We start from the raw sequence: 65955 nt of genomic DNA, 5'->3' as shown, positions 1-65955 counted from the left end.
TCTAAAGACCTGGAAGCTGAAAGCGTCACCATGACCTCTCAGGACTCAAACCCAGGACCCCCTTGCTGCGAGGCAACAGTGTCAACTACTGCTCTCACCACGCAGACTGGCAATTAACTCTCTGAGGAAAAAGAAAATCCCACATTAACAATACTGTAATTGTTTTTGATAAAAACCAACAGTGCTACAATTATTGTTTCCTCTTTACCTTGTAAAAAACCCCTATTAGCATTAGGTAAAACCTTTCGTCTTCTTCTATGATACAGTATACAAGGTGGTTCCATATAAAGACTATGCTCACCGGTATTTTTTTTAGGATTTAGCTCATTTCAATGCGGCCAAGAAGAAACACCTCATCCACCTAGCGCAAAAAAATTAAAATGCTATGTTTCCATTAGGCAAATTTATTTTTTAATTACAATTTGCGCAATTTGAGGGTCAATGGAAACGCAGCTAATGACGTTAGCCTCCGTAAGAACGGTTGTTGCTAATGTGAAACAGACTCTCCTGCTTCAGTTTGCTGGCAGACTCCTCCTTATTTAGTATTTAAAGTCTCCTGATATTATAGAGTTTATAATCATGTTCATGGCCCTCCGAGGAGAAAGAAAGCCCACAGCATAACAGATCCTTTGCCGTTCGTATACCTAACAATGGGGATGAGGTACTAGCTTCCATATTTTTCCTTTTTATTTTACTCCAGACTCAGCTGGACTGTTTGTCGCAGAACCTCTCAAGCTTAGTTTCATCAAAGCAAAGCACTTCCAGTTAAGGTGCTGTAGAGTTTAGCTAACTGCACCGGTTTCCATCTGTGATGGATGTTGACCCAAGCTGCCACTCTTTGCTGCAGCTCTCTAACGGTGAGAAATATTTACACCTTCCTCTACCGACCCGCTAACTGTGTGTGGTCGCAGTATAAAAATTGGTCTTGTGACTGAAAGAAAGGGAGTCTCTCCGTCACATTTTATTTCTACTGCAGGGAAAGAAACGCTTCACTCTGCAGATTTTTCTCAACTAACCAAATACAGAGACTTGGTGTGCCTTAAAAAACAGTATTTAACCCTTCACCATGTGAAAACAACAGGATGAAAAAAAAATGTATGCCTAATTTGAATTACTGCAGTTTCAGAGGAAGGCTCTGTGCTGCTGCTGACTGTAAGAAGCAGAGGAGGAGGAAGAGGAGGTCTATTTATCTGTTCCTTGTCTGTGCGTGTCTAGTCACTCGGCCACTCGCTCCATCATTGTTTAAATATTCATCGGGCTGCCCTCTGAATATTCATGACGCCTCTATTAATATTTATGAACCCCACTTTCTGAGCTGTCACTTGATCTCCTGTACACACGGCAGTGATCAAATCACACGCCGATGTCGGATTTATAAGGACCCGTGGTCAGATACTCTGTTGTTGTGTTGAGATGGTTAAATGCAAGCAAACAAGCTGCTTAAAAGTGTGCCGCACGGGTAAAATAAGACATTTGAAATCTGGGAAAGTAGCATTTAAAGCTGGTTATGTTCGCTTAGTCAGTGCTATTTTTTTTATATTTGTCATGTGGGCCCAGGGTAGTGCTAGAAAGAGGGAGACCATGAGGACCGGATAAAAAATATATAACTTATCTGTCAATTGTGCCTTGAAAAGTTTTTCATTGCTGCCATACATGTGCATTCAATAGGGCTGCCCTATATGTTTGAGATGTGTTCTTCTTCTTTCTTCTTCTTGTTTTTTTTTATGGCGGTTGGCAAACAACTTTCAGGTGCATTACCGCCACCTTCTAGACTGGAGTATGGATCAGATGTAAAACCACTATAATCTTCCCATAATACCTGTTCTCCTTAGAAAATTAAAAATACTATTAAAAACTACATCCCCCGATGATCTTTGAAGCAAATTTCTAATATCTAACTTATTTTTATTCCTATTTAAATTTCTAATTAACTCCTCCCTTTCTCGAACATACTTACTACATTCTAAAAAAAAATGTTGTATTGTTTCCAATTTCCCACAATAACTACAGAAACCTGTATCATGTTTATTAATTATTTTAAGAGTACTGTTTAAACCTGTATGTCAAAACCTTAATCTAGATATAATATCTTCTTCTTTTTTATTCCTGCTACATTTCCTAAATTCTCCAACTTTTCTTTGGATGCTATAATAAAATCTGGCATTGCTTCCTTTATCCCACTGTTCCTGCCATTTATTCTTAATATACACTTTACTAATATTTTTAACCTCATTTTTACTCATTTTAATATTTAAATCAACAATACACTTTTTTGCTGCATTCTTAGCAAAACTATCTGCCAGCTCATTCCCTATTACTCCAATGTGAGCAGGAACCCAAACTAATTTGACCAGAGACCCATCATTTTTAATCCTAAACATTAACTGATTTATATCAACTATAATATCTTGCCTTGATTCTAAATTTTGTTCTACAATACTTACTAATGCACTACTTGAATCTGAACAGATTACAACCGCTCTCTCTCTTGTTTCCTCAACCCATTCTAGAGCCATTAAAATAGCCATTAGTTCACCTGTATATACTGTCAATTTGTCTGTTATTCTTTTATTTCTAATAATATCTAATTCCGGAATTATAAAAGCTATTCCTATATTATTATTTGACATTTTAGAAGCATCTGTATATATTTGTATATATTCCGCATACTCATTTCCAATATAATTTTCCACCTCTTTCTTTTCTAATTGTTTTCCTTTTTCCAGTAAACTTAAATCAACTTCCGCTATCTCAATTATCCATGGTGGAATAACAGGAATAACAATCACAGGACTAATTAAACTATTATTTAATCCTATCTCTTTTGAGATGTGTCTCTGCTCCAGCACACCTGAATCAAATGACTGCATTACTTCCTCATCCGCCTCATCATCAGTTTCTTTAAGACAGGTGTGTGGAGGCGGGGAAACACCCAAAACATGTAGGACCGTGGGCCCCCGAGGACCAAAATTCAAATCCACTGCAATAGTGAGTTCCCTGCTCGCTGCTGAGAATTGTGGGATGTGCGTACGTGCCTTATGAGGGGCTGCACTGCGTTTTATCCCACCCCTGAATCTCATTTTCTCATTAAATTTGGTTGGAGGGCAGCAGAACGGGCTCACCGAGGCACCATTCGTGGGAGAGCTGAGCTCAGTGTTATGGTTTTGTCTACAAAGCTTTGTCAGATCCCCACTATCTCAACCCCGGTTAAAGTAGCCCAACACAAACCATGTCAACACACATGTTAACAAGCCAGGCAGGCAGCAAACACTCAGAAACCCCCCCCCCAAACCTGATAATTGCTCGTTGCTTTCAAGCTGTTCTTTCTTATTGATTTAAAAATTCATGTGGCATGTGTTGATTAAAAAAAAAAAAAAAAAAAAAAACATCCCTGGTAAGCTGATTCTATGACCTTTGGGTACAGCCAAAGTAGATGTTTCCTGCTGTTTTTAGATTTTCTGCCAACTCTGAGACTCAGCATCCACCACACAGCCAGAGAGGAAATTATCCAATGACTATACCAGGGGAAATTAAACCGTTTTAAAAGCCTGTGTTGTTAATAATGCATCCCTACTGAAAAAGACTTTTAAAACAGCGTTTTTTTTTGTTTTTTTTTAGACTAATACATGATACTTAAAAAATATACTGCATAGATCTAAAGGCAGGAGATGGTACATTTACAAACTGCTGGCTCCCTAAAGGCCATCGCTGCTCTGATCCCTCTTCCAGTAAGGCCTTAACGGACATTTCTACACCATGCTGAAGAGCTGGAACTGATGTAACCGTATCACACACACACACACACACACACACACACACACACACACACACACACACACACACACACACACACACACTCTCAGCTGTCCTCTCTCTGATGAGTGTGTTACCTAACAAGCCACAACAGCAATATCTCTGTGCACGCGTATGTGAGCGCCGCTGAGTCTCGGCCTCATGTTCAGACACACACACACACACACACACACACACACACACACACACACACACACACACAAACACACACACACACATACAAAAACAGCCGTGCTGAAAGAAGCCTCATGCAGCAGCTGTGTGTGTGTGTCTCTGTGTGTTCCTGTCGTGCCAGTGCTCGGAACACATTTTAAATTTTATTCACACCAGCTGTCTGCAGACTGATTGTTTGAGGAGACAAAAAAAAAAAAAAAAAAAAACTGTCCCATGTGTTGAGTGTTGACGTAAAATGATCCGTGAAGTGCCATCGCCAACCTGTGTGGATGAGTGTGTGTGTGTGTGTGTGTGCTTGGTGGGGTGGGTGTAAGACCGGTGATGCACACAGGCAGAAATGTCTGCTATATTACGGATGACGCACATCCTGTGGCCCTCGCTCAGTCATCTCCGTAAAACTTGTGGTTAAGACTTTCAGTCTAGCTCATGGATTCCCCTTTAATGTCACAGTTACTGTAAATTTTAACTATAAACACGTTTAAAATACAAGCAAAATAATTGCTTAAATGAACTAGTAAGTAAATAACCTTTGATTGTGTTTTGTTAATTGAGGTCACTGAAACCTCTTAAAAAAATACACATGCTCATAATACATTTATGACACTAATGTTTCAGAGTTAGTGCATGCTGCTGAATGCATGATACTGTCACAGTCTGAACTTTAACTTTTCTTTAAATAGCAAATTTGCATAAATGCATCAATTAAACACAGACACACTGATATATGAATAAATAATACATAAGGACAGTGTGTGTTTGCAGCTAGATGTACTGTAAGCTTAACTATTTGAAGATTTTAAACAGTCCCCCATGGCTTAATCATTTGTTCTGCTTGTTTTCCATTTTTAATAACTAACCTTTATAAAAAAAAATATTCATGCATTACCGTTGTAGTTGAAAGTTAGATTTTTTGAGATACAACGTGAACGCCCCCTTAAATCTGAATTTCAGCTGTGAGAACTGGAACAACCCAAGGTTCAAAATCCAACATGGCTGCTGTGGGTATGAAAAATAATGAAAGATAGAGGAATACGGTTTTTTTTAGCATTTCTAATGGTTTGTCCCTCAATAAACCATTAGTGCAAAGGTACAAGTACACTTTGTTTTTGTGGATATGTTCCCTTTATGTTTTAAAGCATAATTGTTTAGCACCATAAAAAAATAAATCCCACTGGTTTCCCAACCTGTACCACATTCGCATATTGCACATTTGCGCATATGCCATCAGACCGTTGAACTGCAGAAAGTTGGACTCTGAACTGCTGAAGACACAAAATGGACACTGTCATTTACTGAAATTTACTGCATTTTACCGTGATCTTCCAAGCTGTATGCAAACGATATTTCGTTCTGTACGCACTCCGTGCATGCAGGATGACAAATAAAGTTGTCTAAGTCTAAGTCTAAGTCAACTTTCTACTGGAACGCTCTGAACATAGACGTGACCTCATTCCCAGATCTGAGCTCCGAGAAAATCAAATACACAGACATCTTATAGCTAAAGTGCACCTTTATGCAGACGACACCATGCTTAATTCATTTGGCCGTATGCAGGAGTGATCAAGGAAAGAGATTTGTTTAGGCCTGCAGTGGGAGGTTAGCCGTTCAGGGATATTTAGTAACAAATATAAAGTCAAAAATCTACGGTTTTGGAATTTAGAGTCAAGATAAATAAAAAAAAAAACACTGATAACCACCAGTATGAAGCTAAAACAAAGCCTTAAAATGTTTTGGTTTCAAACCTGCTAAAATGGTCTGTCACAATGTTCCTGCAGGTTAGAGTCCTTTTGATAAGATATGGCAGAAAGCGCTGGAGTGAGCAGTTTCCTTCAGCTGTATGAACCGTCAGCAAAGCTGTGAGTGGCGTATTTTTAAGATACATTACCACTTTAGACAGCCTTACTAATATGCCAGCTCATACCAACTTGTTATTCTTGTGTAGTCCTATGTTAAAGCAAAATGGCAAAAACTTAGCACATGTTATACATCTTTTTTTTTAGATTTGTATAAAAAAAATATCTTAAAAACTGTGGTCTATTTACTCAGATATCAGGATATCATAATGTGAGAATTTCATACTGGTCCATCCTAAAAGCAATAAGGAAGTTGCACTATAAAGACGCCTTTGGTGCTAACCAGCATTGAGGGTGAATTTGTGAAAATTAAATGATTTTTAGTTGTTTTGCTGCCTCAGGGACCGAGCCGTTTGCAGTCACCGATCCTACTATCAGTCCTGCATCACATTCAAACAGCAGGATACGAGACATTGAGAGATCATCTGTGAGGATGAACAAGAAGTAAATCTTTCAAAAACACAACACTCTTGAGAGTGAACCAGAGTGGCTAAAATTGGATAAAGAAAATGTTTTTTGGAGGATGTAGTGTGTAAAAACAAGCAGCTACTCATGGGAGGGTTACTAATCCTGACTTTTCTTATTGAATGAATGAATACTACATTTACTAAGCAATCCAATATTCCCTCAGCTAAATAATCACAGTTTAAAGAGAAATTGTTTGCTCAGAAAACTCCAATATACTCGCAATTTCACTGTTTTTACAAATATTTTTTATCAAGGCATAGATCAGAAAGGTTGGATATTTCACATATACTGGTTTCATCGTGAAGAACTGCATCCTTATGAAGGACAAGAGAAATTGTTGACTCGTCCGCTTATATGTTATCATCAGCTCTTTAAACCTGCTAAAGGAGGGCCTGGCTAAATGTAGATATTAACAACTTCAGACAGTAGTCAGTAATTTCCTATTCTGGGACAAAGGGTGAAGCTGTGAACTCGTTTCATCTCCTCCAAACTACATTCATCACCGGGCCTCTCTTCCCTGCTTCTTTGCTGAGAATAATGGGGTCTGTGAATGACTTTGAACCGAGTAGAATTAATGAAATGTGAGCGAGTCTCTGGGATTCAGGCTCCCATCCTCTCCCAGATCGCTGTGTGTTTCAGTTGCTGTCCCATTTGGGTCTTAATTGCTTTCCCAACAGGACCTGTGTCAGAAACAGCAGAGAAATCCCTTTTATTGAAACGGGCTGTGTTGCTGTTTTTGATTCCCTCATTTGCTGTGAGTTTTTTTTTTTTTTTTTTTTTTTTGCACCTGGAGAAGGTCACCGTGTCTTTTGCTAAATCAGCTGAAAGTGGAAAGAATCCAGATGTGGGCTGCATTTAATATTTCTACAATATAACAAATATACGCCCCATGGGACCAAAAAGCGCATGGACAAGCTTCATTACCAAGGGATTCTCTGTGTCTAAATCTAATTTTAAATCTCCCAGATTAAGTCCTATATGGCACTATGCGTGTTCTCTCCTCTGTCTTTTTTTTTTTTTTTTCGAAATCTAATAATCAATCTTTAACTGTGGTACAGAGACAGTACGAGAAAGAAAGCGAGACTATCAAGAGCTCCACGAGCTCATTTCTATCCAGCGACACCAGCAGGTGCAGCCGTGCCCCCTGTGCGTTTAACGTCTGTGAAGGATGGTTGCATCAGTGAGCATCCATTCGTACACATGATAGTTTTTCTAAAAGAGGCCTGGCTGCACTACAGATACGCGGCCTGATAAGACGTCAGCCGGGTAACAGGATACCTTCTTGCTTGTATCTGATGTGGTGAAAGCATAGAAAGAGTAGACTAGGTGGTTTGGATTCAGGAGGGCTCTGCTGTGAGCGCACACGGCAGACTGATAAAGGATACCAGGCTCCTGCCACTGCAGGGCAATGAAGTTTGTAACGCCAAGGGAATATCTTCCTCCTACTCATATTTCATACGGTGCCTTGCAAAGGCATCCACAGTCGATGAACTTTTGCACAATTTGTCCCGTTGCAACTGCGACACGTCTCATGTATTGGATTGAGATTTTATGTAAAAGACCGACGCAACATATGTTTGCATGATTTTGAAGCTGAAAGGACAGGAATACATGGAAATCAACATTTGAAAATAATAAAACAGCTGAGGATCATGTTCAGCTTCGTAGAGTCAATGCTTTATAGAGCCACCTTTCACTCCAATCAAGGCTAAAGCGTCTTTTGGGGTACATTTCTGCCACATTATACCACATCTACCGACTGATTTTCTTTTCTTCCCATTCTCCTTTAACCTGACCATAGCCAGATGGATTTCGCTCCGCCTAGCTCCGCCTAACTTCACTCACATCCATCTGGGACATCTCCCATAGAGAGTGATTTCTCCAACCAATTTTATTGCCTAGCCAATCAGGACGCAGGGCTGGAGTTTCATAGATGTGACGTAGTGGAGAAGCGACCGTGAGACTGTTTTGATTCAGACAACAATGGCGGCTCGCATCGAGGAAGCAAGCGTTAGCATTGATGCTGCTATTTCTTCCGTGTTGTCCAATCTACCTAATATTGTTTCATTAAAAGAACATCAGAGAACGCCTCTGAAGGCTTTTGTTGGTGGAAACCATGTTTTCGCCCTTCTCCCGACCGGATTTGGCAAGTTTTGTTTTTTCCTGCGTCGCTCTCATCAGCGTCACGGGTTAGCTTCAGTGTGAGTGGTTGAAATAGCACGTCGATAAAAAAGACAGACAAGTGGCTTATCCAATCATATGCAAGGATTTTTGATAAGGCCCAGCCTTCTGAAACGCCCTTCCTGTGGATCTGTCCCAGATGGATGAGTGGAGCTAGGCGGAGCGAAATTCATTTGGCTAGGGTCAGGTTAATTCTCCTTTGCAAAATAGCTGAAGCTCAGTCAGATTGATTGGATATATATTCCCCTTAATAAGCCTTATTCATCTTCCCATCAGTTCTTCCCTGTTCCTGCTGAAAGTGAGCACCCCCACATCATGATGCTGCCACCACCATGATTCACAGTAGGGACCTTGTCTCTGTAGTCATGTGCAGGGTTCGTTTCTTGCTCCAGATGGCATTTTGCATGTCGGTCCTATCTGACCAGAGCACCATCTTCTAAATGTTTGATCAATTCTCTATATGGCTTGTGGCAAATTTTAAAAGTGATTTTGTTGGGCTTTCTTTCAAGAATGGCCTTTTTTTATGAGGTTTCAGAGCAAAGGGGACTGAACACATACGCTACATTTTTAGACTTTTATTTGTAAAATATTTTGGAAATCCTGACAGTGCTTCTCCACATCTTTTTCTCTGACTTGTCTAGTGTGGTCCTTGGTCCTAATGATGCTGTCTTTTCTCTATTATTCCCTAGGAAACCTCTAATACCTTTACAGAAAAAGTAAAACGGTCTGAATACATCACAATTTTCAGATCCTTAGTCATAAAAACCTTTTATAATCCACATATTATGTACCCTCTTGCTTTGGTCTTTTACGTAGAATCTGAATAAAATACACTGAAGTACAAACTTGTTACGTGACAAACTGCAGAAAGGTTCAAAGGGTACGAGTGCTTTTTGTTTATCCATTTGGAAGATTGACGTTCATGCTTTAATGAGTGAGATCAGTGAAGAATCTACGTAGAACCTAACCAATTGTTAATCTCAGATTGTCTTATATCCACAGTTTCTTGACTTATCATTTCCAACAACAATAATAATCAAAAGTCTTCATGCAGGCTTGGTCATTTATTTTATTACTTTTGTTCTTATAATAAATACAATGCTGACCTTTTCTTCTGTCTTATCAAAAATTGGAAACTAAATTACCGTACATTACCATTTCTTGTTATTTGCCCTGACATTGCATATACTCTTAATAAAGCATAGATAACATTTTTCAAAGTTTTGAACAAAATGAGGGTTTGAAAAGGTTTGATTTCCCAGCAGCATTAATCTACTTAATCCATCTTTAAAGGGGTGTCAGAAACATTCAAAACTACTGCAGTTGGAGCCAGATGCCAGAAGTTATACAATGAAAAGGAACTAAAATGTTTCCAAAAAGTAGATTTAAAAAGCTGCACATATAAATTGAACAGCAAAGATACAAACCTTATTAACCCCAAACATGATAGGGTTATCAAAAAGGAACAATCTCTGAAAATTAAAAAGGAAAAATCTTTCTGTCAGATAAGATTTGAACCACGACAGAGCTGAAATGGGAGATTTTTCCTTAAAAATCTCTTACAAAAAAAATAAAAATAAAATGATGCGGTAAATGCCCTAAGAACCACCAGGCCAATTTGTATTTGGCAATTTATTTGTATAGCAATATGGTGATAATACACAAGGTAATTCAACAGGAAAGAGAATTACATTTAAAACAGGAACTATAAAACAATAATAATAATTAAACCATCACATCGAATTGCACCAATAGCAACAGAGCAAATTGACACATTGATTCTCCAGTTCCCTGCCTCTGAATGCACTGGAACAAGTAGGCAGCCATGTTTCGGCTATTCATCAAGGTAAAACAACCAAACTGTGACATAATAGGCTGTGTAATTATCGTCACACAATAGGCTGTATGTGTGCTGCTCGTGTCTCTGTAATTAAATGCTGCTTTTGTTGAGATAACACTGAGCTGTGGCAGATTTTTAATTATTAACTTAATCCATAGGCATAAACGCAGAATGCATAAACTGCTGTGCAAAGAGCGTGTGCCATGTCATAATAGAGGTTTAAGACGGGAGGATGTTCTTATTTGGATCGACTGATTGATTAGATCTTGATGTAAGTTGGTGTTTCCAGGCATGCTGTCATCTGATCTTAAGGAAAGTGAATATAGTAGGCTTCAAAGTTGGGGTTTTTCTCCAGATATCTGTAGGAGAAATGGCTCCACTGAAATTTCAGCGTGTATAAAATGAGAGGTTGACTGATCATGTTCACCTTAATCCACGCTTTAAGGATTTAATATGACAGTTGATGCATGTTCAAGAAACCTTCTTTTTGCAGTATTTATATGTTAGACATCTGCTGTGTTAGAATCTCAGGTGAGCTGGCAGTAAGAAAAGGCCAAAATTCTTTCACAGTGTCATGAGAGACTGATACAGTCATGCAGAAGATGTTCTTAGCTTTTCACATGCAGGTTTTAAATTTTGTCTTTGTTGCTTCATAAACAATGACATGTTGGAATCTGGTATTGGTCTTTCAGGATTTGTGTTTAGATTGAAATTATTCTACAATCTGGCACAGACTATAACATGTTCTTTATGTTCTGACATAGATTGTTTTTCACCATGGATTGGCTGAATGAATGAATGAATGAATGAATGAATGAATGAATGAATGAATGAATGAATGAATGGCTATATTGCCCTGGTATGGTAAATGTAAAATGAAATTAACAGCCACATCTAGGAAAACTGTTGTATCTACCTCATATCTAGCTTATATCTAGCTCTCTCTCTCTCTCTCTCTTGCTTGCACATGCGTTCCCTTGCAAAACTAACCATACCCCCTTCTCAAATGTCACATTACAGCCATGAGCTTCAACTTTTATGTGATGGGCCAACACAGGTTCTGTTGGGATCCTGTTGTTTAGCAGGGGCAGAGACATGGAAGCTGGGCAGATTTGACTGGCAGAAAATGAAGGGCAATCCTGGAGTGAGATCTGTTGAAGGCTCAGAAAACCCGACAACTCAAGAGTGGGGCAGAAGCTCATGTTCCACCGGAACAAACGATTCGACAGCCAAAGCTACAACAGAATTTATTAGATTATGCATCATGTATTACATTACAATTGTCATCGTTGCAATTCCAATGTCCTTAGCAGCTACATAAAACACTCTGTCATCAGAATACATCTAGAAACCTGCACCAGGAAACAAATATAGCTGATAATTGATCTGTAACCTAAAAAGAAGTGGACCATGAAGTATGACCCGGGGTACACAGGTATTAATTTTCCGAAACAGCGATTTCTCACCACCGATGGCAATGAATTTGTCCAGGATTTACAAGATATGATTCAAACAGGTCAAAACTTTTCTTGGAAAAGGTCATGTTTGATAATTTCTGCATTAGATTATCGTAGTTTAAAGTGGCAAATGAAGTAATTATGAGTCTGTACGAAAACCAAATTGTAAAGGATGTTTCCTCATGAATTGGTTAGCCACAACAAACTCAAAAAACATAAGAAAACATACAGGTTCACTACTTAATGACTCATTTGGACCTAAATAGAAATGTACCCCACACTTGAAATATTTTTTTTATTTGAAAAACCCTGAGAAAAACATTTATCTTTCTCAGCTATATTCTATTTTGTGTTGCTTTATATCCTACTGAAATACGATGTTTTGTGAATAAAGAAGTTACAGTAAAAACACAAATAAATTAAAAGGTGAAATGATGTCTTTGTTTTCTGTCTGTCTGTTTGTTTGTTTGTTTGTTTGTTTTTACTTTGAGTGGGAGCAATAAAGGGCTGAGGGGTTAAACAGAGGGATAAACTGCAGGTGAAATAAAGCTGCAGAGAGAAGCTGGCTCTCTGGGTGCGCGCGCGCGCGCGTGTCTTTTCTGTGCGCGTGTAAAGCGCGTGACTGGCTCAGGGTTCAGAGCTGTCGGCCCGTCCTCCTCTCCTCCTCCTCCTGCTGCTGCTGCTGCTTCTCCTCCCCCTGCTCCTCCTGCCTCCACGGAGAAGAGCAAAAAGTCTGAGGAGGAGCGACAGAGCCGTTCAGTCGACGGACACGGCGTGTGGAGGAGCTGCGGTCGGAGGGACGTCATCTCACGGTAAGCTAACGGTCGGTGTCACGGCGACGGGGCTGACCAACGGTCGCCGCCCGCGGGCGTGACATCGACGCCGCCCGCTTCACCTCCACTCCCTTCGCTTAATTTTTTTTGTTTGTATTTATCATCATGTCGAGTTGTTTGTGAGCGGAGCCGGTAACGCGCCGGATATTTATCAGAAAACTATGAGCTGACAAGCGGGTAAATGTGGAGGTCTGACTCCGGCTAGCGGGGATCAGCCGCCGCAGCAGCTCCCCGGTCTCGTCTCGTCTGTACCGCAGCGGCTCCGCTGTGGGTTCCGGTGACGGCTGAGAGAAACACTTCTGCCGAAACGAGAGCGAATAAAACTTGATTGTGTCGGGTTCAAACCAGCAACCTCACCCCCCGCACACACACGCACACAGCTGTGCATCCTTCACCCGCCCGAGCAGCGCGGTGAAGTCCCGGAGCAGGGGGTCCGCTCCATCCTGGTTCGGTGTAAAAATAGCCCGGCGTGTCAGCTCAGTTCAGCTCAGCCCGGTCCAGCTCCTGGTCCTGGTCCTGGTCACACCCCCGGGCCAACCGGAGCCCGGGGGAGGTCGCTTCCCGGACCGCCGAACACTTGTCCGTCTGGCTATGCGGGTCAACAGGAAGCCGCAGCGGGGGCCACCTGTTCGTGTTAGCTGACTCCCCGCCGGCATCCTTCGAGTAATTAAGCGTGGGTTACTCCCACGGGCCCCAGAACACAGTAACTACAGAGACATTAAATGATAATAATAAAAAAAAAGACGTAAAAATGCTGAACCTAACTAATGAAATGATCATATATGAATGTCTTCTCAATGAGAAACACAGTAAAAATAGTAAAAAAAAAACATTATGCGTAAGGATGCAACAGCTATAGGCCCCCCTGCTGAGGACATAAAGGGCTCGGACTGAAACTGTGCGCCTTTGCTGATGTTTAATTTTGTATGTGTGAGCACAGGGATTGTGATCCGTGGCCCCTTTCGTGCCATCTGGTCGCAGTAAGGGCCGCGCCACGCTACAAAACAACACGATTGTTGACTTTTAGAACAGGGGAAGAGGAAGGGAGACGTTTTCGTGATACCGTGCAGCGTTTTTATCGCGATAACGCCGCGGTGCAGACTAACAAAAAGTATATTTCTGACCATGTTTCTGTCTCGTGTGCAGCCAGGGCCTCCCAAAAACACAAACACTTACTCAATAAAGTCATTCACGCTTCTTCATCACCCCAGGTACATAACAAAATGAGATTTTTTTCCCCTAACTCCGTCTAAACTGCGCACAGCAACTGCGTTTAATCGCGTTTTCATACGTGTTGATGTTTATCGACGTTGCCGTGGAACCGACAAGGCAAGGCAAGGCAAGGCAAATTTATTTATATAGCACAATTCAGTACAGAGACAATGCAAAGTGCTTTACATGATTAAAATATAGGAAAATAAAACAGAATAAAAGCAAGCAGGGATAGTGTAGAAACAAAAAAGAACATTTGAAAACAGTAAAACATTTTAACTTGAACATTCAAAGGCAATTCTAAACAAATGTGTTTTTAATCTCGATTTAAAGGAACACAAGGGGGGCAAACAGCAAAGGGAGCAATCCCGGGCGACATTTGCATCCTTCAACCGTGATAAATCGATGTTTCTATCACGAATAGAAATGACGATAGCGCTGAAAACGATGCGATGAATCTCCCTCCCCAGGCAGGGGCGCCTCCAGGACGATTTGAAAAGGGGGGGCCTGCACCAACTCGCATTTCCCAACGTTTCTTTCAGAGTTCCCCCTTCCAGCTAGAAGAGAAGCGGCGCCTCTCGCCACCCTGCTGCGTTGCGCTCCTGTGCGTGTGTGTGTGTGTCGCCATGAGATCAGCTGCAGAGCAATGCAGCTGCGAAAACCACAAGTCACCTTCGCGATAAGGCTGATGCGGCCGGCCAGGTGCTGATGACGGGACAGCACAACCTAAATCTCACATGTGTGCAACCTACTTTCAGCTAGCGTCTTGAAGGTGGAGTGTGAGATAATGCGTTTCCTGCCGAGGGGCTCGCGAAGAGATGCGGCGAAAGGGAAATGAAAATGAAACTTGTTTTCGAGAAAATTAAAAGCTGCACGCACGCACACACAGGCAGGCAAAACTGAAATTGAAATAATGACACAAAATGTATTCTGTTGTTCCTCAATTAGAAGCTTGGAGGCAACGTCCCTGAAAACGTTATGGGTTAAGCCTCCAAATTCACAATATCGTCTTGGAAATGACTTCCTGATCATTTCCTAATGAGCTCCCTGGCTGAAGAGAAAGAAAAACAAAAGAAAAAAAAAACATGAAATTCTGATTCAGGTTTAACCTAGAGAGAGAAACACAAACAGGAGCTTTTGTTTTGACCATAGGCAGCGAGGACTTCGTCTTTTATTCTTTTCAAGGGAGTGAGAGGGGCAGCTGATAGAGCAAACTGCAGATGGCAAATATGGATATAAATATTTATAAGTACAGAGTTCACGGTGACAAATCTAAGCAGCCAAGCTACAGTGATATGCTATTGATAGGTAGAATGTGTTAATTACAAAAAGGATGGCAGGTTTAAAGCCTATAAGTAGCTTCTGGATGTGTTCCCCGTCCCGTCTGCGCGTCAGCAGAGATGAGCCGGGCCGCTTTTGGCCGGAGAAGAAAGGTTCCCCCCGGTGGGGAGCGAGCGGCTCCGGAGGCTCGGGAGGCTTCGCGGGGAGCAGCAGATGGATGATGATGTAGCGGGAACTGGTGCTCCGTGCCTCCCGCCGCCATCCGTCACACGCTAATGATCGTGTCACACCTTCTCCCCGGGCGGCCGGCCACTTCTGCAGCGCTCAGCTCAAAAAAAAAAAAAAACCCCGGTGGCTGCGCTCTAATCCCCTCTTCACTGCCGTCGGGCTGAAAAGCCATGCAAGCAGGAGCCTGATTCCTCGCTTCTCTCCTTCCTCCGTTCATTTCCCCTTCAAAAGCCCCAGCAAAATGCCTCTTCTCGTCTCTCCTCGTGCTTTTCGTCTGCTCCTCCTCATGCGCCGCCTGACATATCATCTCTTACTGGTGTGAATTCACAGGCATAATCCGACCCCAGCATGCCACCTCCTGCTTTACATCCAGATTCTCTTTGATCGGCATAATTAAAGGAGATGTGTCCCCCCCCCCCACCCCTCCATCTCTGAGGTCTGGGGTCAGGGCTGGCCACAGGGCTCATGGTGTGCGTTTGGCTGACGGACAGCTCAGCAAGAACCCGCCAACAGCACATTAGGGAGTCCGCCAACCTTATTATGTCCTTCTGGGCTGTTTATACAACTCTCCACCATTTCCTCTTCCACAGACTGCGGTAGACCACCGCGCCGAGCCAGATACAGATCTTTATTAGTGTTTTGTTCACTGTAACGCTTTAGCCGCTGGAGGCACACACGAGGGTGGTTGGTGCTTTGATCGCCACCTTCGCCATTTAGAGGCACCAAGTAACCCGATCCGATCTGGATATCGGCAGGTTCAATTCTGAGAAGAAAAGAAGAAAAAAAACACACAAAAAACTGATTTTTCCTGTTTATTAATCTCAACAACACTAAGTGAGCCCACAGTGTTTGGTCTATAAACCCACTAGCCAAAAGCACGTTCATTGACACAGCTTCTCGTTGGATAAAAACAAAGGTAATAAAGGTTGGAGACGGATGCTTTGACGCAAACATGGAGACTATTGCGTAATTCCCAGTGGGATTCAAAAGTATCCACACCACGCCTGTTCTGTTTTATGTGTTGCAGTCCTTAGAGAAAGAGTAACGGAATAAGTCAACGCTGGAATTGGCCTCAGAGAAAACAGCAAATCACTATTGTTCAGAAAAAATAACCAGATTTCTGCATCTCTGTGTGAATCTAATTAATATAAAATTTTAAATATGACATTTCTGATGCAACAAATGCATTCTTAGTGGATTGCTTTGGTTACTGGTTTATCATAAAGATACGATCCATTTCCCATTGAACAGCACATCAAATACTGGAAAATCAAACTTTTTTTTCTGTTCATTAAATGCATCACAAGTAACACCTCTCACCATTTTGGACTATAAACATGTCTACCAAAGGCATGTGTAATTAACTAAAGTAAAGTTTACAAAAAAATATAATAAAAGTTAGATATCTATGCTTAAAACTATAATCTCTGTTAAATAACCTGCTGAAAATCTTTTTTTATTGTTATTATGTTTTATGGTCTGTATAAAAAAAATCACAATCTGCATGTCGGACCTCAAAGGAAGGACCTGGTTGATCCATCCAGCCAATAATCATTCCTGGTTTTCTTTGAGGTCCCACCTGTCTATTTTTCCAATTCAGATTATTTTAAGGATTCAAATACACGAGACAGGACAGAAGTGCTGCGGGTTCTTTGATCATGAAGGTCATTTTTAATCCAACAGCAAATGAAGGAATAGATCAGAACATGTGTTCCTGATCTCTATCTGATGTTCTGTTAAGCTAAAAGAACCGGCCTTAATAGAGCGAAGAGGGTGGCAGATTTTAGCTTTAATACATTTAATGAACAGGGGGAGAAAAGACCTGATCACCAATCAGAGCTGATTAGAGTCCGTTCTCTGGCCGACTGCTTGGTGGATCTTTTTTTTTTTACTGTAAAAGGTTGGATTATACATAGTATACATTTATACAACAATCCTAAATGTGCAGTCCTCGCAGGTCCTTCTCAGCTGTAAACTCAACGATTTCAATGTAAACAATATTTTCTTATTTGCGCTGCGCTTTTTTTTTTTCCAGGGAGATGCCGGCGGGGGGAGTAAACTCCGTTCAGCTGTTAAATAGTCATGTTGTGGGACTCGGCATCCTCACAGCTCGTTATTCCCTCTCAGGTGTTGCGGGCCGAAGCGTCCCCTGGAGCGGCGTGTTACGGCAGGCTGCGCTCCTTTTTTCACACAACACGCTGGAATGCCACGGTCTCCCTCCTCCTCTGTGTGTGTGCGGGTTTATCGCGTCTCTCTCCGGTCCCTCCAAAACCGTCTCACCGCAGGGATCGGGGATTCGGCTCGGCATTTTGGGAATATCGGTTGCCAGATCAGATGATGCTCTCTCTCTCTCTTTCTTTCTCTCTCTCTCTCCTCCGCAGCTGCTGTTTCTAAGAAAAGCTCAAGGGCGCGCTTTAAACGCACGGGCACACAAACGCGGCACGCACCCGTGAGCCCAGCGCACGGCCCCGGGTTGACTCGCGCGCTCGCAGTAAAACAATTACGACTGTGGAGGCAGCAATTAGCTGTCAAGCCAAAGGGAGGGTTCTGGAAGTGCAGACAGAGGTTCACACACAAATGAGCACAAGATTGGAGCCGGGCTTTTATGCTCCAGCAGCCGTTTGAAACAAGCATGTGGCCGTGTTTCTGTCATACAACACTCGCTGACATCCCCCCCCTCTTCTCTCATGTTTCTCTATTTCTTCAGGCTGTTTTCCATTGACCGCTGAATGGGCCTGCAGAGACGAGAACGTTAGAGGAACCGAGCATAGGCGGGAGCGCGATAATTGCATTTCTTGCTTGCCCTGTAGGAACATGGGATATATGAGCCCATCATTCACTCGTAAGGCTCGCCAGTAAACAATCCCACGCAGGTAGGAACCGGGTAAGCATCCAGCCCAAGGTGTCTTTAAATAGAAATAAAAGTGTACAAATACATCATTATTTGGCCAAAACGGGGGGGAACGCTTGAGAGTGAGAGTGTGTGTGTTTTTCAGAAGGATGACGGAGGCAGCTGTAGAGAGTGCAGATGTCCTTGTAAAAGCCTGTGACACAAAAAGCTGCCCCTCCCAGTCCCCATGTCCACCCCTCTGCAGTCAGACGGGGGCTGAGGAGAGCCACGCTGACATTAAGAAGCTTCAGCAGCAGGTAAGAGACATTTTAACATACGCATACTGCTAATTATCCATCCTCCCCCCCCACTCCCAACACCGCTCATATTTTAAGTTCTGGTAATAAATCGCTCCCTCGCCCGCAGGAACACTGTAACCAGGTAATACCAAAGAAAAAATTCAAGGTAAGCTAAAGCTGCGCCTCCACTCATTACTCATTTTTACTGGGATATCGACTGCAGTGGAGTCCTGTGAACTTGTAAAAAAAAATTTTTTTAAAAATGCTTGTGCATCTAATTCAGCCCAAAGGAAAGTTGGTGCGCAGCTTGGCGTTCAGCGACGAGGAGTCCTCCCCGTTCGAGGAAACAAAAGTAGGAGATGCACACACGTCATGATCTTCCAGCCCCGCTGTAGGCTTCGTTGCGGCGCTAAAACGACTCTTTTATTTTTCTCCCGTTTCAGGCGTCTCCAGACCCAAACGGGCCGTCCAGCTGCCATGAACACGAGAGAGCCTCCAGTAGGGACAAAGACCGGGAGAGCAGCCCCGATCCAGTTAAACCGTCCCTGTCCAAAGGTGTGTGTGTATTAGAGAGAGGCCTCACAAAGACACGCGTTAAAGAAGATACAGTTTTAAATGTAATAAATGTGGGGGGTTTTTTAGAGGCGGTTCTCCCAGGGCTTTTTGATATTGCACCGCCGGGTTTGTGTTGCTCATTTCTGCTTTCTCACGTCTCTCTCAGAGTCCAGCGTGGAGTACACCGATTCCACCGGCATAGATCTGGACCAGTTTATTCAGGACACCCTCAACAGCAACCCCAGAGACCGTCTGACGCTGCTCAAACTGGAGCAGGTCATGACTGATTTCATCTACAGCAATAGGTTAGCGCGTGTGAAGCTCCGTGTGTTTCTGCGTCGCCGTTTTCACGCCCAAATCTGTCATTCCAGCTGATGTGTTAACTGGCATACCACACAAATGCAGACAAACGATGGATGGACGGGTGTGTTAACACTGTTCACTGCTTCGACGGGTGCATATTACCACTGACTAATACAGTAAATAAGTAAGAGACAACCTGAGCGCGACTGACGGATCATTTTTGGGTCTTGTGATGACATTTAGGCCATGCCACCCTGGGCAGAAAGCCATTAGCACAACCTCCCCCACAACCGGCCCTGGTAGTTAAAGGTTCATCTGCATCTCCTCTGTCTCCCTCAGTCCCTTCAAGAAGTTCCATCAAATGTCGTCCTACCACCGCATGCTGGTCCACCGGGTGGCGGCCTACTTTGGCATGGAGCACAACGTGGACCAGACGGGCAAGTCTGTCATCATCAACAGGACCAGCAACACGCGCATGTAAGCACGCACCATCCATCTGTGTGTGTTTTTTTTTTCTCTTTCTGTGGCTGCTTTTCCCATCGGTTCGGGCTAATATGTCTGAATATTTGGCTGCTTTAGACCGGAGCAGCGTTTCTCCGATATGGTTCACAAGGATAAGGCAGAGGAGACCCTCCCGATGAAAATACTGTTAAAGAGGGACAGTACAGAAGATCAGGTCCGCCCGTGCTCTTAAGAACGATCTTCTTAGCGGACGTTGATCACGGCCTATCCTTGACTCGTCTCCTGTTTTTTTTTTTTTTCTCTCTCTCTTCCAAACAGGGCCGCCATCACCCTTTACGTGAGAGGCAAAGTAAGTCAGTGGAGGAAAGGGAAGAGGAGTACCAAAGGGCACGAGAACGAATCTTCAGCAAAGAGGTGAGAGAAAGAGACCGAAACGGACGAAACGGGAGGACATTTAGAAAAGACGGAACGGATCGTAGCTAATTTCTCCTCTGCGTCTCTTTTTTATTTTTATTTTTAAATCTCTGCAGCCACTCTGCACTCCGGAGAGCGCTCATGCAGAAAGCAGGTAACCTTGCCCGAAGCGCATACTTTCCATGTAACTTTTCAGCATATTATATTTAGATGAGGACATTAATGTACGTCTGCGTGCGCGCGTGCAGGGACGGGGAGGAGTACAGTCCAAATGTCGAGACCCAGAGGAGAAGACAGCTCTACAGGTAAAGCTCTGTCTGCAGCGCGCGGCCATTTATCACCTTAATCTGCTCAGGGCTTTTCAGGATCTACAGCGGAAACAGAAGCTAGAGCTGCTGTAGATCTTCATTTATTTATTTGTGTGTGTCGGTGTAGAAGGTTCCTGGAAGCAAATAAAGCCTTTGATAAAAAAAAAAAAAACCTTGGTGAATTAATGGATAACGGTCTGATCCCTTTATTAATCGCTGCATATAGGCAGGAAGAAGTAGAGATTCACAGAGGAATAGGCTGTTGACTGGAAATGGACAATTTCCAGCTTGATTGGAAACTGGAAACCCAAAAATCCAAATCTTTGGAAGAGGAAAGATTGGGGGCCCCGTTTAGAGCTGGCACTGGTCAAATTGAATTGAATTTAATTTAATTACTGCCATCGGTTGCGGCTGATGGGGACATAAGTAGACAAGCAGCAACCACGATTCCCACATGGCACTAAAGTCCGACCCGAGTGATCAGATCACCCTCTTTACAAATAAACACATACGGTCATGCCCAAAGTTATTCATCCCCCGGGCAGTCGTCTCTTTATTTGATCAACCAAGGTTTGTCTGACTAGAAATAACTTTAAGGTTTTTAGATAAGCCCAGCCAGAGGCCCAAAAGTCTGTGGAGGAACCTAAAGGCTAGGGACAAAGAGGCTTTCCAACCTCAAATATGCTGCAGCTCGTCCAGACACCAGTGGAAATATGCAAAAGGCTGTTCAGCAATTACAAATAATGCTTGATTGCTGTGACGTCAATAAAGATTTTCCCACTGATTACTGGAAAGTTTATAAATAATTTCAGGCAGCCACATTATAAACTATGTCGCAGACTTCTCTCATTGTACTCACACGCTGCACTGTGTAAAAGTGGCTGTACATGCAACATTAAGAGAGTTTGCGCTTTATAATGCGATGATTGCAGTAGGTTCAGTCAGCTCCACGTTCAATACGAAATAAACAACATAGAAACGTCCGCTCACCCGTACAGCGTCCTGATAGCCGCTGATCAATAAACCTGTTAGACTTTTAAATGGAAAGAAATCCTCTCTGTAGAGCACTCGCAGCCCTTTTTCTTACCAAGGCTCATCCACAGGCAACACTGCTGTGAGGATGAACACATGCGTCACCTTTAAATGTGTCCCTGGACAGATCCAGCTCCAAATGACAAAACTACTGCAGATACAAGATTCTCTACATGTCCAGACGTTTAGGCTGTGAGAACGAGAGCGCGAGCAAGATTTTCAGCGGATAACAGGAAGGCTGGACAGAAAACAGAAAAGTTGCTCTTTGTTGTGAAGCATGCAGGATTTGAACATTTTTGCCGCCTTTTGTGACTCTCAGAGTTGAGACTCTGAATTCTGGAGGGAATATTTTCTGCTGTTTTAGTAACGCTAGCTACATTAATGCTAAAAGAGGGTTTAGAGCGTCTCCAGAAACATTTTGTTTTTCCTTTACAATCGATTTTACAGCAACTGGATTCTCACACTGTGACCTCGCCTCTGCTCCTCATATAAATAATTGTTCCTCATATTTATAATACTTAAAGAGAAATCCAGCTAAATCTGAATCTCAGGTCAAAGTCTCTTTTCACGTGACTGTGGATGTGCCTCACAGGAGAAGCCGCGGCAACTCAAGCTCCAGCTGGACGGGCAGCAGCAAGCAGAGCAGCACTGAGACCGACTACGGCTATGGCAACGACCCCCCACCGTGGAGCAGCACTGACTCCGACTCCTCCTTCCAGTGGATGAGTCCAGCGGTGAAAGCCCACCAACCTCCCAGCCAAGGCTGGGACACACGGAGTTCAGGTGCGTCTTCGTTTCAAGCTCCAGAGGAAAACATCGAATAAGTTTTCAGCACTTATCGCTCGTCTCGTCGAGGTGTGAATCCAGTCGTCGGAGGTGAGGGGCTTCGCTCCTCAACACCTGTCGAAACGGAGACTAAACTTCATGGCACGCGTTAGTGTGTGTGTGTGTGTGTGTGTTATGGGGAGGGGGTGGCGATCGCAGCTTGTAAATTATCAGCTTTTATTCAGCAGCGTCTAATTAACAATAAGCAGTCGAAGTTCTTGTGGTGTGAAAATTAAACTCCGAGCTACAAATCTTCACACCAGTGCTGTAAATTTTCACACACCTCCAGTCTTCCTCACATAATCAGGAGAGGCAAAAACGTCACGTTTTTTTTTTTTAGTACAGCGTTTCTTTTTTTTAAAACCATTTCTAGATGTCTGCTCACATCCCGCTACATGTCACGTCTCTCTTCGTCTCTCTCCAGGCTCCATCTCACTCTATAGGCTGCCACCAGCGTGCGCACACCCTTCTCCTCCCCCTCCCATCATGGAGGAGCCGGTCCACAACTACGTCCCGGAGAACGCCATTCCACCTGGGAGCATATTGGTGAACCCCCTCACTGGTACGCGCAACGCACAAATGGTACCGGTCCCTCAACGGCATGTTCATGTTCATCACGCTCGACCTTTAACCCCACAGGGCAGCCTTTCCTCAACCCTGATGGAAGCCCGGCGGTGTACAACCCTCCAGATAGTCAGCAACCAATCAGGAGCCAGACTCTGCCGCCGCAGCAGCAGGTAACTCACAAGCTTCGCTGAGCTCCTACACACGTCTCTGGACTCAACTTTCCAAAGTCTCTGACTATTAACGTCCGTTTAAAATATAAAATACTAAAGATGAACATTATTGTAACTATTTCTACGCCTTTACTTGAAAACGGTGCTTAGATAGAACAGAAAGGGTGCGTGGCGGAGGGAGGGAAGCAAGGACGGAAGAAGGGATACAAGGAAGCGGGGATCCAAAGAAAGAAGGAAGGACACAAGGAAGGCAGGATCCAAGGCAGAAGGAATCAAGGAAGGCAGGATCCAAGGAAGGAAGGAAAGACACAAGAAAGGCAGGATCCAAGGAAGGCAGGATTCAAGGCAGAAGGACATAAGGAAGGCAGGATCCATGTAAGGAAGGAAGGACACAAGAAAGGCAGGATCCAAGGAAGGCAGGATTCAAGTAAGGAAGGAAGGACACAAGAAAGGCAGGATCCAAGGAAGGAAGGAAGGACACAAGAAAGGCAGGATCCAAGGAAGGCAGGATTCAAGGCAGAAGGAATCAAGGAAGGCAGGATCCAAGGAAGGAAGGAAAGACACAAGAAAGGCAGGATCCAAGGAAGGCAGGATTCAAGGCAGAAGGACACAAGGAAGGCAGGATCCAAGGAAGGAAGGACACAAGAAAGGCAGGATCCAAGGAAGGCAGGATTCAAGGCAGAAGAACATAAGGAAGGCAGGATCCATGTAAGGAAGGAAGGACACAAGAAAGGCAGGATCCAAGGAAGGCAGGATTCAAGTAAGGAAGGAAGGACACAAGAAAGGCAGGATCCAAGGAAGGAAGGAAGGACACAAGAAAGGCAGGATCCAAGGAAGGCAGGATTCAAGGCAGAAGGACATAAGGAAGGCAGGATCCATGTAAGGAAGGAAGGACACAAGAAAGGCAGGATCCAAGGAAGGCAGGATTCAAGTAAGGAAGGAAGGACACAAGAAAGGCAGGATCCAAGGAAGGAAGGAAGGACACAAGAAAGGCAGGATCCAAGGAAGGCAGGATTCAAGGCAGAAGGAATCAAGGAAGGCAGGATCCAAGGAAGGAAGGAAAGACACAAGAAAGGCAGGATCCAAGGAAGGCAGGATTCAAGGCAGAAGGACATAAGGAAGGCAGGATCCATGTAAGGAAGGAAGGACACAAGAAAGGCAGGATCCAAGGAAGGCAGGATTCAAGTAAGGAAGGAAGGACACAAGAAAGGCAGGATCCAAGGAAGGAAGGAAGGACACAAGAAAGGCAGGATCCAAGGAAGGCAGGATTCAAGGCAGAAGGAATCAAGGAAGGCAGGATCCAAGGAAGGAAGGAAAGACACAAGAAAGGCAGGATCCAAGGAAGGCAGGATTCAAGGCAGAAGGACATAAGGAAGGCAGGATCCATGTAAGGAAGGAAGGACACAAGAAAGGCAGGATCCAAGGAAGGCAGGATTCAAGGCAGAAGAACATAAGGAAGGCAGGATCCATGTAAGGAAGGAAGGACACAAGAAAGGCAGGATCCAAGGAAGGCAGGATTCAAGTAAGGAAGGAAGGACACAAGAAAGGCAGGATCCAAGGAAGGAAGGAAGGACACAAGAAAGGCAGGATCCAAGGAAGGCAGGATTCAAGGCAGAAGGACATAAGGAAGGCAGGATCCATGTAAGGAAGGAAGGACACAAGAAAGGCAGGATCCAAGGAAGGCAGGATTCAAGTAAGGAAGGAAGGACACAAGAAAGGCAGGATCCAAGGAAGGAAGGAAGGACACAAGAAAGGCAGGATCCAAGGAAGGCAGGATTCAAGGCAGAAGGAATCAAGGAAGGCAGGATCCAAGGAAGGAAGGAAAGACACAAGAAAGGCAGGATCCAAGGAAGGCAGGATTCAAGGCAGAAGGACATAAGGAAGGCAGGATCCATGTAAGGAAGGAAGGACACAAGAAAGGCAGGATCCAAGGAAGGCAGGATTCAAGGCAGAAGAACATAAGGAAGGCAGGATCCATGTAAGGAAGGAAGGACACAAGAAAGGCAGGATCCAAGGAAGGCAGGATTCAAGGCAGAAGGAATCAAGGAAGGCAGGATCCAAGGAAGGAAGGAAGGACACAAGAAAGGCAGGATCCAAGTAAGGCAGGATCCAATGAAGGAAGGAAGGACAAAAGGAAGGCAGGATTCAAGGGAGGAAGAACACAAGGCAGCTAGGCAAAAAATTGAAGAGAGGACAAAAGGAAGGAAAACACACATATGAAAGTAAAGAGGGGAGGTAGGACACAAGAAGATGTGAATGGAGGTAGGAAATAAGAAGGGAAGGACACAAGGAGTGAATAGAGTTAGGACATAAGAGAAGTAGGACACGGGTAAAGAAGGACACACAGGATGAAAGTAGGTAGGACACGAGGAGGAAGGGAATCTTCTAGACGCTGGGATTGGGAACGCGGTCTGGAAACGCTCTGTAACTATTCCTCCGCCTTCGGTTGCAGACGGTGAAAATCCTGCAGCCAAACACGGCAGATATGGTGACACGCGTGTTTCTCTGTGTCTCCACGTGTCTCTCAGGTGGTTCAGTACTCGTCTGTCTCCTACACCGCTCCACAGATGTTACCCGTCACCCCCTCACAGCCGTACCCAACGGTATGTAGCGCTGAATGAGCCGCTGTAGCTCTGTGTGTGTGTGTGTGTGTGTGTGTGTGTGTGTGTTGACCTGTTTTCTCCTCGACAGGTGGAGGATCTCTCCTCACAGTTTGCTCATGTGACAGTGAGCTGCCCGTCAGCAGGAGACGCCGCCTCCGTCTACCCTCCCAGTCAGAGTTACATCTATGCACCCTCTGCCCCTCTTAACCTGCCCAACTACTGCCAGCCATCACCACAGGTACAAGCAACACTTTTTATTCCTCCTCGACTTTAACCTAGAAAAGTGGACGTTAAACAGCGACAACAATCGTCCTATAGGTGCCTGTGTACGTTTACGGCCAGTACCCTACCTCAGCCCAGCCTGGATTTAGGCCGCCGTCGCCCTCCCAGCATGCCCGCAGCTCAGCAGTACAACCCCCAGGTACTTTCTCTTTCTCGTGTGCACGTTGCGTCTGATTTTTTATTTTATTTTTTTTGTGGAAAGCAAAACTTTGGCAGTAGAGGAGGGGGCCGTTACACTGTCAGAGATGTAGTCTGAGGGTCTCACAGTGAACCGGTCTCTTTTCCTGCTGTTTCTTAACGTCAAAGAGGGGACACCACTCAATCTCCTCATCATTGGTGGTTAAATAGTTTCACAAAAGTTATAATTTTTTTTTTAAAATAGGTGTTTTTTTAGGTGTTTGAACAAAAAGTGAGGCAGTAAATCTTATCCGGTGAATAATAAATTATGTTTAACAAATAAAGGCCATTGGTTTCTAAAACCGCTGTCACAGGGTTCCCGCGGATCCTTAAAAAGTCGTAAAAGGCATTGAATTCTGTAACTTAAAACTAAGGCCTTAATTGGCGTTAAAATGTCTTAAATCAGTGTTTCTTAGGTCTTAAAATTGTTTACCAGACACCAAAATAGTTTATTTTAGTAGGGAACAAAACAAAGTTTGAGAATTCAGTTCAGTAGTTGTTAAAAATATATCTGTAATTTGTGTTTTTTAGCTTTCTTCCTATATGGAATGTTTTTCAAAGTTTTAAACATGTCTACTGAGCCAGAGAGTAATGGTTTATGTTAAAATAAACATTTGGGTGAAGTTGTCGCAACCAGGTTTTTTTTCTTGTTTATCGTGAATTTGGTCTTAACTTTTTATTTCAAGTGGCATTAAAACGTCTTAAAAAGTCTTGAATTTAACTTGCCTTATGCTGTAGGAACCCTGTGTCACAATTAGGCGCGGCCCGGTTACTGGGATCTACGTCTAAAATAAAGAATTAGGTTTCAAAACCGCTCAGATTTTCCATCATACAGTCCATCTTTTACTTGTTGCTGCACACTTCTGGCCAGCTGGCTGAAATAAGGCCAGAACACTTTTCGCTCACTTACAAGCTGTTTGATAAAAAATATTCCCGGTCCAAAAAGAAAAGCTAGAAGCACTGGTAGTCATCATGTTGAAACCACTTTTTAGATAGATAGATAGATAGATAGATAGATAGATAGATAGATAGATAGATAGATAGATAGATAGATAGATAGATAGATAGATAGATAGATAGATAGATAGATAGATAGATAGATAGATAGATAGATAGATAGATAGATAGATATCTTTATTGTCATTTTGTATGCACAAAGTGCGTACAGAACGAAATTTCGTTTGCATACAGCTTGAAATTTTTTTAAAGGTAATGTTTTAAATGTACAGTTGGCGAGAGACAATATCTCTTAAATAGCCCGCAGCAGGTCATTAACTAATATCAGCTCGTTAGAGTAAAATATATTTCTACGCTACCGTTAAAGGCAAGAATCACAAAGTAAAACATGTGGAGTGAAGGGAAAAAGAATATAAAATAATACAATCAAGTAAATTCAAATAAACCAATCAGCATTATAGAGAGATATGACTTTATGAAGATAATAATCAGCTTCCCAGGCAACTGAAAACTACAACTAAACACTAGACTTTAAAATGTATTTAACTAATAACCAGTATGTTTTATTGTTTCACCATCAGATGGAATAATTGTTGCTTTTCTGGTTTAAATAAAAGCAATCAAACATTTTAGTTAAATGTTTTTCAGAATACGACAGTCGCCTATATCAGAAGATGTCTAAACTTTTTTATCTGTTAAGCGTCTATCCAACCACCAGCTGTTTTATTTCTCTGACGGTGACACTTGTGATGAAATACGTGTGTGTGTGCAGCAGGTTACCCCTCTGCTGTGAGGGTGCAGCAGTCTTCCCACGCCCAGCCTCAGCCTGTGCTGGGGACCTACGCCCCCGTTGGCTCCCACCAGTGTAGCATGGTTCAGGTAACTCACAGACATCGCATTTGTGCGGCTGCTCATTCAGGAGTGCAGAAAAGCGCCGGTCATTGCTAAATCCTCTGCCTTTTTTTTTCTCTCTCTCTCCCTGCAGGGAGGTGCTTCGGCGCCCTTTCCCCAAAGCAAAGTCGGGACCGGGGGGGTCGGAGACGCAGGGTACTGCTGCGTGGTTCCCCCGCCTCCTCACCACAGTAGCTGCACCAACCACAGAGCAACGACCTGGAACGTTCAGTATTGATGGCTCGACGGCACCTTGGTTCCTGTTTTAAGTCACACGTTTTTTTTTTTTTGTTTTTTTTTTAAAAATGCAAATGCATTGTTTCGCACTCTCTCACCTTCACCCTCCTTCCTCCTGCCGGTGTTGGTATGCTGTTCCCACACAACACAGCCTCGCTCACAGAGATAAATGTTCCACTTTACCAAAGCTTAGTAGAATATATAAGAGCTGCTGTACTGGATGCATAATTTATATACACAAATGGAGTTTTATATTGTTATTAAATTATATATATATATATATAAATATATATATTGTGTTTTAAGGAAATGCACTGTGTGAAGAGAATAAAGTGCCATGGTTTGACTGATGAGGTCACATGTCTGCATCACTCAGCCTCTGTTTCCTCTTAACCCGACGGTGACGTCATTGACAGTAGACGCAGCTATGATGGGGAGAAATTTCACCGGAAGACGCGCCGCGCTGTAGAAGAAATCCCTTTAAAAGAAAACCAAAGTAAAACAAGCACGCTTAGCTGGAGATTGAGGAAACGGTCCCGTTTATGGGAAATAAATGCATCAACATCTGACAAGCGTAATCCAAGGAATAATGGCCTCATTATGACGAGAACTGATGATGCATTTACACTTATAGGAAAGAAATCCAAAGAGCATCAGGGGCAGTTTAAGACATCATTTAATTTGCCCGCTCGCAAATATATTTGGACATAAACGCGTCTCTCCGCGCACTGGTCCTCTGTGGGACATTAGCACCCCCTGGTGGTCCATGGCGTCCACTGCGTTTGTTAAGCGTCTTATCAAACTTCACCTCTGCAGAACCCTCACAACCAGGTTGTCAAGGGCCCGCAGAAATGAAAATATGGTATTTACACACACACAAAAAAAGAGTGTCTAACTGATTTTATTCAAAGCAGGAATGCTGCAACTTTCTGCTTGTGCTAATAAACCAGTGATTATCACCATAATTTTATCTACAGCAGCAAAAAATATAACAGGCACCTGCTAAATGTTGGAGTGAAGTGCTTTTCATACCTTATTACAGATCTTTATGGAGGAATATAACCAATGTAAGCTGTTAGTAGTTGTCCAGCTCTAGTTTAAAAACAGCGTTGCCTCATTTACAGTAATAGGAAGTAATCTTTGTTTCCGCTTGATGACTGGGAACATGATGGGAAACTTTTACCGTACTTCCGCCGGAGGACTGGGGGCAGCAACAAGTGGGGGAGGAGATGCTGCGTCGCTCTGCTTTCCATGCACTGGGAGAAAACTCTTGGTTATGTGGCCTTTTCAATAAGAAATGCATTTAAAAAGACTCTAAAATAGAGCTACACAATAGTCATCACAATAGCAGCGTGCCCAGTGACGATCACGAAGGACTGCTTGGGCGCATAATTTGATGGGGTGTTATAGCTCCAGTGTCAGGCATCCATGCTCCGCGTATCCGTAATAAGATCTGACCAGATGGATGGCCTTTCATCGCCCTTAATGCCCAAACAGGATGTAGATCACTAGGACCAGAGACGGTAAAGTTCCTGGAAACTATAGAGGATATTAGGATAAAGCAAAGTGTCCAGAAGTCAGGGGGTGAACCAAAATGCACATTGATGTCACAATTTATTTTAGCGACAGCATCGTCACAAAATAGACTGCAGCCCTAAAACGCTCGTGTCGTGATGGGAGAGTTTTCCGTCCCAAAACCTTGGATCATGACTTATAATATGCATGAAAAACCCAAAAATGTGTGAATCATGAAGCATTTCTGTAACCAGACTTATTCGAAGGAGAGGAACCGTAGGACTTTTTTTTTTTTGGACAAAGATTTGGAAATCAAGGGTTCCTTAAAGACAAGTATGTGAAAGATAATAATAAAGTCAATTTATTTTTAATTATTATTTATTTTTTTACCAAACACCATTTCTCTCTCTTCACCAAGGAAGCTACAGGTGCAGCTGATATATTATTATAGGATCAGTGACAACTCGGCTGCCCTACCAAGTCATGTCAGAGCGACAATGAGCCGCGCGGCTAAATGAGATTCAACCATCACTAAATCCATTTTCTCTACCTGCTAAACATCCACACGAGCAGATCCACAATCCAACTTCTTCCTAAATCCAATCAGCTTTATTTATTTATTTGTACAGACATGCAGGTGTCATTACGCAAAATAAAAAAACAACAACCAGCCGCTTTCAAGTCTGCGGGGCAATCTTCATTCTTGCTCCGCTGCGATATAAAACACGGTCGCTTGTCACCGGAGCGCTGGCTGCCGACGTTGCTATTGTTTCACACGCCGGCTAATTCGTTTTTGTACTCGAAGCGTGATTCATATTCTTCCCCTTCAAATCCAATGAAACGTATCCATCACCCACGCGAGTCCTTCAAATTAAATTTAGACTTCATAACTGCGGCACAGAATGCATAATTTATACAGGCCGGTGTATTTTTTTTTTTTTTTTTTTTTTTTTTGCAGAACCGAGCCTATTTTAGTCCCACATTTGACACTCACACACACACGGGCAGAGGCAGCTGTGCAGGTTCCATCATCTTTAATAAAAGGCACATGTACAGCCAAAGTGAGATGAGTGAGTCCACCGGCGTAGAGACGAAGCATCAGAAAACACAGAAATACATGAAGCAGAAGTCGGGGAGGAGAGAGAGCTCTATCTGCAGAATCTACATGAGGAGCATCCTGTTTTCGCTAATATGTCTCTGTAGGCAGGTCAAGCAGCCCTGTAACCATCCAGCCACACACACACACACACTGATTCAGCATAATATAAGTCTTCTATAGCTCTTCTGTGCTTCAACTACTTTGTGGTAAAAACCAGTTTAAATTTTAGGAAAAAAAAAAAAAAAAAAAAGAAGAAAGTAGGATTAACATAATTTTGGATAAAATCTGTCATTTAAAAAGGAGCGATTAAACTAGCTTCGATTCCCTCCCCACACACACACGTGTTAAAAACAAATTCAAAAACAGTAAAAAAAATAAAATAATAAAAAGAAAATAACCTTCATGTAAAACAGCTGAAATAAATATAAAAGCGGCCTGTTTAGATAGCAGGAAGCAACCTGAACGTCACAGCTTGGACCAGTCGGCGCACGCAAAACGCTCTTTCACAAACTCCACATTCAACCGGAGGGGAAAGGAAAATCTTAAATATTCATGGGGGGGTTAGGGGAGCTAAAGGGGGCCGTTAGTGTTGGAGGTTAGATACAGCCACTGCAGGAGGAAGAAGAACTAAAAACGCTGCCTGGCCGTCTCTCCTCCTGAAGGATGGAGGGGAAAGGGGTGGCGGCGGAGTGCTGCAGCCGTTTATCGGATGTAAAAAAAAAAAAAAAAAAAAAAACGATTGGGAAGGTGTCAAGGAGGAGGAGAGAAAAAAAAAAAAGAAGAAAAGCTGGTGTGCAGAGGGACGTGGGGAGATAAAACACACATATGCCTCCTTCCCCCCCCTTCTCCCCATTCACACCTCCAAATGAGAGCTGAGCAGAGTCAGCCGCTCCGTTTTCACATTATCACCCGTCTTTGGGATGTTTCAGCGTGTCAGCCGAGCTCTGGCTGCACGCTGCCGACCGTCACTTCATCTCTGGGTTGTTTTTATTTTGTTTTTTTTTGTTCTCAAACATTCAACGACACATCCGACACGCCTGTGTGTGCGCGACCTTCGACAGGTCCACGCCAGCCGCCACGCCCGTCCTTCGCCAGGTTTCACCCCACTCGTCTCACCTTCACAGCAACTCACAGCTTTCTGGGGCAAACCGTCTGGTAAAAACAGCGTTGTTAGGTATTTTGTGATTAGCGTGTGTGTATGTGTGTGTGTGTGTGTGTGTATGTTAAGAGGTATCAATGGCTCAGTGGTGTGTCTCTTTAATCATCACGTCCTCCCTTTCCACGCTGGCCTTCAATCAGCATGCTTCTTCTCCTGCACCCGTTTCCGTCGTTCTGCCTCCTCCTCCTCCTCCTCCTCCTAGAGAGGTCTTCATTTTTGGACTTGGAAGATGAAGAGGCGCAGGTTGATGTTTTTGGCGGCCAGCAGTTTGTTGCACTCCACCGAGTCGGAGATGGGCAGCGGGACGTAGTCGGTCTCGTTGGTGTCGTTGCTGAAGGAGTGGTGGTAGATGACCGGCTTGATGCGCACGTCGTCGTACGGCCCCTTCAGGAGCAGGAAGGAGCACTCCAGGGCCGAGTTCACCTGCGCGCACAGAGACACGGGGCATTTATGTAAGCGGACCGGTTTCCTTCGGTAGGCAGAAATCACATTTGGTGCAACCAGCTGCCTTCAAAAAGTAAGCCTCGGTATAAAAACAAGTCATTAGTCGCAGCGGGCAAATATGTAGGAGAGGATAAACTTCTTTGCCTGTGTGGAAAACGCTGAGAGGAGAACCAACAACACTGTAAATCAACCTGAACTAGGGCAGGGCAATATATCGAGATTTTAAAAAGAAATATAAGATGTAGGGCTATCCTATCATCTAGGATGAGACGATTCGATACGATTCTCAATACAGATCTCAGCTTGGTTTAATTTGACTCCTGTATCGATATTTATTACTTTCAAATTAATGCACAAAGTCATTTAATCACCAAGACCAGCCAAATATTATATTTATGTTCAATTTATTGAACACTGATATATTAACAGGAAAATAAAGTGCATTTGGTTCAATGCATTTAACATATCACAGAAACCAAAAATGTGCCCAAACGTCTGATTTTAGGGACGAAGGCGCCTCTAAAATCACTGAGCTATATTATACACTGGAGTGCTAATCACCGTCTGTTTGAACGAGTCGCTTTGAAGCCACCAGCCGCCATATTGGTACTCCCTATTTCCCCCCAGTAACTAGGGAATATGTGCGCTACAGCATCAAATAACGAGGATTTTCTCATGTTCAGGGGGGGCTTAAGACTTTTAAAATGTCAAATGCCATATAGTTTTATGTTATGTTCTAAAAATACCAAGTACTGAGAAAGTCATGTGCTGAAATATTTTGCATTTTATTCATTTAAATATATATGTTTCACATTTATAAATATATAAATAACAATATACAAAAACATATATTTACATATGTGTGTACATATATATACATATATACATATACACATACTTATATATACATATATATATATTTAATATGAATAACATGTAAAATATTTCAGCACCTAATTTCCTAGTAGTTAATAGTGTTAGTACATCCACTGACTGTAGAATTACCTGTGAAACGTTTTCACTCAGCCAGAAAACTGCTTGTTGTTGCAACCAAATCCTATGGGTTTCTGTGAGAGTAGGGAGTAGCAAGATGGCGGCCAGTGACTTCAGTTTTTCGGCAAAATCAGCACTCCAGTGTATTATATAGCTCAGTGTCTAAAATCCTGTCGGCCGTTCGCAAGTTCGTCTCACTTGCACTTCCTCGCTGTGAACAGTAATGGCACGTTGTAATAATGCCCCCTATGGGTTGGGAGGCATATTGTATTGAAAGCCAGAATATCGATATTAAATCGTGTTTAAAAACATCAATATTAATCTGTGTATCCATTTTTATGCACAGCCCCAATAAAGATGAGACTATATCATTTTATGTGTTCCAGTAGGTTATTTTTCAGCCTTTTCTCATGTTTATTTACAGCTGATTGTTAAACAATGTGCCTGTGAGACGCTTGGGATAAAGCTTTGATTCAGAGATGCCTTTTTATAATTACTTTAGGAAAAAAAAAACATATCGAGATAAATATCGTATATCGGTGTTCAGACGAAAAATATCAATATATTATTTTTGGTCCATCTCGCCCAGCCCTAGCCTGAAGAATCAATCGCTGTGGGGAAATGTGGTGGTGGCAGGATCATGATGGGGAACAGGGAGTTAATGGGAAGCTCGATAGAGCTACAATCCTGGACAAATCCCTGGAGCGGGGGTTCACCTCCTAGCAGACAATGCGCCTAAAAACAAACAAACAAGCAGCCAGAGCTACAACACTCTGGTTTAGATCAGACCACATTCATGTGTGAGAATGGTCTAGTCAAAGCCTCCCTCTAAATCCAAACTGAGAATCAGAGGCAAGACCTGAGAAAAGTTCAGGTTTGCTCTCCATCAGTGCAGCACGGCAGTAGAGGAACATTAATGTCCCATAACGACGTAGAATGGACTGGACTGGCAACGAATAAACCTGTATTTGACAAAAAAGGTGTCGATGTCTTTCTGCTCGGGGTTCATTGATGAGATTGCTCTCTTTCTGGAACCTTTTTCTGCTGGGAGGAGTTTTACTTATAAAACATTTTGAAAAGCACGCATCCAGGTCCAGGTGGCGCGAGAACCCGTGAAGTTTCCTCTACTCTGTCGATCGGTCAAAGAACATCCAGCAACTTATTCAAAAGAGAAAAACTAACATGATGCAGATCTATGGATGACGTCGTGAGGGATCCTGACCCTGCGGTTATGCGGGTTGCTGATCCTTTGGTGTTCAACTTGAGGCGTTCTAGTCAAATGTAAATAATGTTTATGTTTTGCAGGGATTTCATTTAATTAATAGCGTGTATGTGAGCGGATAACGAGTGGTGTGTGTCTATCCTTTGGGGTAGCAGTGCTTTAAAGGCTCGCCGGTCTGAACCGGTACGTCTCTCTGGTGGTGGTTTTCTCTTAAATATATACATTTCTCTATAGATTTCTCTTTGTGCCGTATATTTTTGCCGCCCCGGCAGGATCTGAAGACAAGGGGTTCTGACTTCGCCCACGAACCGTACAGACGCATCAGAAATCCGTCCAGCGTAGTTGTGCCGCCGGCGCCGCCTACTGCAGACGATCGGCGCGCTCAGATGCTTCCTTTTCTGTCATGAAAGCAGCAACGGGAGAAGAAAACTTCCTAAAAGCCACGGATCCTTTTGAGAGCAGCCGTTTCTCAGAGTCTTTTGGGTCTGATGAAGGAGGCGGGCGGCTGTAGAGAATTAAAACGTTTCTCTTCCTGCATCATAAGGCAGACTAGCAGGATGGAGACAGCAGGCGATAGCGGCAGAATATCTGTTAAAATCCACCACGTCACTTTTAACTCCTCCACTCTTCATCATTACGCTCGTCTCTCGTCTTCGGGTTCACTAAATGTGGAGCAGGGAACCTCCATCTAAAGGGCCACATACATTACTGGCAGGCAGGGTCTGTATTAATGGCACTTGAAATATAAATGGCTCACCACATGTTGATTTAATATGCAGTCATATTCATTAAGTTAGAATATTTATTTCTAAGAGGCTTGTTTGTCAGATGAAAAGTACATTTTCAATAAAAAACATCCTTTAAGCAGGTAATTAAACATACTTTTCATCGAGACCACTTTTCTTTCTGCATTAATTTTTTTTTTTTGCTTTTTTATTGGTCTGATGCAAAAAAAAAATGAAATCATATTTATCAGAAATAAAGACTTTAAACATCATTATTTTGTGTTGATCTATATAATGTATTTTCCTTAGTAAACTGTGTTTATGAAATAAATGAACTGAATTTACTATGACTGTATTGTGCAGCTCTTGCTGTTCCTAAAAACATTTTTTTCTTGTTTTTATTTATTTTTGTTTTAATTAAGACTTTTCCAAAGCTGAACTTTCCAAAGCTTTCAGTCCTTTGCCTTCAGTTTAAAATACACAACGCTGAAGTTCACCAAGGATTCAAGGAGGATATTTCTATGACCACCTGCCTTTATATAAGGAACCTGGAAAAAACAGAGGAAGGAAGAAAGAAAGAAAGAAAGAAAGAAAGAAAGAAAGAAAGAAAGAAAGAAAGAAAGAAAGAAAGAAAGAAAAAGTAAAAAAGGTTCATAAAGTAAGAAAGGCCAGAAGGCAGGGAGGTAGGACACATGGAAGGACACAAGAGAGCGAAGACACAAATAAGGAAGGGCACAAAGGAGGATGGAAAGAAGAATGTGGGTGGAAGGTAAGGAAGGGAGCGAGGACACAAAGAAGGAAAGAAAAGAAGGACGCAGCTTTCAGACTATAGGCGAAGGAAGTCTCTTTTCCAGACTGGAAAACGCTGAGAGGAGAAAAAACCAACACTGTAAATCAGTCTGAACTAGGGCTGGTCATTATATCGAGATTAAAAAAAAAAAAAATACCAGCCTGGAAAAGACCTTCCCAGACTGCAGAAACTCTGACAGGACTTAAACCTGAACCCCAAACAGCAAACTTGTTCAGGCGTTTACTGGCCGCTCCTCCCTAGTTTGGTGGATCCTGATGATCTTTTTAAGACCAAAGCTCACGCAGGGTAACCGGTTCACACCCAGCAGAAACACAAGATGGTTTTGTCCCTAACCTTTACCTGATCCACACTCAACTCTTAGCAAAGAGCATTGTGGGACGTATTTGATGCAGGTTCTCTGTATCGATGCATTTATTGAAGAGAGAGAAGAAAAAAAACGCTCAGATTTCAGTATTTAAGCTGCTGGAAGCCCATCAAGGAGAAATTAGCCGATTTCCATCATTGACTGGAGCACTCACTTACAGCACAATCGTTATTTCTGACTAAAATTATTTAACGATACTAAAATAAAACAAACATTAGCAGTAAGGCGGCCGCTACCTTGCTCTTGAGGATGAGCTGGAAGGAGAGCGTGCGCTTGCAGGAGAGGTTGGGATTGCGCTCCGAGTCGTTCACGCGGGCCTTCAGCACCCACGTCTGGTTGAGAACGGTGAAACGTGGAGTCTCGTAGTACAGGCGGGTGATGAAGTCGTCGGTGCGGTACGGTCTGAACTGCACCTCTGAGAGGGTGGAGTAGGAGAGAGGTAAAGGAAGGAAGCAAACAGTTCATGACGGTAAAGCCCGGGCCTCATTCTGTACCTGTGAAGCCGATCTTCTCGTAGCACAGCAGGCTAAAGATGCTGTTGTATAGCTGCATGTCTCTGCGGTGGCTCTGGTCCATCTCTCCCAGGATTCCCATCAGCTCTGTGCCCGTCTTGGTCGGGTGGGAGCACTCGCCCTCGTGCGCCGGCAGCTCGTGGAACGGGCCTTGCCAGGGGCAGCCGATCCTCTTGTACTTGCACTGCGTCACCCTGGAAGCGCGACACGCAGAAGACGCAGTTAAAAAAAAAAAAAAAAAACGGACAGAAAAACAAACGTGGTGCGACACAGACGACGGATCCTCTGCCGGACGCCTGCGCCGCCTGGAAGCTAACGGCATGAAAGGTACCAATTAACCCAGGAAGTGAACCGCGAGCAAATGAATGCAAGTGCTGGGACGAGTGCGCTACCCTGAGAGGGAGAAAAGCCACAGATTCATATCAATTACGCCACGGATAACGGCGAGTTTTAATAAATACGTGTTCCTCTCGAAAGGTAAAATGAGGTATTAATAACTTGAAAGGTGCTACTTAGTCTCTGCAGTGAGACAAAGCTAATTGAAGTCGCTCTTGCGTAATTCTCCCCTTTCACTGGAAAACTTTTGTCTTGCACAATTCAGACGGAGCCGGGCGACGAATACCCGACATCTGTGGATATAATTACAGCAAATTAAACATGGAGTTGCCAGGGGTCCAAAAAATAAAAGATGACTGTATTTGTGAGGACGATAAGATCATCGTCTGATCGGAGGCCGGCCACGATTTTCTTTCCATCTCCTTGGAGTCTCCTCTCACTATTCTAACTCTGAGATGCTGGGTTTTAGGCGCCCCTCAGTAAAAAAAAAAAAAAATACAAAAGGCAATCCTTCCTTCGCAATAACAAACGGTCATTTGTTGATTTTTGTTTCGTTTCTTTAGTGGAACTGGGTGGTAACAACTTGTTACACATGTTTTATTACTGGATTAAAAGTGAGGAAATATAAAGGTTTCTTAAACATCCTTTAGTCCTAATGTTTTTATTATTTTTTACGTCAAAGTTTCTGCACAAATTCAGACGTTTTTTACTGCCACTGCATCAAAGAATAAAGCGATTTAACAGTAAAATAAATAAATAAATGAGTGGCTTACTCAAATAAAAGTGAACTCTGTTGCAGAATCAAAATCTAAAAGCTAAAGGATGTTTGGGGAGAAAAGGCTAGTGAGCATTCGGGACCGTGAAACCGTATCCGCCCCCCCTATAAATTGCTTCTATTTTAGCTTTTTTGTTACTCTTAAACATCTTGGACAATCAAACAAAGATAACCTGAGTAAAACACAAAAAACTGTTTCTTGAATTGATAATTTCATTTATTGAGGGAGAAAACCCAACTATAATTCTCCAGTTAAATCCTAAACGAATGATGAGCCATGTTTGGTGAATGTGTGACTAGCCGTACCCAGAGCTGATTATTGCCAGAAACAGAACCCATCTGACAGCATGAAGTAGGCCAAAAGAGCAAAATAAAAAAAAAAATCAACACCTCACGCCCTAATCTAAAGAAATTCGAGGACAGACTCCACATGGGGCTAAATGGAGGTGAATCTTCAGATGCCGACTAAAATTACTAAGAGTTTAGATCAGTGAGTGATCTTCTTACCCGTTTGCTTTGCTTCTGAGCTCCTAGCATGGGTAAGTACACAGTTTATTGAAATGTGTTATTAATCAGTCACTGAGCGGCGTGTTTTCCAGAACGGTCCCATATGGGGACGAACCTGACCAGGAATAGCCGTTTCCCGTGTGGTTTGGAGATTTGATTTAGCATTTTCTTTAAAAGCGGACATGTTTCGCTTTGCCATAGTGTCTCTGTTCTTGTCTGACTGCATTTTCCATCAAATGCTGCGTAGCTTCGACCAAGATAGAGCAATTTTCTTCAATTGAGTAAAAACAAAACTGAAGTAATTTTTGGACCAATAGGGGAGCGATCAAAAGTTAGCACACGGTTTCAGCTGGTAACCACCGCTCAGGCCTGAAATCTGGGTGTAGTGATGGACTCAGACCTGAACCTCCAAAAACATCTAAAGACAATTACACGGTCGGTTCTATCACCTGAAGAACATTTCTAGGATTAAAGGACTAATGTCTCAGCAGGATCTGGAAAAACTAATCCATGCGTTTATTTTTAGTAGAATTGATTACTGCAACGGTGTTTTCACAGGCCTGCCTAAAAAGTGGATCAGACAGCTGCAGCTGATCCAGAACGCTGCTGCCCGCGTCCTCACTAAGACTAAGAAAGTAGAGCACATCACCCCAGTTCTAAAGTCCTTACACTGGCTCCCTGTATCACAGAGAATAGACTTTAAAATACTTCTGTTAGTCTATAAATCCCTGAATGGCTTAGCACCTAAATACATCACAGACTTGTTATCAGTGTATCAACAATCCAGACCACTAAGGTCTTCTGGCTCCAGCCTGCTCTGCATACCTAGAACCAGAACTAAAAAAAAAAACTTTAAAACTGCCGGAAGTTCTTTTATATCAAGATTAAAAACATATCTTCAGGATTGCCTTTGACTGTTCTAGTTAAACTGTTTTACTGAAACATCATTAGTTCAAATTTGTAGTCCAACTGTTTTTAAAATCATAAATTTTTGCTTTTAGTTTCCATTTTCCCGTGTTTTATTTCGTTTCAATTTTCCTACATTTACAGTTTTTTTTTATTTATTTTTATTTTCCTACGTTTTAATCCTGGAACGTGCTACACAAATAAATTTGCCTTGCCTTGCCTTGGTCGGAGCGACGCAGGTACAGCTGCAGAAAACCACCAGCCGGTCACCTCAACCAGATCTTACTGCTGCGACACCATCTTCCGTCGGATCGGACGCTTTGCTGTGTTTTCGGCCTGTAAACTCGACCGCAGGCCACGCGTTTAAATTGGCTACGCTGCTCTGCCTGAAACGCCCTGAACTCACATCAGTCCCCGCCTTGAACTGTAGACGGCGCTGCTGAGAAAACGGCTAACCCTACAAAGCAGGATTGGCAGCAAAAGAAGAGCTGGACGAGGGCGTGTATTTATCAGAGTTTATAAGGACCACACAGCTTCAGCCTCTCTTTGCACAGATAAAATTGAAAGCAAAGTTTTGATGACCAGTGGGACCGGTGACATTTCCCCACACCCCTTCATGCAGTCCAGTCATTTAAAGTTTCTGGATACTCATACATTATTAATATTAGTGGACAAAAAAAACACAAAAAAAGTCAATCTAATTGTAGAAACGCTGTCTTCTTTCACGGTGGGTCCTGACTTTAATGTTTGAGTGCATGGAGCTGTGAACCTGTCTTGGCACTCCTCCTTCTGGTGTCTCTCTAGGCTGGAGCGGGGGAACTGCTTTAGGCAAAAGGTACATTCTGTCGGCAGCTCGCTGACAGCCTTCTCCACCGCCAGGTTCCTACAGCACAGGTTCTTGCTTATCTCACACCTACATGGGCAGAGAAAAAAAACAACGATTCGTACGTCAGTGCAGAGGCAGAAATAATATCTGTGGAATCGGCAGTATGCTAATAAAGTTTGTCAAAACTGCAGGGGGAAAAAAAAAAAGATCTGCCGCGGCAGATTTTTACCTGCAACGCGTACCGTTACACAATCGTGTTATTTTTCATCTGTGTGCGCACGTTAGTCAGAAATGGAAATTTAACCTTTGCACATTAATTTAAAGTTTCACGTCCGACTGGATAAACGTTGTCCTGTTTTCTAAATGAAACTGCCTCAGTTGAATTTGTCAGTGGTTCTTTATTTAAGATACTTTCCCCACAACTCTGTGAGATAAAAGGTCAGTATGTTAACTTGACCGATTCAAAATGTACTGTAATTCCTCTTTAACCTTCCCAAACTGACAAGCCCATCAACACCTTCCCACTTCCACCATTTTTAAACAAGTTCTTTGCTTTACAGGAGCGATCAGTAGTTACGATCGGATTAAAATGTGTTCGTATTAAATAATCTGATCAAAATAGAACCAAACACCCCCCCCCAAAAAAAAAAAAAAAAGTAGTTCTGTCTTGCTAAACAACAACAAATAGTAAACAAAGTCTTTTAAGCTTCCAGGATGGATTTGCATGATGATTATGGCTGAAACGTTACCGAATGAGCAACAATCATGAGCCCTTTTATTTTTTTCCGAACAGCCCTGGTAGTTTTGGTTCCCGACGTATTTCCACCTCCCACCAATGCGGAAATGTGTCCCGTTTACGGCGGGTGCACGTGCACGTCGGGTTCAGTTTGCCATATTCGGAATAACTTGAGCCTGACAAGCGTTAATATGCACGTTGATCGGATTATCAATCAGCCTAAACCACCCCTCTCATTCGGATTATAATTGCATTCAATTTGATCTTAATCCCATTATTATATTCCGATTGGCTTGTTTACTTGACGCGTTTTTATTCCTATCGGCCCTTTATTCCGATTACTTTTCTCCATGTAAACGTAGGTAATTAAGACAACTATCTCAATTATCTGCCAAAGGGGGTCACATTAATAACCAGCCTCCTGAGAATCTCCACCTTTCAGTAAGCACCCATGGTTTGGTTTAATAATATCTGCTCCGGCTGCTCACTTTTGTGCCCTAAAGTTTCTTGTCTTTCTGTTTAGACACTAGACTGCAGAGCAGTGTTGTAGTACTCGAGTCCGAGACTCGAACTCGAGTCCGAGTCATTAGCTAAATTTAGAGACTTGTGACTTGACTTGGACTTGAGCACTGATGACTCGAACTTGGACTCGGACTCCTACATTCAGATCATTCTGACTCGGAAATTGAGAAAAAGACTCGACTTTTTTTATATCATTAGGCTATAATTTTAATATGTCATTAGAATATTATTTGGTGTATGATTTTAATATCTAAATGTCGTACCGCGCACGTGACGTCACCATCTCATGAGCAACGCCCCTTGCCGCTAATGTAGGGCAAACAGTGTAAGAGCGCATGTAGCAGCCAGCCGTTACACGTGCAACAGATACGATATGACCGATTTTACAGCTGTTAAACTTTCACAAGAGGATGTCCAGGCGCCCATTTTACTGGTAGAACTGTGGAACAACATACCAACGTTCAGCTCAAACGATGGCTTGAGTGTCGAGGGCTCGGAAAGACGGGCCGAGTTGATAGAAAGGTAAGTCGTTGTTTTTCTCCTGCTCGGCATTCATGCCGTCCTCGGCCGTTTTTTTTTTCTGTTTGTAATCACCGTCCTGGAATCGGTATAAATTGTCCGACCCGCCGAACAATTTAGTCCGGTCCGGTGGCCAAATGCATTTTCATTATCCAACGGCTGTATCTCCTCGCTGCATCGACCGATCCACACCAGATTTGTTGTGAGTCATGGGGGAACGCTGCCGAACGCGTTTGTGGGAATCGCCCGGTGGACGGGCGAGGAAAATGCGTAACAGCATCTGCGGTGGCGGGCGGTCGGCGGTGCGCGAACCCCGCCCGCCGGCCGGAGCCACGGCGGTGCGCGAACCCCGCCCGGCGGCCGGAGCCGCCGGCCGGCCGGAGCCGCGGTGGTGGCCAATAGGCCGGAGTGCGCTTGGCTGCGAGGGCCGATTGACGCCGCTTGCGGCTTTAACATCCTTCATATGCGGCCTATCAGCGTACCTCGAGTCGCTGTTGCACGTTCCATAGCAACAATGTTTAAGAACCATGGTTAGGAGACGTCTTAGACTTGGAAAAAGCAGTAGTTTTACCGAGTAAAACCAAGGGTAACTACAGCGAAAGAGTTATTAGTGCAATGGAATGTTACTGCTTCATGTCATACATCACACGTCAATAGTGACTCGACTCGGACTTGACTCGGATGAGTAGTGACTCGACTCGGATTTTTTTTTAATGACTTGGACTTGACTCGGACTTGAACACTGGTGACTCGAACCTGGACTCGGACTCGAGGCATAGTGACTTGACTACAACACTGCTGCAGAGGCTTACCTGTTTCACCTGTTTCACCGATTCGGACCCAATTGTTATGATGTTTATCCCAGTCTACAACCCAATGTTACGTATAATTTAAACTGCATTTTATTCTGCATTACAGTGAGAATGGTGGCCTAGTGGTTAGAGAGCCAGGCGTTTGGCGGTTCAAAACTCAGTCTGTCACTCAGGCTCCCTGAGCAAGACCTTTGACCGCAGATTGCTGCCTGGGCGGCACTCAAATTTCCCTGTGTGGAACTATAAGAGGGAAATATATTAAATGTGGTTCTAATCCTGGTTTGGGTTAGCGGGTTCTTACACAACATGAGATTATAACACAGATCAAACCAAAAGTCACAAAGACTGATCACCTCCTACATTTCCTTACACTAGACCGAGCAGATTATAAGAAATTTCCTTTTGACCATTGGCTGTTAAAGTGCGTACAAAACATGCACAAAAAGAGATGAAGTTGCAAAATAGCAAAAAACTCTGACTTTTCTTAGGAAAATTAGGATTTATAGCACATTTTTTTAAAAGGCCAATAATGAAATCTTTTTGAACAAATCCAACAAGTTTGTTCAAAACGGATTTTTATACATATCTGCAACTCCGGCACTACCTTCAGGATCATAGTCAATGGATTAAAATTTCTAAGGATATGACGACGGTTGAGAACCTTACAATCGGAATTAAATAGTAATAACAGGGATGTTAAGGAGAAATGGGAATTAGAGGCACATTTTATAATAACAGATGATGAAAAGGGAGGAAACATTTAGGTCATGGCATAGATTAATAAATATCCCAACATGGAGAGGGGGTTTGATTGGAAACACGGCGTTCATCACGTCAACGTTTTTGATTGATTTGAATTTGGACCCCTCTGTGTACATATTGGGAATAATATGTGAGAATTCTACTTTTGATTGCAAAGAAATGTTTTACATTTACACGGTTGAGACTGCAGCCTCCCAATATCATGCAAGGGAGAGAAATAATTAAAAAGGTCTACATCATGGAAAAAATAGACAGCAAAGGTAACACTTAAGTTGGAGACTTTTGAATCTAAATTGAAACCAATAGCTAGATTTATAATGGAGTTTTAACACCTCTATAAATTTAAGTAAATTTAACGGTTTTATAAATCTCCTATGTTTATTATTGCCATAATTTTTATCGTAATTATCATTTATTCATTTGATTATTTCTGTAGGCTAATCATTTTGGAAAAGTATTTTTACATGATGTGCATTTTGTTTAGTTTTTTTGTTCATAAGTTTCCAGAAGACTCGTGCCAGATATAAATGGTATAACTACTACTGATCAACTGCTAGGTTTCGCAATTGAATTACACGCCTATATAGACAAGGAGCATCTTAATATGGAGACTGGGGCTAGGCTGGACTATTATGCATATTTGTGCAAGACAGTTTTGAAAGTAAATAAAAATAAATAAGTATTATTAGCATTATTAATAATATTATTAGTAGGTTTTTTTTTTACTTTTTGTATCAAACGGCTTCTTTTTTAACCAAAATATAGGCAGGTACAAAACGAGAGAAAAAAATAAAAGCACAAAATGGTAAAAGGATTAAATGTCCAGCTACGGATTCAGTCACAGAAAAACAAAAGGCCGGAGGGGTTCTTAAATCTGAGAACTTTACTGGCAAATAATGTAGAACCACTACCATCTAATGTAGAACAGATTACTAGATCAATGTGTGCTTCTGTGCTTTTTGTTTCTCTTGTTGTGTCTCTGTTCTGTCTTCTGTAACCCCAGTCGGTCGAGGCAGATGACCATTCATACTGAGCCCGGTTCTGCCGGAGGTTTTTCCTTCCCGCCAATGGGTGGTTTTTCTTCCCACTGTCGCTTCATGCTTGCTCAGTATGAGGGATTGCTGCAAAGCCATGGACAATGCAGATGACTCTTCCTGTGGCTCTACGCTTCCCCAGGAGTGAATGCTGCTTGTCGGGACTTTGATGCAATCAACTGATTTCCTTATATAGGACATTTTTGACCAATCTGTATAATCTGACCCAATCTGTATAATATGATTGAACTTGACTTTGTAAAGTGCCTTGAGATGACATGTTTCATGATTTGGCGCTATATAAATAAAATTGAATTGAATTGAAAGTGAGCCTATAGACAAGTTTCACAGTCATTTCCTGTTTACTTCCATAAATAAAGTAATTCTGTAATTTCTGGTTGAGTAAGGACTAGGGTTGGCAACATCATCGCAATAAAAAAAGAAAAAAAGAAAAATGCAATTTCCAAATCGCAGAGGTCTGTAAATTTTTGGCTATGTAACAATTAGTGAATCAGGCGTGTCCTTTATGTGTCAGTAAACTGTTTAAAGTGGGTTTGCCTCCACATTGAAGGGAAGACAGTTGCAGCAGTGACATAAATTCATTTTATTACTTGTTTTAGAGTTTATATAATCATACTGTTTTTACCAGAAACTTTCATGAATCTCACCATAGCATTAAGTTCTGGTCAATCAGTTTAATACATAGACTTGCTTGTTGTTTGGAATTTGCAAGGATTAATGTCCAATTCAACAAGCCATTATCTTGAATAATATTCTGATTAATAAAAACTGACAAATTTAATCCATTGAAACATGGTTGAAACATATCACAATTTAATTTTTTTGGCAAAAATCGTACAGCCCTAGTAAGGTCAGCGTTTATTTCCATCGGATGGTGATGGCTATAAAACGGGTTCATTCTCATTTTCATTCTCATAAAAAGTGGTTTATCAACAGCTCACCTTGCTGCAACATCGAATTGGGAGGATAATATCACAAAATGTCGAATGTTACAACACGCAAACATATTTTGCGCACTTTGTCGAGTCCGTAGACGGGAACAGCATGAACAGCCTGAAAAGCTCAGAAGCTCATCAATACTCAGCGACAAAGTCGGTTGTGCGCCGATAAACAAACACGGGAATTTTGTGGACATGAAGGCGGATGAAGGATTACTGCCATAACGCTTGTTTGGTGGTTACGGAGGACGGAGAGGTGGAAAGGAAAGTTCGCTCACCTTACAATGTAGCTCCATATTTATGTGTTGATTAGTTGTGAGTAAGTTGTTGAAAATGCTGCAATGTGTGCGATCTGGTGGCCTCTTTATTACGTTATCATGAGTCTCGTATATCTGTTACATTGTATGTGATTTGTTGGCCATCAACTACAACCGCCACAGAGCCCTGTCGCCTCAACGCCATTTTGAAATCAAAAATAAAATCCCTCTCTGGGTTCATAGTGCCATTTCTTCAGCTCACGCAGGTGGAGATGACGTGACTCTTTTATGACTTTATTTAACACAATACAGAGTCGCCGTCTTCAGTCACAACGCAGACGGCAAACCGAAAAACATCCAGTGACCGCGCAAACCGGACGTTCGTAGAAGAAACCAGCAACATTGGCGGCCCCCCCGTAGTTCTGGCAGTGAAACTTGTCTATAGCTCAATACATCCTCACTACGTAATCGCGTTCCTATTTATTTTTATTCACGTTCGTGACCTACATGAAGAGTCGGCTGCGTTTCGTTGAAAGGAGAACATTTTACCAACTAGGAGGATAATGTTTTACAGCTAGCATCGAATGAGAAACCGTGGAGTTGACTGCATCTGCCGCTGAAGACCGGACTGAACTGACCGCACGTCTCCAGGCGTGAACTGGACTGTTTTGAATCAGCACTGTGTAAAGAAACTGAATTGATAAAAGAAGAAATTGACAGTAACTTGAGCAGCTTGCCGCATTTTTCTCCCCGCGTTTCCCTGAAGCATTTTGTGTCCGCAGGGACGCTGGTTTACCTGCAGTTGGGACACGTGGCCTGTTCCTCCTTGAGACGAGAGTCAGCCAAGAGGTGAATGAAACAGCCAGCGCACATCAGGTGTCCGTTGGTACACTTTGGCAAAAAAGACAGAACGGGTCACAGAGTGGATGATTAAAAAAAAAAAAAGGAAAATCTCAAATTCATGTAGGATACATTTTAAGCAGTTTGTGACAGTCTGGCTTCCTTTTAAATCCTAAATACCACATTTTCTGCAACAGGTATAGATGTTTAAAAGCAGATGTTTTGGGAAAGATGCAATAACAAGAAAAAAAAAAAAGAAATTTTACAAGTTTGATCTAAATATATTTGGATATTAACATATATGCCATATTTGGGTAAGAGGATACAAACCTATTTTTGTGCAGGTTATTTCTGATCATACTGTCGTAGCATCTCACACCATTAGTAACGTGGAAGTCACATACTTGTAGCAGTTTACTGTCGGCTACAAATGCAAGCCTACCCGTCTTTAAAGACACTTATAGATCAAGGGATGTAATTGTTGACATTACGGTTGGATGCTTGAATAAGCTCAAATCGGGATATAGCTGCATTTTGTACAATAATTTTATAATCGAAAGAAAATATGGAAATGTTCAATTGTGAAAAAAAAAGAGATGCACAGATCAACTGGCCAGAGATCAGGATCGGATAATTTTCTCTCATCAGACACTGGCCGGTCAAATCATGAAAAATCAGACATTCTGTTTTTCTTTTGCATGAATGCATCAAAAACTGAAAACGTTCGAAATTTTCGGTTTAGAAAACCAAAATGTTGATACATTTCTAAATGTATGAGGATGTCCTTTAATTGCAATAATTTCCAAAAATATGATAAAATTTAGAGACAATGCATATATGGAGCTAATTCTGTAATTCACCCATTTTCTGTTTGAAAATGAGTGAATTACCAAGAAGCTGCTGCACATTTTTTTCTCTGATGTTTTATGCTCTTAAAAACAAAGCAAGAAAAACAATCCAAAAGGAAAAAATTGGAATCGGAATCAGACTTCAAAGAAAACTGGAAATTACCCTCGACCAGGAAAAGCCTGAGCAGCACATGCCTAGAAATGACGGGACATGTTTGAATACAGGGGCACAGATTTCTCTCGGTCCGGTTTATTTATGAAACTTTGCTGGCATATCCTGTATCAAACCGTAATATCAAACATACTTTCAGCAATAATAATGTTTTAAAAAGAAAATAATGGTGGACAATATTAATCAGTACAGACACACCAATCAGTCAGAAATTGGAATTAGCCAAACGTCCTTCGATTAAATACAGAAAACTGGTTTTGCTCATAGATGCATCAAGACTAACAACTCCCACCTTTTTCTGTCTACAAGTGGATCAACCAAAAAGTAAGCACTTTGGTGGACTTTTAATAAAAATCATACAAGTGAGTAAATGGTGATATGCTCTGGTGAGTAAATGGGTAAAATGTTCTGAATGTTCTCAAAACTAGTGCCTCTTTTATGTCTTACAGTCCGAATCAGAATCAAAAAATCACATGTTGGAGAACGCAAGGAATCATTATTGGTCCGTGTCAGTGCTGACAGCTTTAGCACCAGCATTATTAAGCCTATTTAAATACGAGGGTAAAAACATATCTTTATTCAGGTTATTTTAGATCAGTTAAAATTTCTGATGGGAGGCAATCGATAGAAACATCGACACAGACTTTTAGAAAGCTTTAAAAGACGCAAAGGTGCAGATCTGTCATGATTGCACATTTCTGTGGGACGGTTTAACCAGTGCGTGGCATTTTCTCTAAACACGTGTATGTTTTACATTGTTAATGGTTTATCTGCAATGTAAACATAAGAAAGGGTGTGCTACACTGTGCTTCAGAGGCCGTGGTGTTGACTAAGAGATCAGAGCGAGGTCTTAAGTTTGATCTCATGACATTGGATAGAAAAGTGGGAGGTCATTAAGGACAAAAGGTGTGAGGTAAACGGAAGTAAGTATTGCAGGTTGTATTTCCTGAGGCTAACCTAAAAAAAAAGAAAACCATACAATGTTAGAAACCTGAGCCAACACAGCTGATCACCTAGATCTGCTGTGAGGACAGACCGGGTTATATCAGACGTCAGTAAAAATAAAATAATAATAATAATTGGAACGGGCCCTTACATTCAACAGGTTGACGCTGATGTTTTGGGACACAGCTGGGAAATAAATCTACCGTGGCTCTTTCGGCTGCTTCCCTGACGCCTGGCAGTAAATGAAGGGAGTATTATTAGGGCGTTGTTTGTGATTGACGCCACCTTTACCTGATACACGGACGCCTTGGGCAAGTCTAGGCACACGGTGCAGCACAGCACGGAGTACAGTCTCTCCTCCAGCTTCCCCGACTCTCCTTCGGGGATTTTCACCCTCTTTTTGGGCGGCTCGTCCGGGTCAGGCTCGGGCCCTTCTCGCCGTATCCCGACATCCTCCTGCATGGCCGCGACCCCGGCGACAGCCTCCACCGCTGCTGCCCCCACGGCCCCGACCCCCAGGCCGGCCGAGGAGGAGCCAGGGGCGACCGCAACGCCCACGTCTCTTTCTTCCAGGGAAGACATTTAGCGATGGTTGCCCCCAGTGGGGGTGGGGGGGAAGGTGTCTCCTCTGTGGCTGAGTCCCGAATAAAGATTAGGGACGTTAGTTAGCTCGGGTTAGCTTACAACCTGTCGAGCTAACGCGAGCTAAGCTAACGCGTCAGAGGCGAGCAGCCGTTAACGCAGCGAGGTTGATTCTAACAAGCCAGTTCTTACGAGATAACGACAACATGAGCCAAAAAATGGTATATTAGCTGCCGAGGAAATCAAATTCTTACTGATTTAGACGACTTACAGCGAGGCTAGCAGTCCTTTTTTTTTGGCCCCCCTCCCCACCCCCCCAGAGCCCAGGCAGAACAAAAACAACTCGGCCTCACTCAGCTGTCCGTTATTCGCAACGGCAGCAGGTAACGACGTGCTCTGCCGGCGGGCCTCCCTGTCCGGCTGCTCTCCCCGCGTCCCTGCCCGATGCTCCGGTACCGGCTCCCGCTCGGTCTGTCTCTCTCTCTCTGTCTGTCTGTCTGTCTGTCCACTGGACCACGCACAGAACCTGTCGGTGGCTACAACCTGAGAGAAAGGGTTCTGTTAGGACTTGTCTCTCTGGCTACACAGCCATCTTTGTTTTGTTTTGTTTTTGTGTTTTTTTTTTTTTTTTCCTCCTCTGACCGTGTTCTGTTTTTTTTTTTCTATTTCAGGAAGGTAAACCTAAAAACCGGGTATTTAAAAAAAATTAAAAATAAAAAATAAACGTATATCGCCCGCATCTGCAAGGGGCCTCTACGCTACTGTCGTAAATTGGCTGACAAGAGGAATGTTTTGTTGTGGCAGCTGAGTTGGGGTATTTAAAGAGTTTGAGGGGCGCATGCGCACTGAGCAGCCTCCGCTCGCACGTTAAAGGTGACCAAAACCTGATATGCGACAAAGTTTAGGCGTCTTCCCCCGGAGGCGGAAATAACTTTGGCCCGACTGTTGTGAATAAAATAATGTTTTCTCGTTCACATGGTGTCTTTGCTTCATTATATCGCAAAACTGTTTTGGTTTAATTTGAGTTTTTACAAACCAGCTGACTAGTAGATTTAAAAAAATAAAAAAAAACAAAAAATGTTTTGGCTCTTAATTACACAACTTGACCTACTTATTTGATTGACTGATAAACAGTTCATCATTTTCAATTAGTTTTTGACAAATTTAATTTAGAACCTAAATATTTGTACAATTTTATCTGGACTATAGGCTAGCTATACAGGGAAATTTGGCAGAAGATGTTTTCCTATTGAAATATATTATATTAGTCGTTTATGAAGACGACCTAGCTGTCATTACAGTAAAATCCACTTTTTACGCAAAACAAATAATAATCTTATTATAGTCACGTATTTCTGATACAATATTTTTCTATTTACACAACAGGCTTTGGTTTAATTAACAATACGAAATATCTTCTGTTAAATATAACATTATACATTGGATAGTATGTAAAAGGGTCGGGAAATGTATCCTTCCAGCACCTAAAAGTAGCCTTGATCCTACACGCTTAAAGAGGAAGGTTTTGTTGAGGCAGATGACTTGGGTTATCGGGCATACCTTTGGTCATTCCTGGAAAGATTACCGAAACCTGATAAGCAACAAAGGATGAACTATGTCACAGTGTTGGAATTTAACTGGTTAGTTTTATTCTAGCCCTGAAGCTAGGAGCAAGCCTATGTAGATTTGTTTGTTTTGTTTTAATTCCACTTCTACTTCAATTTATATTTATTTATTTACATTTATATTAAAGGACTAAATACTCTCAAAGATCGAAGTATTCTGATTTGGGTACAGTCCATCAAAACATGACAAATAAATTCACTTTACAGTGGGAGGCATGGTCCATGAGATATTTTGGGGTAAACACACCAAAAGTCTTAACAGATCTGTCCTCTATAAACTTCTCTCTTCCTAATAAGACTATCAAATATGATATAAAGAGACAAGAGGCAGTATTGCTCCTTAATTTTATACAAATTAAATTTTATTAATATTCAATCAGTCAAAAACTAATGCGTTAACACGAATACGTGGTTTATTTCAGCCTCTTCCAATTGATATGATCTCATCAACAATTTCAGAAATGGGTTGTACTTCTTTCAAGAAACATTTCGCAGGGCAGGAAACCTAGAGCGAAATACAAGAGTTTACCGCCATCTAACACTGTCTAATTTAGTGTTTGTGTAGTAACAGTTTTATCTAAAATAAAACATTCTCTGTATATTTATTCATACACGTCACTGGGGAAATATTTGTGTAATGAAAGTAAAAGATAGTCCATTAAATGACCAAACCCTTCATTAAATGTTGTTGTAACTCATGCAGGTTTTTTCAACGAGTCGTTGTTCATGGTCTGTCTCACGGGGGATCTGGGGAACCCTCGGACTGAACACAACTGATGGAGAGGATGATCGGGGTTGTCCGTTGTGTTCATTTTACGACAAACTCTTCTTTGCACAATCATCAACCACCATCAACAAAAATCAACAATCATCTCCTTTGTTTTGTTCACGTTCAAGATGGTAATTTATTACAGTTTTTGATGAGTCTAAACGTTAATTTCAGTAAAATGCTGCTTTTACCAAGACCAAAGAGTGCAAGGGACAGAGGAAAACACTTGCCAATTGGGACAAAAGATATTTTCATTTATTAATGTCCTTGTTACTGCAAATTACAGCAAAATGCTGAATTTACCAAAAAAACCAACAAACAAAAAAAAACTACCACCCTGGGAGCGAAAGTAATGACTATGTATCGGAGTTCTGGTCTGGTCTGTAAATTAAAGTAAAATACTGTTTTCGCTTAAAAAGAAAATCTGAATGTATGTATACTTGTACCTGCAAGTGACAGGCCAAAAGTTTCTACAAAATATGTTACAGTCTAACACTGTTGATCACTGCAACACACTGTTTACATAAAATGAATAATGATGTAATTATAACTTTACTAGTACAAATCACTGGGTAAAACAGACATCTTGATGTAATGTTTTCAAGGAAATTTTGTTAATTTTTTAAATTGTTTTGTTAAGTATTTAAAAGCAAAAGTGTTTTACTTGTATTTGGGCAGACAGAGGAGTGGCTTTGGGCGTCTTAACTTCTTCTGGTCAGTAGCTGAAAGGCGATCTGAACCTGACATGCTACAAACTGAGGCTTGCCCCCCAGAGGATAAAATACTTCACAGTAATGGAAGCTGACTGGCTAGTTTTACACTGAAGCTGAGGACAAACTTTGATGTTATTGCTACTTCGCCACATCCTTCAGTTCGGTGAAATGCGAAAGCTTTGCTTCGAACAAAAGAGAAGAGGATTTAAAAAGATACAGGCTGTTTTGTTTTGTTATTTATACTATAAAAAAAAAAAGAAAAGAAAACACACCACACACCACACACCTTCTTCTCAAGTATTTCAGTTTAGGATCTGTATGTTTGTACTATTTTCTGGAAAGATAATTACTATTAATGAGCATTTTAGGCTAATTTTCACTGATCTTATTAGTAACACTTGCTATTCCATGGAACAATTGCCCGTAAAGTATCTTCTAATTAAATGAGTCCTTTACAAAAATAAAAAAGTGTCAATTTCAACAAAAAAATGTGTAGAGAATAATGATTCTAGGGCAAACATTTTTAGTCACAGGGCAGAACATGTTCTCCAATGAGCCCATTTATCATTACCGTCTGGCGGTACCACAGTTGTGGTTGTGGCACAGCCACTAAACACGACTGGTCCAAGCTAAATTCAACATTTAGGTCCAGAAAGAGGATCATCAGGGCTGACCTTCGCTCCATCCAGGACTTGTACAAGCCTAGGGTCAGGAAAACCTCACAGCCTGAGTCGTCAGCTGCTGTGCTTTGAATCAAAATAAGCACACTTGCTCTACGAGACGCTGCCTTTCTTAACCAAAGTTAAATTTCTTGTTTGTGCACACAATCTTGGCCAATAAAACTGGCTCTGATTGTATTAAATATACTTGCACGTTATCACCCTAAGGCATCTGAAAGCATTTCTCGTAATTGTATCATATTGTTAGTGTTTGCCGTTAATAATTCTAGTCGAGGGTCGTTTCCTTAAACAACACGCTGCTGTTTAAGGACATTACGTGGACATTTTAAAGGGCTTTTTGCCGCAATCTCTAAAACCAGTTTGGCTGATTTCAAGGAATTCTCTGCATGTGTGTTTTCAGGACGCGCGAATAATTAGGCCAGAGGAGCAGGATTGTCGAGAGAGGTTTTAGTTACCCTTGGCCCGCAGCACTGATAAGTGACCATCGTTCCATCAGTGCCCCAGATACAGTATACGGCGTGGAAGCCACAGATGCTGCGGAAGTGTCCTGGCCTGGGTAAGAGGGGGGGGGGGGGGGGGGGGGGGGTTAGTGGGAGAGCTTTGGGCTGGGTGGGGCAGGATGTCAGTGTCAGCTGTCTGCAAACCGGGAGGGACAGGATTAACCACCCCTCATTGGACGGAAAGATACGCCTTATTTGGTCTGTGTGGAATGGCAAGGGAGCTATACCCCCCCTTTAGGTATGCACATTTAGCCCAGTAGCATGTGGTCACACGCTGTTCCCGACCCTCAGCATTGTTTACAACATCTTACCACACATTCATTTAAACATTGCATTAAGAAAAGGTCCGACCAGCGGCAGTTTAATGTCAAAACATATCCAATAAACCCACTGTAGAGGATGGTGGAGTAGTATTTACTGATTATAAACAGGGAAGACATAACCCTGAACAAATTATTTAAACACAAATTAATATGATCCTACTGTTATGACTATATATTAAAAAAAAGGTGGTCGTTGATGACCCACCATTAAAAAAAAATACACAACACACTGCAAAATCGGAGCTAAAAATAAGTAACATTTTCTGAAAATTAGTGTATCTGTCCTTAAATTTGAGCAGGTAAATAAGGTGATCTGCCAATAGAATAAGATTTTTGCACTTAAAATAGGAACCATTCATCTCCATCATCTTATTTCAAGTGCAGGATGTCTAATTACCTTAATTTAGGGGGTCAAAATACTCATTCCATTGGCAGATGATCTAAATTTACCTGCTCAAATCAAGGACAAAAACACTGTGTTTAAGAACATTTTGCTTATTTTTAGATCCGTTTTTGCAGTGCACCCATAATGAGGGAAATCTAAAAAAGGATAAAAAATTATTTGCTGAGAAAAATAAACAAAAATAAGGAAGAAATCTACTACAAATGTAATTTAACAGAACTTAAAAATGCTTCATGTTTACAGGTTTCTCTTTTTTTTTTTTTTTTACAGCGACTCAGTCATTACATAACATCCCATGATTAATTTCCAAATGCAGGGCAAATGGGTTACGCATATCTCATCAATCAGCCTCTATTCATCCTGAGAAAGTAGAAACCCATCATCAGGCTTTCATCCAAATCTTCAGCTGCAGGAAAAAAAAATCAAGGCTATTGTTTGTATCAAAGTGATCTAATCACCGCACAATCAAACAGACCGAATGGCGGACGTGTCAGGGCGTGAATGTGCTGTGACCATTTGGCCTGGTGTGGTTTTCAGGCGGCTGGAGCGTGGCTGTGTGTGAGCGTTGGTGCTGAAGGACAGGCGGAGCTGAAGAATCTGCTGCTGCTCCGGGTGATGCTGCTCTGGGTGGTTTGCTACCGTCAGTGTCTGGTTGGTGCTACTGTTCCCTGTTCTGTTGGGACTGCGGTTTAATCTGGGATGAAGGCTCGGCCTGAGTTCTGCAGGAGTCACTCTGATTAAAAAGGTCCATGTTTTCCAGCTGTGGGCCTGAATTCTGAATATTCCTCCCACTGTGTTGCTCTGCAGAGATGGTTTCCGGTTTCTCCTGACAACTTGTGGAGTATAAAGGTGTCTGATTTTGCTTCTGGGAAGCTATGATGTCGACGGTGCTCGTGTCTTTTGATTGAACCAGTGGGGATTTGTTTTGTTCCCGGCATCTTGTTGGGGAATCATCATGTCTCCTGAGAGTTTTTTCCTTCTTGGTACCAGAGTGTCCTGCTGATTGCTTTGTCAGTGATTCTCCTGTGTTTCGCTTAGTTTTGTCAGAGAGCGCCCTCTGGCTGTAAGCTGAAGACATGTCATTCACCCAGTGGTGCTGGAGGGTCTGCTCTGCTGTCAGCCTCTCTGTGGGATCCGGTTTGAGGAGAGATCTGACCAGACCTTTAGCTTCTGTTCATCCGCAAAGAAAAAGAAACAACAACAACACATCAGTTTGTGTATTTAAATTTGGAAACACAGAGCATCCATAGGCAAGTAACTCAGACTTGTTGTGTCTTGTGATTTCTTAAAGTGGGCTGGATCTCTTTTAAGTTTTCATTTGGGCTTTTGGTGCTTTTCTCTAATTTTCTGCCACATCATTGTTTTCATCTGGCCAAGACAGCTTCATCCAATTTGCTTAAAAATACAGGAAAATTGTAAAAAGTCCAGGAATTATAAAGATGTATGTATTAGGATCATCTTTGTCAAATAGTAAACAAAAAAACAGCAAAAGACATAAGAGATGCATGATTCTTCAGTAGATATAGATACATAGCAGTGACCTTCTGAGGGAAACTTGCGGAAATGTCAAAATCTTATCATTCGACTAATGCATAAACTTTTATCACTATCAAACATTAGCACACCCACAACCTTCTGCTTTCTGAAATACAAAATGTAGCCGCATCGTCATTGATAAAGACCAGAAAGAAAGCTTACAGTGCCCAATACACATGAACGCACCTTTTCTGCAGCACCACTAAGCTAAAGGCTCCACACCATGAGGACCAAGAAGCTCCCAAAACGACTCAGGGACAAAGTTGTTGAGAAGTACAAGTCTGGGTGGGGACTTGAACATCTCAACAACAACCAAAATATCCAAAACTTTGATGTTTCCACGCAGCCCCATCAAATCCATAATCTTCAAATAGAAAGCACATGGTACCACAACAAATCTGCCAAAAGAGGACCACCACTAGGACATGCGGACCAGAAAAAGGAGGACAGAGAGGCCGCACAGAGACCAAAGGTAACCCTGGAGGAGCTGCATAGCCCCACAGCAGAGACTGGACGATCTGTCCATAGAAAGAAATCTGTCCCGAAGAAATTGTGATAAAGACCACTTTAAAACATCACACAAAGTCTCTCGTTAAAAAGAAAAATATAAAGAAACAAGGCATGACTAAAGACATTTGCAAATATCCATTGTAAATATCCATAATAAATCTGCTAGTTTATGTCTTACAGTCATTGTAAAAAGAAAGCACACCTTTTTGCAGTTCTGGGGTGTTATTATATAAGTGACCTGGTTTTTACTGTTTTGTAAGATAAATTAAATCCAGACAAAACATGCAAAGGCATACCCTGACGGCTTCCACCGTGTCATTATCCGTCAAACAAAGATGAAGCCAAAATGGAGAAAGACTACGAAACTCTGGAATTTAAAGGTAGCATACTTTATTTTTTACCATGTAAATAGTTCACTGTGATTTACCTTCTGAAACGGAGTCCCAGTAGGGCGACGGGAAACGAAGCTCTGCTTGTCTGATGAGCTTAAAGAGCTCCTCCTGGTCTCGATCCCGGCTGCGGAACGGGGCAAAGCCACAGAGCAGGATGTAAAGGATCACCCCCAGAGCCCAGACATCCACTGCTACACCGTATCCTGCCGGTTAACCACGAAGACGTTAGGAGAGTCTGACTCACGATGAAGCACGGGAGTGTCTCTAAAGTACCTCACCTGTCTCACAGAGGATCTCGGGGGCCACATACGTTGGCGTGCCGCATATGGTGAAGACCGGTTCGGTTACCACCATCGCCAGGCCAAAGTCTCCCAGCTTCAGCCGACCGAGGACAGCAGCCGCTTTCTCTATCTGAGAGAGAGCGAGAAAGGAAACTAGATAGCATGCTATGCAACAGTAGCGCTAACATCTCGTACTTTTTCACATTTTAACATGACACCACCGCAAATCTATTTATTTATTTTGGAATATTATGTGGTAGACCAGGGGTCAGCAACCTTTACAACCCGCAGAGCCATTTTTGCCCTCGGTCCAGCTGAAAAAATTTTGTTGAGAGCCACAAAAGTTACACATCTCTTTGAAACAAGAGCTTGGTTTTATAGTACACTATAGGAAATGTGCTTACAGTTATTATTTAACCAACAGTATTTTTATGTTCAGGTTTAACACATTTTCTTCAATCGAACATTGATTTTTATAGCAAATGGCATCAAAATGATGAAAAAGCAACCTACTGACAAATAGATACTTCATTTATCTATAGTAAAATATTCTATACGCCATTAGTTTATGCATATATTGCAGAGCTAAATGCATCCTAAAGTTAGCAATTTTAAATTAACTTTACATTTAGAAACTTTGACCAATTTTTTTCACATTTTTAAGAGCCAAAACTGAAGGTGTAAAGAGCCAAATGCAACCCTGGAGCCACAGGTTGCAGACCCGTGTGCTAGACCAACACTACAATGATATAATTGTTAAGAGGACAGAAAAGACACATGGTTCGCAAGGTTTTATAACAAATAAGATGTGAAAACAGCAACTTGGATTTATATTCAGAAGTCACCTAAATGCTACATAGAGTCAGGTTGATCTCAGCAGACATCCAGCGGTCCTTCGGAGGCCTTAACGGTTTGTTAGAGAACATCAGTGAACAAACTGAAGACCAAGGGACACACCAGACGGGTCAGGAATAAAGACGTGGAGAAGAACCCTACACGTGTGCGGTTGAACGGAGCGCTGCTATCAGAAAACCGAAAGCGTTTTACACAACAATCCTACGAAGGACATTCATAGGCAAAGCAGTCAAGAGGTCGGTGGTAACTCTTGAGGAGCTGAAGAGAGCCACCGCTCAGGTGGGAGAATCTGTCAACAGGGCAGCTGTTACCTGTGCTCTCCTCAAATAGCATCTTCACAGAAGAATTGTAGAAAGAGAGACATTATTTAAAGAAAGACATCAGAAGAGCCTTCTGTAGTTTTCTACAAATCCTGCAGAGGAGGCACTCTGTCAGATGAGACCAAATCTGAGCTCTAAAAAGCAAAGTGTGCCAAAAACCACCACACATCACCCTGAACACCATGGCTGTGGGAGCAACATGATATGGGACCGCCATGCTTTCAGGTTGGAAAAGGAAGCTTGCTCCATTTTTCGACTTGCATTTGAAAAAAAAATTAAAACTATGTATCATTTGTGTCGCACCTCACAGCTATGCACTTCTTTGGGTTTTTCCAGCATGTAAAACCATATTGAAATACAATGAAGTCTGTGGGTGCATTTGAAAACGTCAATCAGGTATAAATACTTTCTGTTCTGTCTCTCTCCGAGGTCGGTCGTGTTTTTCTCTCCTCTCCAGCTTTCACCCCCCGCACCTCCCCCTCTCCTGCTTCTGCTGCTATGTCTTGTCTTTCTCAGCACTTTCTTCATATCAACCGAACTCTGAAAAACATGGATCTGGTAAGCTGGTCTCTCAATACTATTGATTGGGACTTTGATGCAATCAACTGGTTTCCTTATATAGGACATTTTTGACCAATCTGTATAATCTGACCCAATCTGCATAATATGATTGAACTTGACTTTGTAAAGTGCCTTGAGATGACATGTTTCATGATTTGGCGCTATATAAATAAAATTGAATTGAATTGAATTGATCAATTTTTTTCGACGGGTAGGCAACTAAAGGTGGACCCGTCCGGTCCTGATTTGACCCATTTTATGGGATACACCCTAAATTCCTGGAGGAAAACGGTGTGTCTTTCGACCTTGTCATTCCTGGATGTTTGAAATTTTCACATTTGGATTAAGGATACTGTGATCTCTACTTATTGGTTTTTGTGGATTTTTGAAGTATCGGCAAATACAGCAGATGTCGGTAGCCATTTGGCCTTGATCAGGCTGCCGGCTGCATATGACGCGCTCACTAAGGCGATGAACGGACAGTTCTGGAAGGTGGAGGAGCAGAGCCGAAAAGCTGGATGTGCTGGTACGCAGACTGGCTTCGGTGGTTGGACTCAAAGGGGATTTGGGATAAAATCTGGAAGTGAAGCGCGGAAAAGCCCAACAATTTGGAAAATTGGATTTACCATTTGGAGCCAGCAAAAGACTTAAAGCTGACAGGAAAGGCAGTGCAGCTTGCCCTCGTAACAAATAACATATTGGTATGCCCTCCCTATCTCTACTCCTGGATTGTTATGACGGAGAATGGTCAGAACTCTCCCCCGCTGACACCTGCGGATGCTTTCTGAACTGTTGGCCGGCTGATAACATCAAGGACAATGGCCTCAGGAGAGTGTTCATGGAAATATAAACACTTCACCCAAACAGACACACATAACTGATGCTCATATAAAATGATTAACTTACACGCGACTAGTCTCAAATGTTTACCTTCTGCTATATGTATCTCGGGCAAGAGGTGTGCAAGAGGTTTTTGATATCTCAAACTGTATCCTGTTATAGGATAAAGTATGAGTTATGTTTTTTTCCCTCCCACCTTCTTTCTTTGTGGCCTCTATTTTTCTACAGAGTAATGGCAGCGCCATGTGGGCACCGTGTAAGGTGGTGTCCTTGGCAGCAAGGCCTCAGTAAATTGTCCCCCCCTGAAATGTTTGTGATGTTTGTTTGTTTGTTATGGCGGTTGTACTGAAACAGCATTTTCCCTCTGGGATTATTAAAGTATTTCTGATTCTGAAGATGCCAAACACTTGAAATTCCACTGATGTGCCCCAATACCCACCAACAGATTCTCGGGTTTCAGGTCCCTGTGGACGATGCTCCTGCGGTGGATGTAGTTCAGCGCTTCGCTCACGTCCCAAACCATCCGTCCGGCCTCGGCCTCCGAGAACCTCCCCCTGTCGCTGATGGCCTCGAACAGATCCCCCCCGCTCACCAGCTCCATCACCAGGTAGGAGTGAGTACGAGTGTGGTGGTGCGCCAGCAGCCGCACTATGCGGGGGTGACTCAGGCTACCCAGGAGGCTCAGCTCGTTCTGCATCATGTGCTCTCGCCCGACCAGCTTGGCGTGCTCCACGATCTTCACAGCGACGGGCTGGCCGTCGTGGCGGCGACGGCACTCTCGCACCACAGCAAAGTTGCCATCGCCGATCAAACGTCCGATTTCGTAGCGGCGCTCGACGTCAGCCAATGTGAGATCCCTGCCGTCCGAGGGGGGCGCACAGGTGTCTGCAACTTGTTTCTCTGAGTGTGCTGAACCCACGCGTGGAGCTGGGTCTAAAGGCTGTAATGGCACAAAGCTCTGCTCTTTCACTCTGCTGACTGCAGGAGGCGAGGGGCTGATCCTGACATCCAGCTGTTTGGCTTCCGGCTCTGGACGAAGGCTGCCTTTCTGCTTCTTGGACACGGGCGGGAGTGGGACCCTTCCCGACAGCGCACCGATCGGTCCTGGAGCCAGAGGATTGGCGTTTGTTGCCAAGCAGTTTTCACACAGTACAGGCGAAGGTGCACCTGTGTCTCTGAGAACCTCATCGTGTTTAAATGGACCAATAAGAGAAGGCGGTCTCTCTTTGGCCCCTCCCCTTACACGTAACTTTTGCAGGTTATTGGGAAGGTGAGCTGGTTTCTTGCTAGGGTTCTTCTTATTTGACTTCTGGGAGTCAGGAATAGGGTTTCTTTGCTGGTGGGCGTCTACGTGCTGAGATTTGTGAGCATTAGTGTGATTCTTGACATGCGCACGCGTTTCTTGCACTACGTTCCCGGTGTTTTCTGTCTCCTCGCTGTATCCGCTGTCAGCCTTGGCGGCTTTATCCGGCGCTGGCTGGAGCTTTTTCTCCCAGACCCGCAGTGCATCGGCGCGGTAGTGGGGATGTTCTGGAAAAAGTTCCTCCAGAGCATCCTGCACACTGCTCAGGTCGGGACGGGCCTTACCGAGAGCCAAGAAGGCCGCATCACCACGGAAGAAATCACAAACACCCTTTACCTGCAACCAAAAGGCGAAAAAAAACAAGTTACCATAGAGATAACCGGCTGGGATACAAATCTGGAGCGGATGTTTGTTTTATTAGGCTGCTAAAATATTCTTTTTATCTTAAATTTTCAAAGATGAGTTTAATTGAAGATGCTTTCTGACCACTGAAGCCTTTTGACACTTCCTGTTTTAAAAAATTATTGATTTGAATCACAAAAAATTTCAGAAAAGATCTTTAAGACTGAAACAACACCAATGTTTATATTTTCATGAGAAGAATAGGGTTTTTTGGTGAGGCCTATATGGTCCTCCCTCTTTTTATGAAGTCGTTTACGTTTTGCCTCACCTCTCGAGCGTGTGTCGAGTACAGACGTGTGACTCTTCCTCTGTGCCAGCGAGGAAACCCCAACGCTTCAGAGATATCCAAGAGCAGCTGCTCAAAGGACACCACAGCCCTCCGGTTCAGCAGCACCGTGACCTTATAAACAAGAAAAAATGAAGAAAATTAGCAAATCCACTAACTAAAACACACTTGTCCAGTGTACAGTATTTGGACTATAATCTGCTTTACACCAGCAAAAAAGACTGATACTATGTGTAAGGCCATCTGGTCTTAAATATTTATATACATTTGTTCACATTTAAATGTTTTAAGGAGTATTTCAACCTAAAGATTGTAATATCTGATAAGTTTGGAAGGTCAGTAAATCAAAGACATTATTTGGGCGTTATTTCAGCTATTTTTACCTCTATGATGGCCAGATGGAACATTTATAAGTGACAAAATGCATAACCTGTGGGTTCCGAGTAGTAACAACAACAGAGCCGGGGTACAGACGCAAATAAGCATAGTCATTGTTGGTGGTTAGCGCGTGACCCTTCAGTTTATATTAAATGTAAAGGGAGGTGAGATGTGGCTGTCAAAAATCAGTTAAAAAACTGAGACTATAATGAATAATTTCCCAATCTTTTCCACTTTTAATGTGACAAATATCCTGTTAGTTCCATGTAAAATGGGACAAATCTAAATACCCGTCATAATGCGGTTGCACATATATGAAAATTAGTCAAAGTGTTGGCCTACTTACGCAACCTGGTTACTGATCCTTTTTTTTTTTGGAAACAAAATGACCTAATAACTAACTGAAATATTAGAAGTCACTGTTCAAAACGTTGTGAGCTCTTTAGGTATAATACCAGCCTCAGAAATAGCGAATATCCTTTTTTACCTTCCGCAGTCCACTTTGACCACATGGGCGGACAACGGTGACCAGGTGAGGCCGTTCGGCGCTTTCCTCTGAATGCCGGGTGTGAAAGAGGGGTAGGTGTGGAGGGGGGATGTGGGACCTGTATACCCGCTCCACTTGGTGTGGGTGTATGGGCCAAGGTCGAGGTTCGCCACCAGGACGCTTCAATAAGGAGACAGGGGGTCCTGAAACAAAAAGGAAAGGGAAAGACACTTTAGACAAGTGAGAGTTTACGAGTTTAAGAAACTTGAACTCTGTTGTGGTTGTTTTTTTTTTTGAGACTGGTACACATGGAGAAACTCATAGGTAACACAACACCGGCTCCTTATCCTGCGTGAAAGCAAATCCGACTGATCAGATTTGTGCGTTTTCCATCACATGGAGTGCAGGGGCCATTTGAGATTCTTCAGTCAGCATGCAGCACTGGTTGAATTATTTAGGCTTCCTTAAGTCAATAAAAGACACACACACACAGAGAAACACACATACACACTCTTACACACAGTCACACACACAAAACAAAAGCTTGCTTGGCCTGGTTAAGGTTCAGCTAGATCTGCTTAATTAGTAAAGAATTATACAGTCACATCATCCTTTAATTTTACTGTTATTTTTATTTTTTTGGCAGACTGAAACGCAAGACTTAGGCAGGGTTGTTTTTGCTAGTCTGAGAAGCAATTCATAACAGTTTTATACATATGTAGACAAAATGTTTGCTCTGTGTTTACAGCAAATATACAATGTCTCAGAGTATTGACACCTTATAGAGAGCCACCTCCAATAATAAACAGTGAGTGATAATTTAGCGGTTAAATAATATTATAACATTTTGTAAAGTTAGAATTTGTTTCTGTTTTAAGCAAAAATCGTACCAACCCACTCACCTGACATTACCCATTTAGTGTTTCGCGCCACTTCGCCTCCATTCCTGGCTTTCGATAATGGCGTCATTTATTCAAAACAGTGAAAAAGTGAAGGAATAAAACCCTCATATGTATTATTATTTAGTTTGGTCCAACCATAATCAACGGAACTTGTTGGGTTGCTCTCCACTGCTAGCTTCCAAAGAAAGTAACGGGATTGAGGAGGACCGTGTAGCTACAGTGGTTGCCATGGATACACGTCAATCGCTACAACTAATGGAAGAGCAAGACCGGAAGTTTGGGTGGTTACTATCAAAATAAGAGGGTTAAATCGTTCGAAGACCATCTTTAAATGTACATATTTTTAAATACTTAAATATGTATTATTTATCTAAAATAAAAAGTTAGAGATTTATTGTTTTCAGCTTTAAAAAAATATATTTTTGATATTAAAACCGGAAGTTTATCTCTATATTTCCTGAACTTGACACCATCATGAGAGGGACTGATGATGGTTTGTTTTTATTTTTACATGATTTGACAGGGTCAGTTTGAATCAATGTCAAATATTGAACATGAATATGTTTGATTTATATAGCCAGACATATTTAAGGAAAGGTATGTTTTGGGTTAATTATTTAGATAAAAAGGAGAAAAAAACATTTTTAGGGGTTCTGAGACATTTGAATAAATGAAAGAAGAATCCCGAAAACATTTTTAAAAAAAGCTGTCTTTTGTCCTTTTCTTCATTTTCAAATTGTAATTGCATAAAACATTTTTTATTTTATTTTAGATCATGCTCTCCACCATTTCTTTCTGAAAGAACCTCTTGAATTGAAGGATACATTCCTTTCCTTTCCTCCACCCCATCAGAACAAGACAATTGTTCTTGGGTTAATTTAAGTTCAGGACTCTTACCACACATGGTAGCAACAGATGTTTAGAAGGAGTTTCAGATGCACATAACATGAACATAAGTCCTGTTATATCTCTCGGTTTTTATTCCTTGCTTTAGTAGCAACAATGACCGTATTATATTTGCTCAAGATAACTGTCAGAATCTCATACCAGCCAATGTCTATGAGACATATATGGCTTTCTGTTCATTTTATCTTAAAGAAAATTAAGACCAAATGAATGATGAAGAGGTGTCAGATGAGTGATTGTTTAAAACTCTGAACACATAATAATTTTATTTTTTGTTTAATACACCCAGCAGATTGCATTGCATGTCTGCTGACCTGTGTGAATTCCAGTAATGCGGGGAAACACTATGCTGTTGCCATCTGTGTCAAACCTATTGTTAGGTTGAATACTGAAAGAAAACTTTGGATCTTAACGAGAGTGAATAATAGACTTAATGAAAATTGCACTGACAGTGGACAAAGAGAGCTGGAGAAAGCTTCGAGGGGAGTTACCATGGTTTGAACGTTGGAATCTAATAGTCTGGCGCACGCAGTGAAACACAAGCACTGCTGAGTGTGAGTGAGTCCAGTTGATCTTTTAGAACCCTACCCCCCCCCCCCCCCAGGGCCTTCATCTCTACTGCTGATGCTGGATCAGGAAGCATCAACCCTTGTACCGGCTCCTCACTCTCTTCATACTGACATGTAACAGAGTGTGCTTTCTGTAAATAAAAAGCAGATGTGCAATATTTCTTTTAAATACTTTAACATTATATCGCAAAGAAGCAAACATGTTTTTATTTATTTATTTGTTTTATTTGTATCTACTCACCTCTTTCTATATGTTTATTGCGTCTGGTGAGTCTTCATTTGCAGCAACAGATATTTTAAAAAGTTTAAAAGGTCAGTACCCCCATCATAAACACCAACTATAATAACGATCAGTGTTTTACCAGCAGAGGGGGCAAGAGAGCTGATAGTGTGTCAGAATCACCTTTATTTACCAGGTGTATATGTACACATAGGAGGAATTTGACTCTGGATTCTGCAGTACTCACAATGTGCTAACTTATATAATGATAAAATAACACAATAATGCAGTACTACAAATAAAACATGATATGCTGTACAGAGTACACATATGAACACGCTAGAAACAAGGTGCAATGACTAGAGCGCACAGGATGCATGAGTATTATTTCCCCATTATGTACATGTCAGTATAGAACATATTAGCCATAAAAATGAATGCTACAGAGTTGTAAATTATGTTTGTAGTGTGCAAAAGTATTAGCCAGCTTTGAGTCTAAGAGGGGTGTGTATAGCAAAGATCAAAAGAAAACAAAAACACGTAAAGCAAAACCTTGAGTGACCCTGTCCTCTTTCCGTATTTACTGATCTCAGACTAGTTGCTGGCTCCCTGGAGGATTTGCAGAGCAAATCAAGGAACGCAATCTTAAACCTCTCTGTGGAGTTGAAGCTAAACACATGCATAAACAGTGCATTGAGCTTGGCTCAATGCACTGTGACTGCACTTGAGACTGGCAGCATGTTCAACTTACTAACCGTAG

General features: G+C 42.3%; 3 protein-coding genes across 5 annotated transcripts; 1 reads left to right on the top strand and 2 right to left on the bottom strand.

The window, feature by feature from the left end:
- Positions 1-12425: 12425 nt before the first annotated feature.
- arpp21 (cAMP-regulated phosphoprotein, 21) lies at positions 12426-28603 on the top strand. 3 transcript variants are annotated; one of them, XM_021315894.2, is made up of 20 exons: positions 12426-12598; positions 18048-18213; positions 18337-18487; positions 18597-18635; positions 18753-18821; positions 18913-19024; positions 19191-19329; positions 19667-19804; positions 19907-20003; positions 20108-20203; positions 20320-20357; positions 20452-20508; positions 22136-22326; positions 22793-22930; positions 23008-23105; positions 25634-25708; positions 25797-25946; positions 26027-26129; positions 27897-28003; positions 28110-28603. In XM_021315894.2, the coding sequence occupies exons 3-20, from the start codon at positions 18341-18343 to the stop codon at positions 28251-28253; spliced, it is 1938 nt and encodes a 645-aa protein (XP_021171569.2). In that variant the 5' UTR covers positions 12426-12598; positions 18048-18213; positions 18337-18340; the 3' UTR covers positions 28254-28603. The 3 variants fall into 3 exon arrangements, with proteins under 3 accessions (XP_021171569.2, XP_021171577.2, XP_021171566.2); XM_021315902.2 differs by having other exon boundaries at positions 18048-18224; positions 27900-28003; XM_021315891.2 differs by having other exon boundaries at positions 18048-18224.
- Positions 28604-30784: 2181 nt separating this feature from the next.
- On the bottom strand, positions 30785-50259 carry cyhr1 (cysteine/histidine-rich 1). Its single transcript, XM_021315904.2, has 6 exons — positions 49144-50259; positions 46844-46938; positions 40390-40533; positions 37079-37290; positions 36821-36999; positions 30785-32448 (listed from the first exon to the last, which is right to left on the bottom strand). Exons 1-6 carry the CDS (start codon positions 49432-49434, stop codon positions 32236-32238), a joined length of 1134 nt encoding a protein of 377 aa, XP_021171579.1. The 5' UTR covers positions 49435-50259; the 3' UTR covers positions 30785-32235.
- A 4324-nt stretch (positions 50260-54583) lies between these two features.
- dclk3 (doublecortin-like kinase 3) lies at positions 54584-63663 on the bottom strand. Its single transcript, XM_012861380.3, has 7 exons — positions 63501-63663; positions 62599-62801; positions 61716-61847; positions 60182-61381; positions 57164-57296; positions 56921-57088; positions 54584-55617 (listed from the first exon to the last, which is right to left on the bottom strand). Exons 1-7 carry the CDS (start codon positions 63565-63567, stop codon positions 55106-55108), a joined length of 2415 nt encoding a protein of 804 aa, XP_012716834.2. The 5' UTR covers positions 63568-63663; the 3' UTR covers positions 54584-55105.
- Positions 63664-65955: the final 2292 nt, after the last annotated feature.

The sequence above is a fragment of the Fundulus heteroclitus genome, chromosome 13 (assembly GCF_011125445.2).
Source record: "Fundulus heteroclitus isolate FHET01 chromosome 13, MU-UCD_Fhet_4.1, whole genome shotgun sequence".
NCBI lineage: Eukaryota > Metazoa > Chordata > Actinopteri > Cyprinodontiformes > Fundulidae > Fundulus > Fundulus heteroclitus.
Note: the sequence above shows the minus strand (reverse complement) of the source record. Positions and strands in the feature narration are given on the sequence as shown.

What these genes read in the sequence shown, in the direction of transcription:
- arpp21 (XM_021315894.2), top strand. Translation starts at nt 18,341, where the DNA reads ATGACGGAGGCAGCTGTAGAGAGTGCAGATGTCCTTGTAAAAGCCTGT. An exon ending in TTAAGAAGCTTCAGCAGCAG is followed by an intron (nt 18,488 to 18,596) that starts GTAAGAGACATT and finishes CCTCGCCCGCAG; the next exon opens with GAACACTGTAACCAGGTAAT. An exon ending in AGGAGAAGACAGCTCTACAG is followed by an intron (nt 20,509 to 22,135) that starts GTAAAGCTCTGT and finishes TGTGCCTCACAG; the next exon opens with GAGAAGCCGCGGCAACTCAA.
- cyhr1 (XM_021315904.2), bottom strand. Translation starts at nt 49,434, where the DNA reads ATGTCTTCCCTGGAAGAAAGAGACGTGGGCGTTGCGGTCGCCCCTGGC. An exon ending in AAGGAGGAGTGCCAAGACAG is followed by an intron (nt 37,291 to 40,389) that starts GTTCACAGCTCC and finishes TCGCGCTTCCAG; the next exon opens with GGTGACGCAGTGCAAGTACA. An exon ending in AGCTCATCCTCAAGAGCAAG is followed by an intron (nt 32,449 to 36,820) that starts GTAGCGGCCGCC and finishes CTGTGCGCGCAG; the next exon opens with GTGAACTCGGCCCTGGAGTG.
- dclk3 (XM_012861380.3), bottom strand. Translation starts at nt 63,567, where the DNA reads ATGACGCCATTATCGAAAGCCAGGAATGGAGGCGAAGTGGCGCGAAAC. An exon ending in ACTCGACACACGCTCGAGAG is followed by an intron (nt 61,382 to 61,715) that starts GTGAGGCAAAAC and finishes TTTTGGTTGCAG; the next exon opens with GTAAAGGGTGTTTGTGATTT. An exon ending in CTGGGACTCCGTTTCAGAAG is followed by an intron (nt 55,618 to 56,920) that starts GTAAATCACAGT and finishes GCGGATGAACAG; the next exon opens with AAGCTAAAGGTCTGGTCAGA.